Here is a 72,089-nt window from a genome sequence, read left to right as displayed (position 1 = left end):
CTGGTATCATCTTCCTGCCATTTACTGGACATGGACTGCTCAGCCTAACAGATGATGGATGTGGAATTGTCCATCTGGAAGATGCTGGATGTGGAATGTTCCTCTGACATATTCTGGATGTGGAATGGTACATCTGCCAGGTGGTCCTCATGTGAGAATGTGGATGTACAATATAATTCGTGTGAGATGCCAGATGTGGAATTGTCCACCTGCAAGTTGTTGGAGGTATAATTGTCCACATGCGAGACGCCAGATGTGGAATTGTATGCTTGCCAGATCCTGGAGGTGGAATTGTCCACTTGTAAAAGCCCAAATGTGGAATGGTCCACCTGCCAGATGCCGGAGGTGGAATGGTCCTTCTGTGTGAATCCGGATGTGGAATGGACTTTGTACCAGATGCCGGACGTGTAATGATACAGCGGCGAGATGCCAGAAGTAGAATGATCTTCTGCACAGATACCGGATGTGAAATGGAATTCGTGCCAGATGCCAGATGTGAAATGGTACAGCGGCGAGTTTACAGTGTGGGACTCACTCACACTGAGGAATTCACTAACATAACATTTTCAATGTCGAATTTAGCGAAATACAAGGTAACACTGTGAAACTCACCCACATAACAAGTTTACACGGTGGGAATCTCACATATAACAAGATCACACTGTCGAACACACTCCATACCAATGTTACACCCTGATACTCACTAAGTAGATAGGTTGACACTATGGAAATCACTTCGATAACAATGTCACACTTTCAAACTCACTAACATAACAAGTTTACACTCTGGGAATCTCTCACATAATAAGGTGAATTTGTGGGACTCACATAATAAGGTCACACTGTGTAAATACTCACATAACAAATTTACACTGTGGGACACACTAACATAGAGTTTACAACATGGGATTCCCTAAGTACCCAAAATTATACTGTGCAAATCTCTCAAATGACAAGTTTACACTGTGGAACTCACTCACCTGAAAAAGTTGCACTGAGGAACTCACTAACAACTTTTTCAATATCGAATTTAGCAAAATTACAAGGCAACACTGTGAAACTCACCCACATAAAAAGTTTACACTGTGGGAATCTCACACATAACAATGTCACACAGTCAAACTCACTCTCTACCAATGTTACACTCTGAGGCTCACTAACTAGACAGGTTGACACTGTGGAATTCACTTCCATAACAACGTCACACTTTCAAACTCACTCACATAACAAGGTCAAACGGTGGGACTCACTCACATAACAAGGTCACACTGTGTAAATTACATACTGTGGGACACACTAATATATAGTTTAGAATATGGGTTTCACAAAGTAAACAAAATTATACTGTGCATCTCTCTCACATGACGTTTACACTGTGGAACTCACTCACTTAAAAAATTTGCACTGAGGAACTCACTAACATCACATTTTCAATATCGAATTTAGCAAAATTACAAGGTTACACTGTGAAACTCAGATACATAACAAGTTTACATGGTGGGAATCACACACATAATAAAGTCACACTGTCTAAATTACTCACAGAACAAGTTTACTCTGTGGGACACACTAACGTATAGTTTGGAATATGGGTTACACTAAGTAAACAAAATTATACTGTGCAACTCTCTCATATGACAAGTTTACACCGTGGAACTGACTCACATAACACGGTTACACTGTGGAACTCACTCACATAACAAATTTATACTGTCAATCGCCGGATGTGGATTTGTTTGCTGCCAAATGCCAGATGTGGAATGGTACTCCTGCCAAATACTGAATGTGGAGTGGTTGGCCTGCCAGATGCCAGATTTGGACTGGTCTGACAGTGAGATGCCGGATTTAGAATTGACTACCTGCCAGATGCTAGATGTGGAATGGTCTGCCAGTAAGATGCTGAATCTGGTATCATCTTCCTGCCATTTGCTGGACATGGACTGCTCTGCCTAACAGATGCTAGATGTGGAATGGTCTGCCAGTAAGATGCTGAATCTGGTATCATCTTCATGCCATTTGCTGGAATTGGACTGCTCAGCCTAACAGATGATGGATGTGGAATTGTCCACCTGGAAGATGCTGGATGTGGAATGTTCCTCTGACACATTCCGGATGTGGAATGGTACATCTGCCAGATTCCGGAGGTGCAATGTTCCTCATGTGAAACTCTGGATGTACAATATAATTCGTGCCAGATGCCAGATGTGGAATTGTATGCTTGCCAGATCCTGGAGGTGGAATTGTCCACTTGCAAAAGCCCAAATGTGGAATGGTCTGCCAGCCAGATGCCAGATGTGGAATGGTCCACCTGCCAGATGCCGGAGGTGGAATGGTCCTTCTGTGAGGAATCCGGATGTGGAATGGACTTCATGACAGATGCTGGATGTGTAATGGTACAGCGGCGAGATGCCAGAGTAGAATGATCTTCTGGACAGATACCGGATGTGGAATGGAATTCGTGCCAGATGCCAGATGTGAAATGGTACAGCGGTGAATTTAAAGTGTGGGACTCACTCACCTAAAAAGGTTGCACTGAGGAACTCATTTACATCACATTTTCAATATCGAATTTTGCAAAATTACACGGTTAGACTGTGAAACTCAGACAAATAAAACGTTTACATGGTGGGAATCACTCACATAACAAGGTCACACTGTGTAATTCACTCACATCACATGGTTACACGGTGGAACTCACTCACATAACAAGGTTATACTGTGGAACTCACTCACCTAAAAAGGTTACAATAAGGAACTCATTAACATCACATTTTCAATATCGAATTTTGCAAAATTACAAGGTTAGACGTGAAACTCAGACATATAACAAGTTTACATGGTGGGAATCACTCACAATAAGGTCACACTGTGTAAATGATTCACAAATCAAGTTAACACTGTGGGACTCACTTACATGAAGATTACAATATGCGATTCCCTAAGTGAACAAAATTGGACTGTGAAACTCTCTCACATGACAAGTTTACACTGTGGAACTCACTCACATAACAAGGTTATACTGTGGAACACACTCACCTAAAAAGGTTACACTGAGGAACTGACTAACATCACATTTTCAATATCGTAATTAGCGAGATTAAAAGGTAACACTGTGAAACTCAGACACATAACAAGTTTACAAGGTGGGACTCTCACACATAACAATGTCACATTGTCAAACTCACTCTATACCAATGTTACACTCTGAGGCCCACTAACTAGACAGGTTGACACTGTGGAATTCACTTCCAGAACAATGTTAAACTTTCTAACTCACTGACATTACAAGGTCAAATGGTGAGACTCACTCACACTGTGGAACACACTCACCTAAAAACGTTGCACTGAGGAACTCACTAACATAACATTTCCAAAACTGAATTTAGCAAAATTACAAGGTTACACTGTGAAACTCACCCACATAACAAGTTTACACTGTGGGACTCACTAACATAAAGGTTACAATATGGGATGCCCTAAGTGCCCAAAATTATACTGTGGAACTCTCCAAAGTAACACGGTTACACTGTGGAACACACTCACCTAAACATGTTTCATTGAGGAACTAACTAACATAACATGTTCAATATCGAATTTAGCAAAATTACAAGGTAACACTGTGAAACTCACCCACATAACAAGTTTACACTGTGGGAATCTCACACATTACAATGTCACACAGTCAAACTCACTCTCTACCAATGTTACACTCTGAGGCCCACTAACTAGACAGGTTGACACTGTGGAATTCACTTCCATAACAACATCACACTTTCAAACTCACTCACATAACAAGGTCAAACGGTGGGACTCACTCACATAACAAGGTCACACTGTGTAAATTACATACTGTGGGACACACTAATATATAGTTTAGAATATGGGTTTCACAAAGTAAACAAAATTATACTGTGCATCTCTCTCACATGACGTTTACACTGTGGAACTAACTCACATAAAAAATTTGCACTGAGGAACTCACTAACATCACATTTTCAATATCGAATTTAACAAAATTACAAGGTTACACTGTGAAACTCAGATACATAACAAGTTTACATGGTGGGAATCACACACATAATAAGGTCAAACTGTCTAAATTACTCACACAACAAGTTTACTCTGTGGGACACACTAACATATAGTTTGGAATATGGGTTACACTAAGTAAACAAAATTATACTGTGCAACTCTCTCATATGACAAGTTTACACTGTGGAACTGACTCACATAACACGGTTACACTGTGGAACTCACTTACATAACAAGGTTATACTGTGGAACTCATTCATATAACAAATTTATACTGTCAATTGCCGGATGTGGATTTGTTTGCTGCCAAATGCCAGATGTGGAATGGTACTCCTGCCAGATACTGAATGTGGAGTGGTTGGCCTGCCAGTTGCCAGATTTGGACTGGTCTGCCAGTGAGATGCCGGATTTAGAATTGACTACCTGCCAGATGCTAGATGTGGAATGGTCTGCCAGTAAGATGCTGAATCTGGTATCATCTTCCTGCCATTTGCTGGACATGGACTGCTCTGCCTAACAGATGCCAGATGTGGAAATGTCCATCTGGAAGACGCTGGATGTGGAATGTTCCTCTGACACATTCCGGATTTGGAATGGTACATCTGCCCGATGGTCCTCATGTGAGAATGTGGATGTACAATATAATTCGTGCCAGATGCTAGATGTGGAATTGTTCACCTGCAAGATGTCGGAAGTATAATTGTCCACCTGCGAGTCGCCAGATGTGGAATGTTCCACCTGCCAGATGCCGGAGGTGGAATGGTCCTTCTGTGAGAATTCGGATGTGGAATGTACTTTGTACCAGATGCCGGAGGTGTAATGGTACAGCGGCGAGATGCCGGATGTAGAATGATCTTCTGGACGGATGCCGGATGTGGAATGAAATTCATGCCAGATGCCAGATGTGAAATGGTATGCTTGTCAGTTGCAGGATGTGGAATGGTCCTCTGCCAGATGCTGGATATGGAATGGTCTGCCTGGCTGATGCTGGAGTGGAATAGACCACCTGCCAGTTGCAGGATGGGGAATGGTTTGCTGCCAGATGCCAGATGTAGAATGGTATTTTTTCTCCCAGATGCAGGATGTGGAGTGGTCGGACTGCCAGATGCCAGATGTGGCATTGTCCACCCACTTGATGCCAGATATTGACTAGTCTGCCTGATAGAGGCCAGATGTGGACTGGTCTGCCAGCGAGATGTCTCATTTAGAATTGACTACCTGCCAGATGCTGGATGTGGAATGGTCTGCCTGTAAGATGCTGAATCTGGTATCATATTCCTGCCATTTGCTGGAATTGGACTGCTCAGCCTAACAGATGATGGATGTTGAATTGTCCACCTGGAAGATGCTGGATGTGGAATGTTCCTCTGACACATTCCGGATGTGGAATGGTACATCTGCCAGATGCCGGAGGTGGATTGTTCCTCATGTGAGACTCTGGATGTACAATATAATTCGTGCCAGATGCCAGATGTGGAATTGTATGCTTGCCAGATCCCGGAGGTGGAATTGTCCACTTGCAAAAGCCCAAATGTGGAATGGTCTGCCAGCCAGATGCCAGATGTGGAATGGTCCACCTGCCAGATGCCGGAGGTGGAATGGTCCTTCTGTGAGGAATCCGGATGTGGAATGGACTTCATGACAGATGCTGGATGTGTAATGGTACAGCGGCGAGATGCCAGAGTAGAATGATCTTCTGGACAGATTCCGGATGTGGAATGGAATTCGTGCCAGATGCCAGATGTGAAATGGTACAGCGGTGAATTTACAGTGTGGGACTAACTCACCTAAAAAGGTTCCACTGAGGAATTCACTAACATAACATTTTCAATATCGAATTTAGCGAAATACAAGTTAACACTGTGAAACTCACCCACATTACAAGTTTACATGGTGGGAATCTCACATATAACAATGTCACACTGTCGAACACACTCCATACCAATGTTACACCCTGATACACACTAAGTATAAAGGTTGACACTATGGAAATCACTTCGATAACAATGCCCCACTTTCAAACTCACTAACATAACAAGTTTCCACTCTGGGAATCTCTCACATAATAAGGTGAATTTTTGGGACGCACATAATAAGGTCACACTGTGTAAATTACTCACGTAACAAATTTACACTGTGGGACTCACTAACATAAAGTTTACAATATGGGATTCCCTAAGTACCCAAAATTATACTGTGCATCTCTCTCACATGACGTTTACACTGTGGAACTGACTCACATAACACGGTTACACTGTGGAACTCACTCACCTAAAAAAGTTGCACTGAGGAACTCACGAAAAAATAATATCGAATTTAGCAAAATTACAAGGTTACACTATGAAACTCAGACACATAACCAGTTTACATGCTGGGAATCACTCACATAATAAGTTTACACTGTGCGACTAACACATGATTTTACAATATGTGATTCCCCAGGTGAACAAAATTATACGGTGCAACTCTCTCACACGACAAGTTTACACTGTGGAAATGACTCACATAACACGGTTACACTGTGGAACTCACTTACATAACAAGGTTATACTGTGGAACTCATTCATATAACAAATTTATACTGTCAATCGCCGGATATGGATTTGTTTGCTGCCAAATGCCAGATGTGGAATGGTACTCCTGCCAGATACTGAATGTGGAGTGGTTGGCCTGCCAGATGCCAGATTTGGACTGGTCTGCCAGTGAGATGCCGGATTTAGAATTGACTACCTGCCAGATGCCAGATGTGCAATGGTCTGCCAGTAAGATGCTGAATCTGGTATCATCTTCCTGCCATTTACTGGACATGGATTGCTCAGCCTAACAGATGCTAGATGTGGAATGGTCTGCCAGTAAGATGCTGAATCTGGTATCATCTTCCTGCCATTTGCTGGAATTGGACTGCTCAGCCTAACAGATGATGGATGTGGAATTGTCCACCTGGAAGATGCTGGATGTGGAATGTTCCTCTGACACATTCCGGATGTGAAATGGTACATCTGCCAGATGCCGGAGGTGCAATGTTCCTCATGTGAAACTCTGGATGTACAATATAATTCGTGCCAGATGCCAGATGTGGAATTGTATGCTTGCCAGATCCCGGAGGTGGAATTGTCCACTTGCAAAAGCCCAAATGTGGAATGGTCTGCCAGCCAGATGCCAGATGTGGAATGGTCCACCTGCCAGATGCCGGAGGTGGAATGGTCCTTCTGTGAGGAATCCGGATGTGGAATGGACTTCATGACAGATGCTGGATGTGTAATGGTACAGCGGCGAGATGCCAGAGTAGAATGATCTTCCGGACAGATACCGGATGTACAATATAATTCGTGCCAGAATTTACAGTGTGGGACTAACTCACCTAAAAAGGTTCCACTGAGGAATTCACTAACATAACATTTTCAATATCGAATTTAGCGAAATACAAGTTAACACTGTGAAACTCACCCACATTACAAGTTTACATGGTGGGAATCTCACATATAACAAAGTCACACTGTCGAACACACTCCATACCAATGTTACACCCTGATACTCACTAAGTATAAAGGTTGACACTATGGAAATCACTTCGATAACAATGCCACACTTTCAAACTCACTAACATAACAAGTTTCCACTCTGGGAATCTCTCACATAATAAAGTGAATTTGTGGGACGCACATAATAAGGTCACACTGTGTAAATTACTCACGTAACAAATTTACACTGTGGGACTCACTAACATAAAGTTTACAATATGGGATTCCCTAAGTACCCAAAATTATACTGTGCATCTCTCTCACATGACGTTTACACTGTGGAACTGACTCACATAACACTGTTACACTGTGGAACTCACTCACCTAAAAACGTTGCACTGAGGAACTCACGAAAAAACAATATCGAATTTAGCAAAATTACAAGGTTAAACTATGAAACTCAGACACATAACCAGTTTACATGGTGGGAATCACTCACATAATAAGTTTACACTGTGCGACTTATACACATGATTTTACAATATGTGATTCCCCAAGTGAACAAAATTATACGGTGCAACTCTCTCACACGACAAGTTTACACTGTGGAAATGACTCACATAACACGGTTACACTGTGGAACTCACTTACATAACAAATTTATACTGTCAATCGCCGGATGTGGATTTGTTTGCTGCCAAATGCCAGATGTGGAACGGTACTCCTGCCAGATACTGAATGTGGAGTGGTTGGCCTGCCAGATGCCAGATTTGGACTGGTCTGCCAATGAGATGCCGGATTTAGAATTGACTACCTGCCAGATGCTAGATGTGGAATGGTCTGCCAGTAAGATGCTGAATCTGGTATCATCTTCCTGCCATTTGCTGGACATGGACTGCTCTGCCTAACAGATGCCAGATGTGGAAATGTCCATCTGGAAGACGCTGGATGTGGAATGTTCCTCTGACACATTCTGGATTTGGAATGGTACATCTGCCCGATGGTCCTCATGTGAGAATGTGGATGTACAATATAATTCGTGCCAGATGCTAGATGTGGAATTGTTCACCTGCAAGATGTCGGAGGTATAATTGTCCACCTGCGAGTCACCAGATGTGGAATGTTCCACCTGCCAGATGCCGGAGGTGGAATGGTCCTTCTGTGAGAATTCGGATGTGGAATGGACTTTGTACCAGATGCCGGAGGTGTAATGGTACAGCGGCGAGATGCCGGATGTAGAATGATCTTCTGGACGGATGCCGGATGTGGAATGAAATTCATGCCAGATGCCAGATGTGAAATGGTATGCTTGTCAGTTGCAGGATGTGGAATGGTCCTCTGCCAGATGCTGGATATGGAATGGTCTGCCTGGCTGATGCTGGTGGAATAGACCACCTGCCAGTTGCAGGATGGGGAATGGTTTGCTGCCAGATGCCTGACGTAGAATGGTTTTTTTCTTCCCAGATGCAGGATGTGGAGTGGTCGGCCTGCCAGATGCCAGATGTGGCATTGGCCACCCACTTGATGCCTGATATTGACTAGTCTGCCTGATAGACGCCAGATGTGGACTGGTCTGCCAGCGAGATGTCGCATTTAGAATTGACTACCTGCCAGATGCTGGATGTGGAATGGTCTGCCAGTAAGATGCTGAATCTGGTATCATCTTCCTGCCATTTGCTGGAATTGGACTGCTCAGCCTAACAGATGATGGATGTGGAATTGTCCACCTGGAAGATGCTGGATGTGGAATGTTCCTCTGACACATTCCGGATGTGGAATGGTACATCTGCCAGATGCCGGAGGTGCAATGTTCCTCATGTGAAACTCTGGATGTACAATATAATTCGTGCCAGATGCCAGATGTGGAATTGTATGCTTGCCAGATCCCGGAGGTGGAATTGTCCACTTGCAAAAGCCCAAATGTGGAATGGTCTGCCAGCCAGATGCCAGATGTGGAATGGTCCACCTGCCAGATGCCAGAGGTGGAATGGTCCTTCTGTGAGGAATCCGGATGTGGAATGGACTTCATGACAGATGCTGGATGTGTAATGGTACAGCGGCGAGATGCCAGAGTAGAATGATCTTCTGGACAGATACCGGATGTGGAATGGAATTCGTGCCAGATGCCAGATGTGAAATGGTACAGCGGTGAATTTAAAGTGTGGGACTCACTCACCTAAAAAGGTTGCACTGAGGAACTCATTAACATCACATTTTCAATATCGAATTTTGCAAAATTACACGGTTAGACTGTGAAACTCAGACAAATAAAAAGTTTACATGGTGGGAATCACTCACATAACAAGGTCACACTGTGTAAATCACTCACATCACACGGTTACACGGTGGAACTCACTCACATAACAAGGTTATACTGTGGAACTCACTCACCTAAAAAGGTTACACTGAGGAACTCATTAACATCACATTTTCAATATCGAATTTTGCAAAATTACAAGGTTAGACTGTGAAACTCAGACATATAACAAGTTTACATGGTGGGAATCACTCACAATAAGGTCACACTGTGTAAATGATTCACAAATCAAGTTAACACTGTGGGACTCACTTACATGAAGTTTACAATATGCGATTCCCTAAGTGAACAAAATTGGACTGTGAAACTCTCTCACATGACAAGTTTACACTGTGGAACTGACTCACATAACATGGTTACACTGTGGGAATCTCTCACCTAAAAAGGTTACACTGAGGAACTGACTAACATCACATTTTCAATATCGAATTCAGCGAAATTAAAAGGTAACACTGTGAAACTCAGACACATAACAAGTTTACACAGTGGGAGTCTCACACATAACAATGTCACACTGTCAAACTCACTGTACACCAATGTTACACTCTGAGGCCCACTAACTAGACAGGTTGACACTGTGGAATTCACTTCCATAACAATGTTAAACTTTCTAACTCACTGACATTACAAGGTCAAATGGTGAGACTCACTCACACTGTGGAACACACTCACCTAAAAAAGTTGCACTGAGGAACTCACTAACATAACATTTCCAAAACTGAATTTAGCAAAATTACAAGGTTACACTGTGAAACTCACCCACATAACAAGTTTACACTGTGGGACTCACTAACATAAAGTTTACAATATGGGATGCCCTAAGTGCCCAAAATTATACTGTGGAACTCTCCAAAGTAACACGGTTACACTGTGGAACACACTCACCTAAACATGTTTCATTGAGGAACTAACTAACATAACATGTTCAATATCGAATTTAGCAAAATTACAAGGTAACACTGTGAAACTCACCCACATAACAAGTTTACACTGTGGGAATCTCACACATTACAATGTCACACAGTCAAACTCACTCTCTACCAATGTTACACTCTGAGGCCCACTAACTAGACAGGTTGACACTGTGGAATTCACTTCCATAACAACATCACACTTTCAAACTCTCTCATATAACAAGGTCAAACGGTGGGATTCACTCGCATAACAAGGTCACACTGTGTAAATTACAGAACAAGTTGACACTGTGGGACACACTAACATATAGTTGAAAATCTGGGTTTCACAAAGTAAACAAAATTATACTGTGCATCTCTCTCACATGACGTTTACACTGTGGAACTCACTCACCTAAAAAAGTTGCACTGAGGAACTCACGAACAAATAATATCGAATTTAGCAAAATTACAAGGTGACACAGTGAAACTCAGACAAATAACAAGTTTACATGGTGGGAATCACTCACATAATAAGGTCAAATTGTCTAAATTACTCACACAACAAGTTTACTCTGTGGGACACACTAACATATAGTTTGGAATATGGGTTACACTAAGTAAACAAAATTATACTGTGCAACTCTCTCATATGACAAGTTTACACTGTGGAACTGACTCACATAACACGGTTACACTGTGGAACTCACTCACATAACAAATTTATACTGTCAATCGCCGGATGTGGATTTGTTTGCTGCCAAATGCCAGATGTGGAATGGTACTCCTGCCAGATACTGAATGTGGAGTGGTTGGCCTGCCAGATGCCAGATTTGGACTGGTCTGCCAGTGAGATGCCGGATTTAGAATTGACTACCTGCCAGATGCCAGATGTGCAATGGTCTGCCAGTAAGATGCTGAATCTGGTATCATCTTCCTGCCATTTACTGGACATGGACTGCTCAGCCTAACAGATGATGGATGTGGAATTGTCCATCTGGAAGATGCTGGATGTGGAATGTTCCTCTGACATATTCTGGATGTGGAATGGTACATCTGCCAGGTGGTCCTCATGTGAGAATGTGGATGTACAATATAATTCGTGTGAGATGCCAGATGTGGAATTGTCCACCTGCAAGTTGTTGGAGGTATAATTGTCCACATGCGAGACGCCAGATGTGGAATTGTATGCTTGCCAGATCCTGGAGGTGGAATTGTCCACCTGTAAAAGCCCAAATGTGGAATGGTCCACCTGCCAGATGCCAGATGTGGAATAGTCCACCTGCCAGATGCCGGAGGTGGAATGGTCCTTCTGTGAGAATCCGGATGTGGAATGGACTTTGTACCAGATGCCGGACGTGTAATGATACAGCGGCGAGATGCCAGAAGTAGAATGATCTTCTGCACAGATACCGGATGTGAAATGGAATTCGTGCCAGATGCCAGATGTGAAATGGTACAGCGGCGAGTTTACAGTGTGGGACTCACTCACACTGAGGAATTCACTAACATAACATTTTCAATGTCGAATTTAGCGAAATACAAGGTAACACTGTGAAACTCACCCACATAACAAGTTTACACGGTGGGAATCTCACATATAACAAGATCACACTGTCGAACACACTCCATACCAATGTTACACCCTGATACTCACTAAGTAGAAAGGTTGACACTATGGAAATCACTTCGATAACAATGTCACACTTTCAAACTCACTAACATAACAAGTTTACACTCTGGGAATCTCTCACATAATAAGGTGAATTTGTGGGACTCACATAATAAGGTCACACTGTGTAAATACTCACATAACAAATTTACACTGTGGGACTCACTAACATAGAGTTTACAACATGGGATTCCCTAAGTACCCAAAATTATACTGTGCAAATCTCTCAAATGACAAGTTTACACTGTGGAACTCACTCACCTGAAAAAGTTGCACTGAGGAACTCACTAACAACTTTTTCAATATCAAATTTAGCAAAATTACAAGGCAACACTGTGAAACTCACCCACATAAAAAGTTTACACTGTGGGAATCTCACACATAACAATGTCACACAGTCAAACTCACTCTCTACCAATGTTACACTCTGAGGCTCACTAACTAGACAGGTTGACACTGTGGAATTCACTTCCATAACAACGTCACACTTTCAAACTCACTCACATAACAAGGTCAAACGGTGGGACTCACTCACATAACAAGGTCACACTGTGTAAATTACATACTGTGGGACACACTAATATATAGTTTAGAATATGGGTTTCACAAAGTAAACAAAATTATACTGTGCATCTCTCTCACATGACGTTTACACTGTGGAACTCACTCACATAAAAAATTTGCACTGAGGAACTCACTAACATCACATTTTCAATATCGAATTTAGCAAAATTACAAGGTTACACTGTGAAACTCAGATACATAACAAGTTTACATGGTGGGAATCACACACATAATAAGGTCACACTGTCTAAATTACTCACAGAACAAGTTTACTCTGTGGGACACACTAACGTATAGTTTGGAATATGGGTTACACTAAGTAAACAAAATTATACTGTGCAACTCTCTCATATGACAAGTTTACACTGTGGAACTGACTCACATAACACGGTTACACTGTGGAACACACTCACATAACAAATTTATACTGTCAATCGCCGGATGTGGATTTGTTTGCTGCCAAATGCCAGATGTGGAATGGTACTCCTGCCAGATACTGAATGTGGAGTGGTTGGCCTGCCAGATGCCAGATTTGGACTGGTCTGCCAGTGAGATGCCGGATTTAGAATTGACTACCTGCCAGATGCTAGATGTGGAATGGTCTGCCAGTAAGATGCTGAATCTGGTATCATCTTCCTGCCATTTGCTGGACATGGACTGCTCTGCCTAACAGATGCTAGATGTGGAATGGTCTGCCAGTAAGATGCTGAATCTGGTATCATCTTCCTGCCATTTGCTGGAATTGGACTGCTCAGCCTAACAGATGATGGATGTGGAATTGTCCACCTGGAAGATGCTGGATGTGGAATGTTCCTCTGACACATTCCGGATGTGAAATGGTACATCTGCCAGATGCCGGAGGTGCAATGTTCCTCATGTGAAACTCTGGATGTACAATATAATTCGTGCCAGATGCCAGATGTGGAATTGTATGCTTGCCAGATCCCGGAGGTGGAATTGTCCACTTGCAAAAGCCCAAATGTGGAATGGTCTGCCAGCCAGATGCCAGATGTGGAATGGTCCACCTGCCAGATGCCGGAGGTGGAATGGTCCTTCTGTGAGGAATCCGGATGTGGAATGGACTTCATGACAGATGCTGGATGTGTAATGGTACAGCGGCGAGATGCCAGAGTAGAATGATCTTCTGGACAGATACCGGATGTACAATATAATTCGTGCCAGAATTTACAGTGTGGGACTAACTCACCTAAAAAGGTTCCACTGAGGAATTCACTAACATAACATTTTCAATATCGAATTTAGCGAAATACAAGTTAACACTGTGAAACTCACCCACATTACAAGTTTACATGGTGGGAATCTCACATATAACAAAGTCACACTGTCGAACACACTCCATACCAATGTTACACCCTGATACTCACTAAGTATAAAGGTTGACACTATGGAAATCACTTCGATAACAATGCCACACTTTCAAACTCACTAACATAACAAGTTTCCACTCTGGGAATCTCTCACATAATAAAGTGAATTTGTGGGACGCACATAATAAGGTCACACTGTGTAAATTACTCACGTAACAAATTTACACTGTGGGACTCACTAACATAAAGTTTACAATATGGGATTCCCTAAGTACCCAAAATTATACTGTGCATCTCTCTCACATGACGTTTACACTGTGGAACTGACTCACATAACACTGTTACACTGTGGAACTCACTCACCTAAAAACGTTGCACTGAGGAACTCACGAAAAAACAATATCGAATTTAGCAAAATTACAAGGTTACACTATGAAACTCAGACACATAACCAGTTTACATGGTGGGAATCACTCACATAATAAGTTTACACTGTGCGACTTATACACATGATTTTACAATATGTGATTCCCCAAGTGAACAAAATTATACGGTGCAACTCTCTCACACGACAAGTTTACACTGTGGAAATGACTCACATAACACGGTTACACTGTGGAACTCACTTACATAACAAATTTATACTGTCAATCGCCAGATGTGGATTTGTTTGCTGCCAAATGCCAGATGTGGAACGGTACTCCTGCCAGATACTGAATGTGGAGTGGTTGGCCTGCCAGATGCCAGATTTGGACTGGTCTGCCAATGAGATGCCGGATTTAGAATTGACTACCTGCCAGATGCTAGATGTGGAATGGTCTGCCAGTAAGATGCTGAATCTGGTATCATCTTCCTGCCATTTGCTGGACATGGACTGCTCTGCCTAACAGATGCCAGATGTGGAAATGTCCATCTGGAAGACGCTGGATGTGGAATGTTCCTCTGACACATTCTGGATTTGGAATGGTACATCTGCCCGATGGTCCTCATGTGAGAATGTGGATGTACAATATAATTCGTGCCAGATGCTAGATGTGGAATTGTTCACCTGCAAGATGTCGGAGGTATAATTGTCCACCTGCGAGTCACCAGATGTGGAATGTTCCACCTGCCAGATGCCGGAGGTGGAATGGTCCTTCTGTGAGAATTCGGATGTGGAATGGACTTTGTACCAGATGCCGGAGGTGTAATGGTACAGCGGCGAGATGCCGGATGTAGAATGATCTTCTGGACGGATGCCGGATGTGGAATGAAATTCATGCCAGATGCCAGATGTGAAATGGTATGCTTGTCAGTTGCAGGATGTGGAATGGTCCTCTGCCAGATGCTGGATATGGAATGGTCTGCCTGGCTGATGCTGGTGGAATAGACCACCTGCCAGTTGCAGGATGGGGAATGGTTTGCTGCCAGATGCCTGACGTAGAATGGTTTTTTTCTTCCCAGATGCAGGATGTGGAGTGGTCGGCCTGCCAGATGCCAGATGTGGCATTGGCCACCCACTTGATGCCTGATATTGACTAGTCTGCCTGATAGACGCCAGATGTGGACTGGTCTGCCAGCGAGATGTCGCATTTAGAATTGACTACCTGCCAGATGCTGGATGTGGAATGGTCTGCCAGTAAGATGCTGAATCTGGTATCATCTTCCTGCCATTTGCTGGAATTGGACTGCTCAGCCTAACAGATGATGGATGTGGAATTGTCCACCTGGAAGATGCTGGATGTGGAATGTTCCTCTGACACATTCCGGATGTGGAATGGTACATCTGCCAGATGCCGGAGGTGCAATGTTCCTCATGTGAAACTCTGGATGTACAATATAATTCGTGCCAGATGCCAGATGTGGAATTGTATGCTTGCCAGATCCCGGAGGTGGAATTGTCCACTTGCAAAAGCCCAAATGTGGAATGGTCTGCCAGCCAGATGCCAGATGTGGAATGGTCCACCTGCCAGATGCCAGAGGTGGAATGGTCCTTCTGTGAGGAATCCGGATGTGGAATGGACTTCATGACAGATGCTGGATGTGTAATGGTACAGCGGCGAGATGCCAGAGTAGAATGATCTTCTGGACAGATACCGGATGTGGAATGGAATTCGTGCCAGATGCCAGATGTGAAATGGTACAGCGGTGAATTTAAAGTGTGGGACTCACTCACCTAAAAAGGTTGCACTGAGGAACTCATTAACATCACATTTTCAATATCGAATTTTGCAAAATTACACGGTTAGACTGTGAAACTCAGACAAATAAAAAGTTTACATGGTGGGAATCACTCACATAACAAGGTCACACTGTGTAAATCACTCACATCACACGGTTACACGGTGGAACTCACTCACATAACAAGGTTATACTGTGGAACTCACTCACCTAAAAAGGTTACACTGAGGAACTCATTAACATCACATTTTCAATATCGAATTTTGCAAAATTACAAGGTTAGACTGTGAAACTCAGACATATAACAAGTTTACATGGTGGGAATCACTCACAATAAGGTCACACTGTGTAAATGATTCACAAATCAAGTTAACACTGTGGGACTCACTTACATGAAGTTTACAATATGCGATTCCCTAAGTGAACAAAATTGGACTGTGAAACTCTCTCACATGACAAGTTTACACTGTGGAACTGACTCACATAACATGGTTACACTGTGGGAATCTCTCACCTAAAAAGGTTACACTGAGGAACTGACTAACATCACATTTTCAATATCGAATTCAGCGAAATTAAAAGGTAACACTGTGAAACTCAGACACATAACAAGTTTACACAGTGGGAGTCTCACACATAACAATGTCACACTGTCAAACTCACTGTACACCAATGTTACACTCTGAGGCCCACTAACTAGACAGGTTGACACTGTGGAATTCACTTCCATAACAATGTTAAACTTTCTAACTCACTGACATTACAAGGTCAAATGGTGAGACTCACTCACACTGTGGAACACACTCACCTAAAAAAGTTGCACTGAGGAACTCACTAACATAACATTTCCAAAACTGAATTTAGCAAAATTACAAGGTTACACTGTGAAACTCACCCACATAACAAGTTTACACTGTGGGACTCACTAACATAAAGTTTACAATATGGGATGCCCTAAGTGCCCAAAATTATACTGTGGAACTCTCCAAAGTAACACGGTTACACTGTGGAACACACTCACCTAAACATGTTTCATTGAGGAACTAACTAACATAACATGTTCAATATCGAATTTAGCAAAATTACAAGGTAACACTGTGAAACTCACCCACATAACAAGTTTACACTGTGGGAATCTCACACATTACAATGTCACACAGTCAAACTCACTCTCTACCAATGTTACACTCTGAGGCCCACTAACTAGACAGGTTGACACTGTGGAATTCACTTCCATAACAACATCATACTTTCAAACTCTCTCATATAACAAGGTCAAACGGTGGGATTCACTCGCATAACAAGGTCACACTGTGTAAATTACAGAACAAGTTGACACTGTGGGACACACTAACATATAGTTGAAAATATGGGTTTCACAAAGTAAACAAAATTATACTGTGCATCTCTCTCACATGACGTTTACACTGTGGAACTCACTCACCTAAAAAAGTTGCACTGAGGAACTCACGAACAAATAATATCGAATTTAGCAAAATTACAAGGTGACACAGTGAAACTCAGACAAATAACAAGTTTACATGGTGGGAATCACTCACATAATAAGGTCAAACTGTCTAAATTACTCACACAACAAGTTTACTCTGTGGGACACACTAACATATAGTTTGGAATATGGGTTACACTAAGTAAACAAAATTATACTGTGCAACTCTCTCATATGACAAGTTTACACTGTGGAACTGACTCACATAACACGGTTACACTGTGGAACTCACTCACATAACAAATTTATACTGTCAATCGCCGGATGTGGATTTGTTTGCTGCCAAATGCCAGATGTGGAATGGTACTCCTGCCAGATACTGAATGTGGAGTGGTTGGCCTGCCAGATGCCAGATTTGGACTGGTCTGCCAGTGAGATGCCGGATTTAGAATTGACTACCTGCCAGATGCCAGATGTGCAATGGTCTGCCAGTAAGATGCTGAATCTGGTATCATCTTCCTGCCATTTACTGGACATGGACTGCTCAGCCTAACAGATGATGGATGTGGAATTGTCCATCTGGAAGATGCTGGATGTGGAATGTTCCTCTGACATATTCTGGATGTGGAATGGTACATCTGCCAGGTGGTCCTCATGTGAGAATGTGGATGTACAATATAATTCGTGTGAGATGCCAGATGTGGAATTGTCCACCTGCAAGTTGTTGGAGGTATAATTGTCCACATGCGAGACGCCAGATGTGGAATTGTATGCTTGCCAGATCCTGGAGGTGGAATTGTCCACCTGTAAAAGCCCAAATGTGGAATGGTCCACCTGCCAGATGCCAGATGTGGAATAGTCCACCTGCCAGATGCCGGAGGTGGAATGGTCCTTCTGTGAGAATCCGGATGTGGAATGGACTTTGTACCAGATGCCGGACGTGTAATGATACAGCGGCGAGATGCCAGAAGTAGAATGATCTTCTGCACAGATACCGGATGTGAAATGGAATTCGTGCCAGATGCCAGATGTGAAATGGTACAGCGGCGAGTTTACAGTGTGGGACTCACTCACACTGAGGAATTCACTAACATAACATTTTCAATGTCGAATTTAGCGAAATACAAGGTAACACTGTGAAACTCACCCACATAACAAGTTTACACGGTGGGAATCTCACATATAACAAGATCACACTGTCGAACACACTCCATACCAATGTTACACCCTGATACTCACTAAGTAGAAAGGTTGACACTATGGAAATCACTTCGATAACAATGTCACACTTTCAAACTCACTAACATAACAAGTTTACACTCTGGGAATCTCTCACATAATAAGGTGAATTTGTGGGACTCACATAATAAGGTCACACTGTGTAAATACTCACATAACAAATTTACACTGTGGGACTCACTAACATAGAGTTTACAACATGGGATTCCCTAAGTACCCAAAATTATACTGTGCAAATCTCTCAAATGACAAGTTTACACTGTGGAACTCACTCACCTGAAAAAGTTGCACTGAGGAACTCACTAACAACTTTTTCAATATCAAATTTAGCAAAATTACAAGGCAACACTGTGAAACTCACCCACATAAAAAGTTTACACTGTGGGAATCTCACACATAACAATGTCACACAGTCAAACTCACTCTCTACCAATGTTACACTCTGAGGCCCACTAACTAGACAGGTTGACACTGTGGAATTCACTTCCATAACAACGTCACACTTTCAAACTCACTCACATAACAAGGTCAAACGGTGGGACTCACTCACATAACAAGGTCACACTGTGTAAATTACATACTGTGGGACACACTAATATATAGTTTAGAATATGGGTTTCACAAAGTAAACAAAATTATACTGTGCATCTCTCTCACATGACGTTTACACTGTGGAACTCACTCACATAAAAAATTTGCACTGAGGAACTCACTAACATCACATTTTCAATATCGAATTTAGCAAAATTACAAGGTTACACTGTGAAACTCAGATACATAACAAGTTTACATGGTGGGAATCACACACATAATAAGGTTACACTGTCTAAATTACTCACAGAACAAGTTTACTCTGTGGGACACATTAACGTGTAGTTTGGAATATGGGTTACACTAAGTAAACAAAATTATACTGTGCAACTCTCTCATATGACAAGTTTACACCGTGGAACTGACTCACATAACACGGTTACACTGTGGAACTCACTCACATAACAAATTTATACTGTCAATCGCCGGATGTGGATTTGTTTGCTGCCAAATGCCAGATGTGGAATGGTACTCCTGCCAGATACTGAATGTGGAGTGGTTGGCCTGCCAGTTGCCAGATTTGGACTGGTCTGCCAGTGAGATGCCGGATTTAGAATTGACTACCTGCCAGATGCTAGATGTGGAATGGTCTGCCAGTAAGATGCTGAATCTGGTATCATCTTCCTGCCATTTGCTGGACATGGACTGCTCTGCCTAACAGATGCTAGATGTGGAATGGTCTGCCAGTAAGATGCTGAATCTGGTATCATCTTCCTGCCATTTGCTGGAATTGGACTGCTCAGCCTAACAGATGATGGATGTGGAATTGTCCACCTGGAAGATGCTGGATGTGGAATGTTCCTCTGACACATTCCGGATGTGGAATGGTACATCTGCCAGATGCCGGAGGTGCAATGTTCCTCATGTGAAACTCTGGATGTACAATATAATTCGTGCCAGATGCCAGATGTGGAATTGTATGCTTGCCAGATCCTGGAGGTGGAATTGTCCACTTGCAAAAGCCCAAATGTGGAATGGTCTGCCAGCCAGATGCCAGATGTGGAATGGTCCACCTGCCAGATGCCGGAGGTGGAATGGTCCTTCTGTGAGGAATCCGGATGTGGAATGGACTTCATGACAGATGCTGGATGTGTAATGGTACAGCGGCGAGATGCCAGAGTAGAATGATCTTCTGGACAGATACCGGATGTGGAATGGAATTCGTGCCAGATGCCAGATGTGAAATGGTACAGCGGTGAATTTAAAGTGTGGGACTCACTCACCTAAAAAGGTTGCACTGAGGAACTCATTAACATCACATTTTCAATATCGAATTTTGCAAAATTACACGGTTAGACTGTGAAACTCAGACAAATAAAAAGTTTACATGGTGGGAATCACTCACATAACAAGGTCACACTGTGTAATTCACTCACATCACACGGTTACACGGTGGAACTCACTCACATAACAAGGTTATATTGTGGAACTCACTCACCTAAAAAGGTTACAATAAGGAACTCATTAACATCACATTTTCAATATCGAATTTTGCAAAATTACAAGGTTAGACTGTGAAACTCAGACATATAACAAGTTTACATGGTGGGAATCACTCACAATAAGGTCACACTGTGTAAATGATTCACAAATCAAGTTAACACTGTGGGACTCACTTACATGAAGATTACAATATGCGATTCCCTAAGTGAACAAAATTGGACTGTGAAACTCTCTCACATGACAAGTTTACACTGTGGAACTCACTCACATAACAAGGTTATACTGTGGAACACACTCACCTAAAAAGGTTACACTGAGGAACTGACTAACATCACATTTTCAATATCGTAATTAGCGAGATTAAAAGGTAACACTGTGAAACTCAGACACATAACAAGTTTACAAGGTGGGACTCTCACACATAACAATGTCACATTGTCAAACTCACTCTATACCAATGTTACACTCTGAGGCCCACTAACTAGACAGGTTGACACTGTGGAATTCACTTCCATAACAATGTTAAACTTTCTAACTCACTGACATTACAAGGTCAAATGGTGAGACTCACTCACACTGTGGAACACACTCACCTAAAAAAGTTGCACTGAGGATCTCACTAACATAACATTTCCAAAACTGCATTTAGCAAAATTACAAGGTTACACTGTGAAACTCACCCACATAACAAGTTTACACTGTGGGACTCACTAACATAAAGTTTACAATATGGGATGCCCTAAGTGCCCAAAATTATACTGTGGAACTCTCCAAAGTAACACGGTTACACTGTGGAACACACTCACCTAAACATGTTTCATTGAGGAACTAACTAACATAACATGTTCAATATCGAATTTAGCAAAATTACAAGGTAACACTGTGAAACTCACCCACATAACAAGTTTACACTGTGGGAATCTCACACATTACAATGTCACACAGTCAAACTCACTCTCTACCAATGTTACACTCTGAGGCCCACTAACTAGACAGGTTGACACTGTGGAATTCACTTCCATAACAACATCACACTTTCAAACTCTCTCATATAACAAGGTCAAACGGTGGGATTCACTCGCATAACAAGGTCACACTGTGTAAATTACAGAACAAGTTGACACTGTGGGACACACTAACATATAGTTGAAAATATGGGTTTCACAAAGTAAACAAAATTATACTGTGCATCTCTCTCACATGACGTTTACACTGTGGAACTCACTCACCTAAAAAAGTTGCACTGAGGAACTCACGAACAAATAATATCGAATTTAGCAAAATTACAAGGTGACACAGTGAAACTCAGACAAATAACAAGTTTACATGGTGGGAATCACTCACATAATAAGGTCAAACTGTCTAAATTACTCACACAACAAGTTTACTCTGTGGGACACACTAACATTTAGTTTGGAATATGGGTTACACTAAGTAAACAAAATTATACTGTGCAACTCTCTCATATGACAAGTTTACACTGTGGAACTGACTCACATAACACGGTTACACTGTGGAACTCACTCACATAACAAATTTATACTGTCAATCGCCGGATGTGGATTTGTTTGCTGCCAAATGCCAGATGTGGAATGGTACTCCTGCCAGATACTGAATGTGGAGTGGTTGGCCTGCCAGATGCCAGATTTGGACTGGTCTGCCAGTGAGATGCCGGATTTAGAATTGACTACCTGCCAGATGCCAGATGTGCAATGGTCTGCCAGTAAGATGCTGAATCTGGTATCATCTTCCTGCCATTTACTGGACATGGACTGCTCAGCCTAACAGATGATGGATGTGGAATTGTCCATCTGGAAGATGCTGGATGTGGAATGTTCCTCTGACATATTCTGGATGTGGAATGGTACATCTGCCAGGTGGTCCTCATGTGAGAATGTGGATGTACAATATAATTCGTGTGAGATGCCAGATGTGGAATTGTCCACCTGCAAGTTGTTGGAGGTATAATTGTCCACATGCGAGACGCCAGATGTGGAATTGTATGCTTGCCAGATCCTGGAGGTGGAATTGTCCACCTGTAAAAGCCCAAATGTGGAATGGTCCACCTGCCAGATGCCAGATGTGGAATAGTCCACCTGCCAGATGCCGGAGGTGGAATGGTCCTTCTGTGAGAATCCGGATGTGGAATGGACTTTGTACCAGATGCCGGACGTGTAATGATACAGCGGCGAGATGCCAGAAGTAGAATGATCTTCTGCACAGATACCGGATGTGAAATGGAATTCGTGCCAGATGCCAGATGTGAAATGGTACAGCGGCGAGTTTACAGTGTGGGACTCACTCACACTGAGGAATTCACTAACATAACATTTTCAATGTCGAATTTAGCGAAATACAAGGTAACACTGTGAAACTCACCCACATAACAAGTTTACACGGTGGGAATCTCACATATAACAAGATCACACTGTCGAACACACTCCATACCAATGTTACACCCTGATACTCACTAAGTAGAAAGGTTGACACTATGGAAATCACTTCGATAACAATGTCACACTTTCAAACTCACTAACATAACAAGTTTACACTCTGGGAATCTCTCACATAATAAGGTGAATTTGTGGGACTCACATAATAAGGTCACACTGTGTAAATACTCACATAACAAATTTACACTGTGGGACTCACTAACATAGAGTTTACAACATGGGATTCCCTAAGTACCCAAAATTATACTGTGCAAATCTCTCAAATGACAAGTTTACACTGTGGAACTCACTCACCTGAAAAAGTTGCACTGAGGAACTCACGAACAAATAATATCGAATTTAGCAAAATTACAAGGTGACACAGTGAAACTCAGACAAATAACAAGTTTACATGGTGGGAATCACTCACATAATAAGGTCAAACTGTCTAAATTACTCACACAACAAGTTTACTCTGTGGGACACACTAACATTTAGTTTGGAATATGGGTTACACTAAGTAAACAAAATTTTTCAATATCAAATTTAGCAAAATTACAAGGCAACACTGTGAAACTCACCCACATAAAAAGTTTACACTGTGGGAATCTCACACATAACAATGTCACACAGTCAAACTCACTCTCTACCAATGTTACACTCTGAGGCTCACTAACTAGACAGGTTGACACTGTGGAATTCACTTCCATAACAACGTCACACTTTCAAACTCACTCACATAACAAGGTCAAACGGTGGGACTCACTCACATAACAAGGTCACACTGTGTAAATTACATACTGTGGGACACACTAATATATAGTTTAGAATATGGGTTTCACAAAGTAAACAAAATTATACTGTGCATCTCTCTCACATGACGTTTACACTGTGGAACTCACTCACATAAAAAATTTGCACTGAGGAACTCACTAACATCACATTTTCAATATCGAATTTAGCAAAATTACAAGGTTACACTGTGAAACTCAGATACATAACAAGTTTACATGGTGGGAATCACACACATAATAAGGTTACACTGTCTAAATTACTCACAGAACAAGTTTACTCTGTGGGACACATTAACGTGTAGTTTGGAATATGGGTTACACTAAGTAAACAAAATTATACTGTGCAACTCTCTCATATGACAAGTTTACACCGTGGAACTGACTCACATAACACGGTTACACTGTGGAACTCACTCACATAACAAATTTATACTGTCAATCGCCGGATGTGGATTTGTTTGCTGCCAAATGCCAGATGTGGAATGGTACTCCTGCCAGATACTTAATGTGGAGTGGTTGGCCTGCCAGTTGCCAGATTTGGACTGGTCTGCCAGTGAGATGCCGGATTTAGAATTGACTACCTGCCAGATGCTAGATGTGGAATGGTCTGCCAGTAAGATGCTGAATCTGGTATCATCTTCCTGCCATTTGCTGGACATGGACTGCTCTGCCTAACAGATGCTAGATGTGGAATGGTCTGCCAGTAAGATGCTGAATCTGGTATCATCTTCCTGCCATTTGCTGGAATTGGACTGCTCAGCCTAACAGATGATGGATGTGGAATTGTCCACCTGGAAGATGCTGGATGTGGAATGTTCCTCTGACACATTCCGGATGTGGAATGGTACATCTGCCAGATGCCGGAGGTGCAATGTTCCTCATGTGAAACTCTGGATGTACAATATAATTCGTGCCAGATGCCAGATGTGGAATTGTATGCTTGCCAGATCCTGGAGGTGGAATTGTCCACTTGCAAAAGCCCAAATGTGGAATGGTCTGCCAGCCAGATGCCAGATGTGGAATGGTCCACCTGCCAGATGCCGGAGGTGGAATGGTCCTTCTGTGAGGAATCCGGATGTGGAATGGACTTCATGACAGATGCTGGATGTGTAATGGTACAGCGGCGAGATGCCAGAGTAGAATGATCTTCTGGACAGATACCGGATGTGGAATGGAATTCGTGCCAGATGCCAGATGTGAAATGGTACAGCGGTGAATTTAAAGTGTGGGACTCACTCACCTAAAAAGGTTGCACTGAGGAACTCATTAACATCACATTTTCAATATCGAATTTTGCAAAATTACACGGTTAGACTGTGAAACTCAGACAAATAAAAAGTTTACATGGTGGGAATCACTCACATAACAAGGTCACACTGTGTAATTCACTCACATCACACGGTTACACGGTGGAATTCACTCACATAACAAGGTTATATTGTGGAACTCACTCACCTAAAAAGGTTACAATAAGGAACTCATTAACATCACATTTTCAATATCGAATTTTGCAAAATTACAAGGTTAGACTGTGAAACTCAGACATATAACAAGTTTACATGGTGGGAATCACTCACAATAAGGTCACACTGTGTAAATGATTCACAAATCAAGTTAACACTGTGGGACTCACTTACATGAAGATTACAATATGCGATTCCCTAAGTGAACAAAATTGGACTGTGAAACTCTCTCACATGACAAGTTTACACTGTGGAACTCACTCACATAACAAGGTTATACTGTGGAACACACTCACCTAAAAAGGTTACACTGAGGAACTGACTAACATCACATTTTCAATATCGTAATTAGCGAGATTAAAAGGTAACACTGTGAAACTCAGACACATAACAAGTTTACAAGGTGGGACTCTCACACATAACAATGTCACATTGTCAAACTCACTCTATACCAATGTTACACTCTGAGGCCCACTAACTAGACAGGTTGACACTGTGGAATTCACTTCCATAACAATGTTAAACTTTCTAACTCACTGACATTACAAGGTCAAATGGTGAGACTCACTCACACTGTGGAACACACTCACCTAAAAAAGTTGCACTGAGGATCTCACTAACATAACATTTCCAAAACTGAATTTAGCAAAATTACAAGGTTACACTGTGAAACTCACCCACATAACAAGTTTACACTGTGGGACTCACTAACATAAAGTTTACAATATGGGATGCCCTAAGTGCCCAAAATTATACTGTGGAACTCTCCAAAGTAACACGGTTACACTGTGGAACACACTCACCTAAACATGTTTCATTGAGGAACTAACTAACATAACATGTTCAATATCGAATTTAGCAAAATTACAAGGTAACACTGTGAAACTCACCCACATAACAAGTTTACACTGTGGGAATCTCACACATTACAATGTCACACAGTCAAACTCACTCTCTACCAATGTTACACTCTGAGGCCCACTAACTAGACAGGTTGACACTGTGGAATTCACTTCCATAACAACATCACACTTTCAAACTCTCTCATATAACAAGGTCAAACGGTGGGATTCACTCGCATAACAAGGTCACACTGTGTAAATTACAGAACAAGTTGACACTGTGGGACACACTAACATATAGTTGAAAATATGGGTTTCACAAAGTAAACAAAATTATACTGTGCATCTCTCTCACATGACGTTTACACTGTGGAACTCACTCACCTAAAAAAGTTTCACTGAGGAACTCACGAACAAATAATATCGAATTTAGCAAAATTACAAGGTGACACAGTGAAACTCAGACAAATAACAAGTTTACATGGTGGGAATCACTCACATAATAAGGTCAAACTGTCTAAATTACTCACACAACAAGTTTACTCTGTGGGACACACTAACATTTAGTTTGGAATATGGGTTACACTAAGTAAACAAAATTATACTGTGCAACTCTCTCATATGACAAGTTTACACTGTGGAACTGACTCACATAACACGGTTACACTGTGGAACTCACTCACATAACAAATTTATACTGTCAATCGCCGGATGTGGATTTGTTTGCTGCCAAATGCCAGATGTGGAATGGTACTCCTGCCAGATACTGAATGTGGAGTGGTTGGCCTGCCAGATGCCAGATTTGGACTGGTCTGCCAGTGAGATGCCGGATTTAGAATTGACTACCTGCCAGATGCCAGATGTGCAATGGTCTGCCAGTAAGATGCTGAATCTGGTATCATCTTCCTGCCATTTACTGGACATGGACTGCTCAGCCTAACAGATGATGGATGTGGAATTGTCCATCTGGAAGATGCTGGATGTGGAATGTTCCTCTGACATATTCTGGATGTGGAATGGTACATCTGCCAGGTGGTCCTCATGTGAGAATGTGGATGTACAATATAATTCGTGTGAGATGCCAGATGTGGAATTGTCCACATGCAAGTTGTTGGAGGTATAATTGTCCACATGCGAGACGCCAGATGTGGAATTGTATGCTTGCCAGATCCTGGAGGTGGAATTGTCCACCTGTAAAAGCCCAAATGTGGAATGGTCCACCTGCCAGATGCCAGATGTGGAATAGTTCACCTGCCAGATGCCGGAGGTGGAATGGTCCTTCTGTGTGAATCCGGATGTGGAATGGACTTTGCACCAGATGCCGGACGTGTAATGATACAGCGGCGAGATGCCAGAAGTAGAATGATCTTCTGCACAGATACCGGATGTGAAATGGAATTCGTGCCAGATGCCAGATGTGAAATGGTACAGCGGCGAGTTTACAGTGTGGGACTCACTCACACTGAGGAATTCACTAACATAACATTTTCAATGTCGAATTTAGCGAAATACAAGGTAACACTGTGAAACTCACCCACATAACAAGTTTACACGGTGGGAATCTCACATATAACAAGATCACACTGTCGAACACACTCCATACCAATGTTACACCCTGATACTCACTAAGTAGATAGGTTGACACTATGGAAATCACTTCGATAACAATGTCACACTTTCAAACTCACTAACATAACAAGTTTACACTCTGGGAATCTCTCACATAATAAGGTGAATTTGTGGGACTCACATAATAAGGTCACACTGTGTAAATACTCACATAACAAATTTACACTGTGGGACTCACTAACATAGAGTTTACAACATGGGATTCACTAAGTACCCAAAATTATACTGTGCAAATCTCTCAAATGACAAGTTTACACTGTGGAACTCACTCACCTGAAAAAGTTGCACTGAGGAACTCACTAACAACTTTTTCAATATCGAATTTAGCAAAATTACAAGGCAACACTGTGAAACTCACCCACATAAAAAGTTTACACTGTGGGAATCTCACACATAACAATGTCACACAGTCAAACTCACTCTCTACCAATGTTACACTCTGAGGCTCACTAACTAGACAGGTTGACACTGTGGAATTCACTTCCATAACAACGTCACACTTTCAAACTCACTCACATAACAAGGTCAAACGGTGGGACTCACTCACATAACAAGGTCACACTGTGTAAATTACATACTGTGGGACACACTAATATATAGTTTAGAATATGGGTTTCACAAAGTAAACAAAATTATACTGTGCATCTCTCTCACATGACGTTTACACTGTGGAACTCACTCACATAAAAAATTTGCACTGAGGAACTCACTAACATCACATTTTCAATATCGAATTTAGCAAAATTACAAGGTTACACTGTGAAACTCAGATACATAACAAGTTTACATGGTGGGAATCACACACATAATAAGGTCACACTGTCTAAATTACTCACAGAACAAGTTTACTCTGTGGGACACACTAACGTATAGTTTGGAATATGGGTTACACTAAGTAAACAAAATTATACTGTGCAACTCTCTCATATGACAAGTTTACACTGTGGAACTGACTCACATAACACAGTTACACTGTGGAACTCACTCACATAACAAATTTATACTGTCAATCGCCGGATGTGGATTTGTTTGCTGCCAAATGCCAGATGTGGAATGGTACTCCTGCCAAATACTGAATGTGGAGTGGTTGGCCTGCCAGATGCCAGATTTGGACTGGTCTGACAGTGAGATGCCGGATTTAGAATTGACTACCTGCCAGATGCTAGATGTGGAATGGTCTGCCAGTAAGATGCTGAATCTGGTATCATCTTCCTGCCATTTGCTGGACATGGACTGCTCTGCCTAACAGATGCTAGATGTGGAATGGTCTGCCAGTAAGATGCTGAATCTGGTATCATCTTCCTGCCATTTGCTGGAATTGGACTGCTCAGCCTAACAGATGATGGATGTGGAATTGTCCACCTGGAAGATGCTGGATGTGGAATGTTCCTCTGACACATTCCGGATGTGGAATGGTACATCTGCCAGATGCCGGAGGTGCAATGTTCCTCATGTGAAACTCTGGATGTACAATATAATTCGTGCCAGATGCCAGATGTGGAATTGTATGCTTGCCAGATCCTGGAGGTGGAATTGTCCACTTGCAAAAGCCCAAATGTGGAATGGTCTGCCAGCCAGATGCCAGATGTGGAATGGTCCACCTGCCAGATGCCGGAGGTGGAATGGTCCTTCTGTGAGGAATCCGGATGTGGAATGGACTTCATGACAGATGCTGGATGTGTAATGGTACAGCGGCGAGATGCCAGAGTAGAATGATCTTCTGGACAGATACCGGATGTGGAATGGAATTCGTGCCAGATGCCAGATGTGAAATGGTACAGCGGTGAATTTAAAGTGTGGGACTCACTCACCTAAAAAGGTTGCACTGAGGAACTCATTAACATCACATTTTCAATATCGAATTTTGCAAAATTACACGGTTAGACTGTGAAACTCAGACAAATAAAAAGTTTACATGGTGGGAATCACTCACATAACAAGGTCACACGGTGTAATTCACTCACATCACACGGTTACACGATGGAACTCACTCACATAACAAGGTTATACTGTGGTACTCACTCACCTAAAAAGGTTACAATAAGGAACTCATTAACATCACATTTTCAATATCGAATTTTGCAAAATTACAAGGTTAGACTGTGAAACTCAGACATATAACAAGTTTACATGGTGGAAATCACTCACAATAAGGTCACACTGTGTAAATGATTCACAAATCAAGTTAACACTGTGGGACTCACTTACATGAAGATTACAATATGCGATTCCCTAAGTGAACAAAATTGGACTGTGAAACTCTCTCACATGACAAGTTTACACTGTGGAACTCACTCACATAACAAGGTTATACTGTGGAACTCACTCACCTAAAAAGGTTACACTGAGGAACTGACTAACATCACATTTTCAATATCGTAATTAGCGAGATTAAAAGGTAACACTGTGAAACTCAGACACATAACAAGTTTACAAGGTGGGACTCTCACACATAACAATGTCACATTGTCAAACTCACTCTATACCAATGTTACACTCTGAGGCCCACTAACTAGACAGGTTGACACTGTGGAATTCACTTCCATAACAATGTTAAACTTTCTAACTCACTGACATTACAAGGTCAAATGGTGAGACTCACTCACACTGTGGAACACACTCACCTAAAAAAGTTGCACTGAGGAACTCACTAACATAACATTTCCAAAACTGAATTTAGCAAAATTACAAGGTTACACTGTGAAACTCACCCACATAACAAGTTTACACTGTGGGACTCACTAACATAAAGTTTACAATATGGGATGCCCTAAGTGCCCAAAATTATACTGTGGAACTCTCCAAAGTAACACGGTTACACTGTGGAACACACTCACCTAAACATGTTTCATTGAGGAACTAACTAACATAACATGTTCAATATCGAATTTAGCAAAATTACAAGGTAACACTGTGAAACTCACACACATAACAAGTTTACACTGTGGGAATCTCACACATTACAATGTCACACAGTCAAACTCACTCTCTACCAATGTTACACTCTGAGGCCCACTAACTAGACAGGTTGACACTGTGGAATTCACTTCCATAACAACATCACACTTTCAAACTCTCTCATATAACAAGGTCAAACGGTGGGATTCACTCGCATAACAAGGTCACACTGTGTAAATTACAGAACAAGTTGACACTGTGGGACACACTAACATATAGTTGAAAATATGGGTTTCACAAAGTAAACAAAATTATACTGTGCATCTCTCTCACATGACGTTTACACTGTGGAACTCACTCACATAACAAATTTATACTGTCAATCGCCGGATGTGGATTTGTTTGCTGCCAAATGCCAGATGTGGAATGGTACTCCTGCCAGATACTGAATGTGGAGTGGTTGGCCTGCCAGATGCCAGATTTGGACTGGTCTGCCAGTGAGATGCCGGATTTAGAATTGACTACCTGCCAGATGCCAGATGTGCAATGGTCTGCCAGTAAGATGCTGAATCTGGTATCATCTTCCTGCCATTTACTGGACATGGACTGCTCAGCCTAACAGATGATGGATGTGGAATTGTCCATCTGGAAGATGCTGGATGTGGAATGTTCCTCTGACATATTCTGGATGTGGAATGGTACATCTGCCAGGTGGTCCTCATGTGAGAATGTGGATGTACAATATAATTCGTGTGAGATGCCAGATGTGGAATTGTCCACCTGCAAGTTGTTGGAGGTATAATTGTCCACATGCGAGACGCCAGATGTGGAATTGTATGCTTGCCAGATCCTGGAGGTGGAATTGTCCACCTGTAAAAGCCCAAATGTGGAATGGTCCACCTGCCAGATGCCAGATGTGGAATAGTCCACCTGCCAGATGCCGGAGGTGGAATGGTCCTTCTGTGAGAATCCGGATGTGGAATGGACTTTGTACCAGATGCCGGACGTGTAATGATACAGCGGCGAGATGCCAGAAGTAGAATGATCTTCTGCACAGATACCGGATGTGAAATGGAATTCGTGCCAGATGCCAGATGTGAAATGGTACAGCGGCGAGTTTACAGTGTGGGACTCACTCACACTGAGGAATTCACTAACATAACATTTTCAATGTCGAATTTAGCGAAATACAAGGTAACACTGTGAAACTCACCCACATAACAAGTTTACACGGTGGGAATCTCACATATAACAAGATCACACTGTCGAACACACTCCATACCAATGTTACACCCTGATACTCACTAAGTAGAAAGGTTGACACTATGGAAATCACTTCGATAACAATGTCACACTTTCAAACTCACTAACATAACAAGTTTACACTCTGGGAATCTCTCACATAATAAGGTGAATTTGTGGGACTCACATAATAAGGTCACACTGTGTAAATACTCACATAACAAATTTACACTGTGGGACTCACTAACATAGAGTTTACAACATGGGATTCCCTAAGTACCCAAAATTATACTGTGCAAATCTCTCAAATGACAAGTTTACACTGTGGAACTCACTCACCTGAAAAAGTTGCACTGAGGAACTCACTAACAACTTTTTCAATATCAAATTTAGCAAAATTACAAGGCAACACTGTGAAACTCACCCACATAAAAAGTTTACACTGTGGGAATCTCACACATAACAATGTCACACAGTCAAACTCACTCTCTACCAATGTTACACTCTGAGGCTCACTAACTAGACAGGTTGACACTGTGGAATTCACTTCCATAACAACGTCACACTTTCAAACTCACTCACATAACAAGGTCAAACGGTGGGACTCACTCACATAACAAGGTCACACTGTGTAAATTACATACTGTGGGACACACTAATATATAGTTTAGAATATGGGTTTCACAAAGTAAACAAAATTATACTGTGCATCTCTCTCACATGACGTTTACACTGTGGAACTCACTCACATAAAAAATTTGCACTGAGGAACTCACTAACATCACATTTTCAATATCGAATTTAGCAAAATTACAAGGTTACACTGTGAAACTCAGATACATAACAAGTTTACATGGTGGGAATCACACACATAATAAGGTTACACTGTCTAAATTACTCACAGAACAAGTTTACTCTGTGGGACACATTAACGTGTAGTTTGGAATATGGGTTACACTAAGTAAACAAAATTATACTGTGCAACTCTCTCATATGACAAGTTTACACCGTGGAACTGACTCACATAACACGGTTACACTGTGGAACTCACTCACATAACAAATTTATACTGTCAATCGCCGGATGTGGATTTGTTTGCTGCCAAATGCCAGATGTGGAATGGTACTCCTGCCAGATACTTAATGTGGAGTGGTTGGCCTGCCAGTTGCCAGATTTGGACTGGTCTGCCAGTGAGATGCCGGATTTAGAATTGACTACCTGCCAGATGCTAGATGTGGAATGGTCTGCCAGTAAGATGCTGAATCTGGTATCATCTTCCTGCCATTTGCTGGACATGGACTGCTCTGCCTAACAGATGCTAGATGTGGAATGGTCTGCCAGTAAGATGCTGAATCTGGTATCATCTTCCTGCCATTTGCTGGAATTGGACTGCTCAGCCTAACAGATGATGGATGTGGAATTGTCCACCTGGAAGATGCTGGATGTGGAATGTTCCTCTGACACATTCCGGATGTGGAATGGTACATCTGCCAGATGCCGGAGGTGCAATGTTCCTCATGTGAAACTCTGGATGTACAATATAATTCGTGCCAGATGCCAGATGTGGAATTGTATGCTTGCCAGATCCTGGAGGTGGAATTGTCCACTTGCAAAAGCCCAAATGTGGAATGGTCTGCCAGCCAGATGCCAGATGTGGAATGGTCCACCTGCCAGATGCCGGAGGTGGAATGGTCCTTCTGTGAGGAATCCGGATGTGGAATGGACTTCATGACAGATGCTGGATGTGTAATGGTACAGCGGCGAGATGCCAGAGTAGAATGATCTTCTGGACAGATACCGGATGTGGAATGGAATTCGTGCCAGATGCCAGATGTGAAATGGTACAGCGGTGAATTTAAAGTGTGGGACTCACTCACCTAAAAAGGTTGCACTGAGGAACTCATTAACATCACATTTTCAATATCGAATTTTGCAAAATTACACGGTTAGACTGTGAAACTCAGACAAATAAAAAGTTTACATGGTGGGAATCACTCACATAACAAGGTCACACTGTGTAATTCACTCACATCACACGGTTACACGGTGGAATTCACTCACATAACAAGGTTATATTGTGGAACTCACTCACCTAAAAAGGTTACAATAAGGAACTCATTAACATCACATTTTCAATATCGAATTTTGCAAAATTACAAGGTTAGACTGTGAAACTCAGACATATAACAAGTTTACATGGTGGGAATCACTCACAATAAGGTCACACTGTGTAAATGATTCACAAATCAAGTTAACACTGTGGGACTCACTTACATGAAGATTACAATATGCGATTCCCTAAGTGAACAAAATTGGACTGTGAAACTCTCTCACATGACAAGTTTACACTGTGGAACTCACTCACATAACAAGGTTATACTGTGGAACACACTCACCTAAAAAGGTTACACTGAGGAACTGACTAACATCACATTTTCAATATCGTAATTAGCGAGATTAAAAGGTAACACTGTGAAACTCAGACACATAACAAGTTTACAAGGTGGGACTCTCACACATAACAATGTCACATTGTCAAACTCACTCTATACCAATGTTACACTCTGAGGCCCACTAACTAGACAGGTTGACACTGTGGAATTCACTTCCATAACAATGTTAAACTTTCTAACTCACTGACATTACAAGGTCAAATGGTGAGACTCACTCACACTGTGGAACACACTCACCTAAAAAAGTTGCACTGAGGATCTCACTAACATAACATTTCCAAAACTGAATTTAGCAAAATTACAAGGTTACACTGTGAAACTCACCCACATAACAAGTTTACACTGTGGGACTCACTAACATAAAGTTTACAATATGGGATGCCCTAAGTGCCCAAAATTATACTGTGGAACTCTCCAAAGTAACACGGTTACACTGTGGAACACACTCACCTAAACATGTTTCATTGAGGAACTAACTAACATAACATGTTCAATATCGAATTTAGCAAAATTACAAGGTAACACTGTGAAACTCACCCACATAACAAGTTTACACTGTGGGAATCTCACACATTACAATGTCACACAGTCAAACTCACTCTCTACCAATGTTACACTCTGAGGCCCACTAACTAGACAGGTTGACACTGTGGAATTCACTTCCATAACAACATCACACTTTCAAACTCTCTCATATAACAAGGTCAAACGGTGGGATTCACTCGCATAACAAGGTCACACTGTGTAAATTACAGAACAAGTTGACACTGTGGGACACACTAACATATAGTTGAAAATATGGGTTTCACAAAGTAAACAAAATTATACTGTGCATCTCTCTCACATGACGTTTACACTGTGGAACTCACTCACCTAAAAAAGTTTCACTGAGGAACTCACGAACAAATAATATCGAATTTAGCAAAATTACAAGGTGACACAGTGAAACTCAGACAAATAACAAGTTTACATGGTGGGAATCACTCACATAATAAGGTCAAACTGTCTAAATTACTCACACAACAAGTTTACTCTGTGGGACACACTAACATTTAGTTTGGAATATGGGTTACACTAAGTAAACAAAATTATACTGTGCAACTCTCTCATATGACAAGTTTACACTGTGGAACTGACTCACATAACACGGTTACACTGTGGAACTCACTCACATAACAAATTTATACTGTCAATCGCCGGATGTGGATTTGTTTGCTGCCAAATGCCAGATGTGGAATGGTACTCCTGCCAGATACTGAATGTGGAGTGGTTGGCCTGCCAGATGCCAGATTTGGACTGGTCTGCCAGTGAGATGCCGGATTTAGAATTGACTACCTGCCAGATGCCAGATGTGCAATGGTCTGCCAGTAAGATGCTGAATCTGGTATCATCTTCCTGCCATTTACTGGACATGGACTGCTCAGCCTAACAGATGATGGATGTGGAATTGTCCATCTGGAAGATGCTGGATGTGGAATGTTCCTCTGACATATTCTGGATGTGGAATGGTACATCTGCCAGGTGGTCCTCATGTGAGAATGTGGATGTACAATATAATTCGTGTGAGATGCCAGATGTGGAATTGTCCACATGCAAGTTGTTGGAGGTATAATTGTCCACATGCGAGACGCCAGATGTGGAATTGTATGCTTGCCAGATCCTGGAGGTGGAATTGTCCACCTGTAAAAGCCCAAATGTGGAATGGTCCACCTGCCAGATGCCAGATGTGGAATAGTTCACCTGCCAGATGCCGGAGGTGGAATGGTCCTTCTGTGTGAATCCGGATGTGGAATGGACTTTGCACCAGATGCCGGACGTGTAATGATACAGCGGCGAGATGCCAGAAGTAGAATGATCTTCTGCACAGATACCGGATGTGAAATGGAATTCGTGCCAGATGCCAGATGTGAAATGGTACAGCGGCGAGTTTACAGTGTGGGACTCACTCACACTGAGGAATTCACTAACATAACATTTTCAATGTCGAATTTAGCGAAATACAAGGTAACACTGTGAAACTCACCCACATAACAAGTTTACACGGTGGGAATCTCACATATAACAAGATCACACTGTCGAACACACTCCATACCAATGTTACACCCTGATACTCACTAAGTAGATAGGTTGACACTATGGAAATCACTTCGATAACAATGTCACACTTTCAAACTCACTAACATAACAAGTTTACACTCTGGGAATCTCTCACATAATAAGGTGAATTTGTGGGACTCACATAATAAGGTCACACTGTGTAAATACTCACATAACAAATTTACACTGTGGGACTCACTAACATAGAGTTTACAACATGGGATTCACTAAGTACCCAAAATTATACTGTGCAAATCTCTCAAATGACAAGTTTACACTGTGGAACTCACTCACCTGAAAAAGTTGCACTGAGGAACTCACTAACAACTTTTTCAATATCGAATTTAGCAAAATTACAAGGCAACACTGTGAAACTCACCCACATAAAAAGTTTACACTGTGGGAATCTCACACATAACAATGTCACACAGTCAAACTCACTCTCTACCAATGTTACACTCTGAGGCTCACTAACTAGACAGGTTGACACTGTGGAATTCACTTCCATAACAACGTCACACTTTCAAACTCACTCACATAACAAGGTCAAACGGTGGGACTCACTCACATAACAAGGTCACACTGTGTAAATTACATACTGTGGGACACACTAATATATAGTTTAGAATATGGGTTTCACAAAGTAAACAAAATTATACTGTGCATCTCTCTCACATGACGTTTACACTGTGGAACTCACTCACATAAAAAATTTGCACTGAGGAACTCACTAACATCACATTTTCAATATCGAATTTAGCAAAATTACAAGGTTACACTGTGAAACTCAGATACATAACAAGTTTACATGGTGGGAATCACACACATAATAAGGTCACACTGTCTAAATTACTCACAGAACAAGTTTACTCTGTGGGACACACTAACGTATAGTTTGGAATATGGGTTACACTAAGTAAACAAAATTATACTGTGCAACTCTCTCATATGACAAGTTTACACTGTGGAACTGACTCACATAACACAGTTACACTGTGGAACTCACTCACATAACAAATTTATACTGTCAATCGCCGGATGTGGATTTGTTTGCTGCCAAATGCCAGATGTGGAATGGTACTCCTGCCAAATACTGAATGTGGAGTGGTTGGCCTGCCAGATGCCAGATTTGGACTGGTCTGACAGTGAGATGCCGGATTTAGAATTGACTACCTGCCAGATGCTAGATGTGGAATGGTCTGCCAGTAAGATGCTGAATCTGGTATCATCTTCCTGCCATTTGCTGGACATGGACTGCTCTGCCTAACAGATGCTAGATGTGGAATGGTCTGCCAGTAAGATGCTGAATCTGGTATCATCTTCCTGCCATTTGCTGGAATTGGACTGCTCAGCCTAACAGATGATGGATGTGGAATTGTCCACCTGGAAGATGCTGGATGTGGAATGTTCCTCTGACACATTCCGGATGTGGAATGGTACATCTGCCAGATGCCGGAGGTGCAATGTTCCTCATGTGAAACTCTGGATGTACAATATAATTCGTGCCAGATGCCAGATGTGGAATTGTATGCTTGCCAGATCCTGGAGGTGGAATTGTCCACTTGCAAAAGCCCAAATGTGGAATGGTCTGCCAGCCAGATGCCAGATGTGGAATGGTCCACCTGCCAGATGCCGGAGGTGGAATGGTCCTTCTGTGAGGAATCCGGATGTGGAATGGACTTCATGACAGATGCTGGATGTGTAATGGTACAGCGGCGAGATGCCAGAGTAGAATGATCTTCTGGACAGATACCGGATGTGGAATGGAATTCGTGCCAGATGCCAGATGTGAAATGGTACAGCGGTGAATTTAAAGTGTGGGACTCACTCACCTAAAAAGGTTGCACTGAGGAACTCATTAACATCACATTTTCAATATCGAATTTTGCAAAATTACACGGTTAGACTGTGAAACTCAGACAAATAAAAAGTTTACATGGTGGGAATCACTCACATAACAAGGTCACACGGTGTAATTCACTCACATCACACGGTTACACGATGGAACTCACTCACATAACAAGGTTATACTGTGGTACTCACTCACCTAAAAAGGTTACAATAAGGAACTCATTAACATCACATTTTCAATATCGAATTTTGCAAAATTACAAGGTTAGACTGTGAAACTCAGACATATAACAAGTTTACATGGTGGAAATCACTCACAATAAGGTCACACTGTGTAAATGATTCACAAATCAAGTTAACACTGTGGGACTCACTTACATGAAGATTACAATATGCGATTCCCTAAGTGAACAAAATTGGACTGTGAAACTCTCTCACATGACAAGTTTACACTGTGGAACTCACTCACATAACAAGGTTATACTGTGGAACTCACTCACCTAAAAAGGTTACACTGAGGAACTGACTAACATCACATTTTCAATATCGTAATTAGCGAGATTAAAAGGTAACACTGTGAAACTCAGACACATAACAAGTTTACAAGGTGGGACTCTCACACATAACAATGTCACATTGTCAAACTCACTCTATACCAATGTTACACTCTGAGGCCCACTAACTAGACAGGTTGACACTGTGGAATTCACTTCCATAACAATGTTAAACTTTCTAACTCACTGACATTACAAGGTCAAATGGTGAGACTCACTCACACTGTGGAACACACTCACCTAAAAAAGTTGCACTGAGGAACTCACTAACATAACATTTCCAAAACTGAATTTAGCAAAATTACAAGGTTACACTGTGAAACTCACCCACATAACAAGTTTACACTGTGGGACTCACTAACATAAAGTTTACAATATGGGATGCCCTAAGTGCCCAAAATTATACTGTGGAACTCTCCAAAGTAACACGGTTACACTGTGGAACACACTCACCTAAACATGTTTCATTGAGGAACTAACTAACATAACATGTTCAATATCGAATTTAGCAAAATTACAAGGTAACACTGTGAAACTCACACACATAACAAGTTTACACTGTGGGAATCTCACACATTACAATGTCACACAGTCAAACTCACTCTCTACCAATGTTACACTCTGAGGCCCACTAACTAGACAGGTTGACACTGTGGAATTCACTTCCATAACAACATCACACTTTCAAACTCTCTCATATAACAAGGTCAAACGGTGGGATTCACTCGCATAACAAGGTCACACTGTGTAAATTACAGAACAAGTTGACACTGTGGGACACACTAACATATAGTTGAAAATATGGGTTTCACAAAGTAAACAAAATTATACTGTGCATCTCTCTCACATGACGTTTACACTGTGGAACTCACTCACCTAAAAAAGTTGCACTGAGGAACTCACGAACAAATAATATCGAATTTAGCAAAATTACAAGGTGACACAGTGAAACTCAGACAAATAACAAGTTTACATGGTGGGAATCACTCACATAATAAGGTCAAACTGTCTAAATTACTCACACAACAAGTTTACTCTGTGGGACACACTAACATATAGTTTGGAATATGGGTTACACTAAGTAAACAAAATTATACTGTGCAACTCTCTCATATGACAAGTTTACACTGTGGAACTGACTCACATAACACGGTTACACTGTGGAACTCACTCACATAACAAATTTATACTGTCAATCGCCGGATGTGGATTTGTTTGCTGCCAAATGCCAGATGTGGAATGGTACTCCTGCCAGATACTGAATGTGGAGTGGTTGGCCTGCCAGATGCCAGATTTGGACTGGTCTGCCAGTGAGATGCCGGATTTAGAATTGACTACCTGCCAGATGCCAGATGTGCAATGGTCTGCCAGTAAGATGCTGAATCTGGTATCATCTTCCTGCCATTTACTGGACATGGACTGCTCAGCCTAACAGATGATGGATGTGGAATTGTCCATCTGGAAGATGCTGGATGTGGAATGTTCCTCTGACATATTCTGGATGTGGAATGGTACATCTGCCAGGTGGTCCTCATGTGAGAATGTGGATGTACAATATAATTCGTGTGAGATGCCAGATGTGGAATTGTCCACATGCAAGTTGTTGGAGGTATAATTGTCCACATGCGAGACGCCAGATGTGGAATTGTATGCTTGCCAGATCCTGGAGGTGGAATTGTCCACCTGTAAAAGCCCAAATGTGGAATGGTCCACCTGCCAGATGCCAGAGGTGGAATGGTCCTTCTGTGAGGAATCCGGATGTGGAATGGACTTCATGACAGATGCTGGATGTGTAATGGTACAGCGGCGAGATGCCAGAGTAGAATGATCTTCTGGACAGATACCGGATGTGGAATGGAATTCGTGCCAGATGCCAGATGTGAAATGGTACAGCGGTGAATTTAAAGTGTGGGACTCACTCACCTAAAAAGGTTGCACTGAGGAACTCATTAACATCACATTTTCAATATCGAATTTTGCAAAATTACACGGTTAGACTGTGAAACTCAGACAAATAAAAAGTTTACATGGTGGGAATCACTCACATAACAAGGTCACACTGTGTAAATCACTCACATCACACGGTTACACGGTGGAACTCACTCACATAACAAGGTTATACTGTGGAACTCACTCACCTAAAAAGGTTACACTGAGGAACTCATTAACATCACATTTTCAATATCGAATTTTGCAAAATTACAAGGTTAGACTGTGAAACTCAGACATATAACAAGTTTACATGGTGGGAATCACTCACAATAAGGTCACACTGTGTAAATGATTCACAAATCAAGTTAACACTGTGGGACTCACTTACATGAAGTTTACAATATGCGATTCCCTAAGTGAACAAAATTGGACTGTGAAACTCTCTCACATGACAAGTTTACACTGTGGAACTGACTCACATAACATGGTTACACTGTGGGAATCTCTCACCTAAAAAGGTTACACTGAGGAACTGACTAACATCACATTTTCAATATCGAATTCAGCGAAATTAAAAGGTAACACTGTGAAACTCAGACACATAACAAGTTTACACAGTGGGAGTCTCACACATAACAATGTCACACTGTCAAACTCACTGTACACCAATGTTACACTCTGAGGCCCACTAACTAGACAGGTTGACACTGTGGAATTCACTTCCATAACAATGTTAAACTTTCTAACTCACTGACATTACAAGGTCAAATGGTGAGACTCACTCACACTGTGGAACACACTCACCTAAAAAAGTTGCACTGAGGAACTCACTAACATAACATTTCCAAAACTGAATTTAGCAAAATTACAAGGTTACACTGTGAAACTCACCCACATAACAAGTTTACACTGTGGGACTCACTAACATAAAGTTTACAATATGGGATGCCCTAAGTGCCCAAAATTATACTGTGGAACTCTCCAAAGTAACACGGTTACACTGTGGAACACACTCACCTAAACATGTTTCATTGAGGAACTAACTAACATAACATGTTCAATATCGAATTTAGCAAAATTACAAGGTAACACTGTGAAACTCACCCACATAACAAGTTTACACTGTGGGAATCTCACACATTACAATGTCACACAGTCAAACTCACTCTCTACCAATGTTACACTCTGAGGCCCACTAACTAGACAGGTTGACACTGTGGAATTCACTTCCATAACAACATCACACTTTCAAACTCTCTCATATAACAAGGTCAAACGGTGGGATTCACTCGCATAACAAGGTCACACTGTGTAAATTACAGAACAAGTTGACACTGTGGGACACACTAACATATAGTTGAAAATATGGGTTTCACAAAGTAAACAAAATTATACTGTGCATCTCTCTCACATGACGTTTACACTGTGGAACTCACTCACCTAAAAAAGTTGCACTGAGGAACTCACGAACAAATAATATCGAATTTAGCAAAATTACAAGGTGACACAGTGAAACTCAGACAAATAACAAGTTTACATGGTGGGAATCACTCACATAATAAGGTCAAACTGTCTAAATTACTCACACAACAAGTTTACTCTGTGGGACACACTAACATTTAGTTTGGAATATGGGTTACACTAAGTAAACAAAATTATACTGTGCAACTCTCTCATATGACAAGTTTACACTGTGGAACTGACTCACATAACACGGTTACACTGTGGAACTCACTCACATAACAAATTTATACTGTCAATCGCCGGATGTGGATTTGTTTGCTGCCAAATGCCAGATGTGGAATGGTACTCCTGCCAGATACTGAATGTGGAGTGGTTGGCCTGCCAGATGCCAGATTTGGACTGGTCTGCCAGTGAGATGCCGGATTTAGAATTGACTACCTGCCAGATGCCAGATGTGCAATGGTCTGCCAGTAAGATGCTGAATCTGGTATCATCTTCCTGCCATTTACTGGACATGGACTGCTCAGCCTAACAGATGATGGATGTGGAATTGTCCATCTGGAAGATGCTGGATGTGGAATGTTCCTCTGACATATTCTGGATGTGGAATGGTACATCTGCCAGGTGGTCCTCATGTGAGAATGTGGATGTACAATATAATTCGTGTGAGATGCCAGATGTGGAATTGTCCACCTGCAAGTTGTTGGAGGTATAATTGTCCACATGCGAGACGCCAGATGTGGAATTGTATGCTTGCCAGATCCTGGAGGTGGAATTGTCCACCTGTAAAAGCCCAAATGTGGAATGGTCCACCTGCCAGATGCCAGATGTGGAATAGTCCACCTGCCAGATGCCGGAGGTGGAATGGTCCTTCTGTGAGAATCCGGATGTGGAATGGACTTTGTACCAGATGCCGGACGTGTAATGATACAGCGGCGAGATGCCTGAAGTAGAATGATCTTCTGCACAGATACCGGATGTGAAATGGAATTCGTGCCAGATGCCAGATGTGAAATGGTACAGCGGCGAGTTTACAGTGTGGGACTCACTCACACTGAGGAATTCATTAACATCACATTTTCAATGTCGAATTTAGCGAAATACAAGGTAACACTGTGAAACTCACCCACATAACAAGTTTACACGGTGGGAATCTCACATATAACAAGATCACACTGTCGAACACACTCCATACCAATGTTACACCCTGATACTCACTAAGTAGAAAGGTTGACACTATGGAAATCACTTCGATAACAATGTCACACTTTCAAACTCACTAACATAACAAGTTTACACTCTGGGAATCTCTCACATAATAAGGTGAATTTGTGGGACTCACATAATAAGGTCACACTGTGTAAATACTCACATAACAAATTTACACTGTGGGACTCACTAACATAGAGTTTACAACATGGGATTCCCTAAGTACCCAAAATTATACTGTGCAAATCTCTCAAATGACAAGTTTACACTGTGGAACTCACTCACCTGAAAATGTTGCACTGAGGAACTCACTAACAACTTTTTCAATATCAAATTTAGCAAAATTACAAGGCAACACTGTGAAACTCACCCACATAAAAAGTTTACACTGTGGGAATCTCACACATAACAATGTCACACAGTCAAACTCACTCTCTACCAATGTTACACTCTGAGGCTCACTAACTAGACAGGTTGACACTGTGGAATTCACTTCCATAACAACGTCACACTTTCAAACTCACTCACATAACAAGGTCAAACGGTGGGACTCACTCACATAACAAGGTCACACTGTGTAAATTACATACTGTGGGACACACTAATATATAGTTTAGAATATGGGTTTCACAAAGTAAACAAAATTATACTGTGCATCTCTCTCACATGACGTTTACACTGTGGAACTCACTCACATAAAAAATTTGCACTGAGGAACTCACTAACATCACATTTTCAATATCGAATTTAGCAAAATTACAAGGTTACACTGTGAAACTCAGATACATAACAAGTTTACATGGTGGGAATCACACACATAATAAGGTTACACTGTCTAAATTACTCACAGAACAAGTTTACTCTGTGGGACACATTAACGTGTAGTTTGGAATATGGGTTACACTAAGTAAACAAAATTATACTGTGCAACTCTCTCATATGACAAGTTTACACCGTGGAACTGACTCACATAACACGGTTACACTGTGGAACTCACTCACATAACAAATTTATACTGTCAATCGCCGGATGTGGATTTGTTTGCTGCCAAATGCCAGATGTGGAATGGTACTCCTGCCAGATACTGAATGTGGAGTGGTTGGCCTGCCAGTTGCCAGATTTGGACTGGTCTGCCAGTGAGATGCCGGATTTAGAATTGACTACCTGCCAGATGCTAGATGTGGAATGGTCTGCCAGTAAGATGCTGAATCTGGTATCATCTTCCTGCCATTTGCTGGACATGGACTGCTCTGCCTAACAGATGCTAGATGTGGAATGGTCTGCCAGTAAGATGCTGAATCTGGTATCATCTTCCTGCCATTTGCTGGAATTGGACTGCTCAGCCTAACAGATGATGGATGTGGAATTGTCCACCTGGAAGATGCTGGATGTGGAATGTTCCTCTGACACATTCCGGATGTGGAATGGTACATCTGCCAGATGCCGGAGGTGCAATGTTCCTCATGTGAAACTCTGGATGTACAATATAATTCGTGCCAGATGCCAGATGTGGAATTGTATGCTTGCCAGATCCTGGAGGTGGAATTGTCCACTTGCAAAAGCCCAAATGTGGAATGGTCTGCCAGCCAGATGCCAGATGTGGAATGGTCCACCTGCCAGATGCCGGAGGTGGAATGGTCCTTCTGTGAGGAATCCGGATGTGGAATGGACTTCATGACAGATGCTGGATGTGTAATGGTACAGCGGCGAGATGCCAGAGTAGAATGATCTTCTGGACAGATACCGGATGTGGAATGGAATTCGTGCCAGATGCCAGATGTGAAATGGTACAGCGGTGAATTTAAAGTGTGGGACTCACTCACCTAAAAAGGTTGCACTGAGGAACTCATTAACATCACATTTTCAATATCGAATTTTGCAAAATTACACGGTTAGACTGTGAAACTCAGACAAATAAAAAGTTTACATGGTGGGAATCACTCACATAACAAGGTCACACTGTGTAATTCACTCACATCACACGGTTACACGGTGGAACTCACTCACATAACAAGGTTATATTGTGGAACTCACTCACCTAAAAAGGTTACAATAAGGAACTCATTAACATCACATTTTCAATATCGAATTTTGCAAAATTACAAGGTTAGACTGTGAAACTCAGACATATAACAAGTTTACATGGTGGGAATCACTCACAATAAGGTCACACTGTGTAAATGATTCACAAATCAAGTTAACACTGTGGGACTCACTTACATGAAGATTACAATATGCGATTCCCTAAGTGAACAAAATTGGACTGTGAAACTCTCTCACATGACAAGTTTACACTGTGGAACTCACTCACATAACAAGGTTATACTGTGGAACACACTCACCTAAAAAGGTTACACTGAGGAACTGACTAACATCACATTTTCAATATCGTAATTAGCGAGATTAAAAGGTAACACTGTGAAACTCAGACACATAACAAGTTTACAAGGTGGGACTCTCACACATAACAATGTCACATTGTCAAACTCACTCTATACCAATGTTACACTCTGAGGCCCACTAACTAGACAGGTTGACACTGTGGAATTCACTTCCATAACAATGTTAAACTTTCTAACTCACTGACATTACAAGGTCAAATGGTGAGACTCACTCACACTGTGTAACACACTCACCTAAAAAAGTTGCACTGAGGATCTCACTAACATAACATTTCCAAAACTGAATTTAGCAAAATTACAAGGTTACACTGTGAAACTCACCCACATAACAAGTTTACACTGTGGGACTCACTAACATAAAGTTTACAATATGGGATGCCCTAAGTGCCCAAAATTATACTGTGGAACTCTCCAAAGTAACACGGTTACACTGTGGAACACACTCACCTAAACATGTTTCATTGAGGAACTAACTAACATAACATGTTCAATATCGAATTTAGCAAAATTACAAGGTAACACTGTGAAACTCACCCACATAACAAGTTTACACTGTGGGAATCTCACACATTACAATGTCACACAGTCAAACTCACTCTCTACCAATGTTACACTCTGAGGCCCACTAACTAGACAGGTTGACACTGTGGAATTCACTTCCATAACAACATCACACTTTCAAACTCTCTCATATAACAAGGTCAAACGGTGGGATTCACTCGCATAACAAGGTCACACTGTGTAAATTACAGAACAAGTTGACACTGTGGGACACACTAACATATAGTTGAAAATATGGGTTTCACAAAGTAAACAAAATTATACTGTGCATCTCTCTCACATGACGTTTACACTGTGGAACTCACTCACCTAAAAAAGTTGCACTGAGGAACTCACGAACAAATAATATCGAATTTAGCAAAATTACAAGGTGACACAGTGAAACTCAGACAAATAACAAGTTTACATGGTGGGAATCACTCACATAATAAGGTCAAACTGTCTAAATTACTCACACAACAAGTTTACTCTGTGGGACACACTAACATTTAGTTTGGAATATGGGTTACACTAAGTAAACAAAATTATACTGTGCAACTCTCTCATATGACAAGTTTACACTGTGGAACTGACTCACATAACACGGTTACACTGTGGAACTCACTCACATAACAAATTTATACTGTCAATCGCCGGATGTGGATTTGTTTGCTGCCAAATGCCAGATGTGGAATGGTACTCCTGCCAGATACTGAATGTGGAGTGGTTGGCCTGCCAGATGCCAGATTTGGACTGGTCTGCCAGTGAGATGCCGGATTTAGAATTGACTACCTGCCAGATGCCAGATGTGCAATGGTCTGCCAGTAAGATGCTGAATCTGGTATCATCTTCCTGCCATTTACTGGACATGGACTGCTCAGCCTAACAGATGATGGATGTGGAATTGTCCATCTGGAAGATGCTGGATGTGGAATGTTCCTCTGACATATTCTGGATGTGGAATGGTACATCTGCCAGGTGGTCCTTATGTGAGAATGTGGATGTACAATATAATTCGTGTGAGATGCCAGATGTGGAATTGTCCACATGCAAGTTGTTGGAGGTATAATTGTCCACATGCGAGACGCCAGATGTGGAATTGTATGCTTGCCAGATCCTGGAGGTGGAATTGTCCACCTGTAAAAGCCCAAATGTGGAATGGTCCACCTGCCAGATGCCAGATGTGGAATAGTTCACCTGCCAGATGCCGGAGGTGGAATGGTCCTTCTGTGTGAATCCGGATGTGGAATGGACTTTGTACCAGATGCCGGACGTGTAATGATACAGCGGCGAGATGCCAGAAGTAGAATGATCTTCTGCACAGATACCGGATGTGAAATGGAATTCGTGCCAGATGCCAGATGTGAAATGGTACAGCGGCGAGTTTACAGTGTGGGACTCACTCACACTGAGGAATTCACTAACATAACATTTTCAATGTCGAATTTAGCGAAATACAAGGTAACACTGTGAAACTCACCCACATAACAAGTTTACACGGTGGGAATCTCACATATAACAAGATCACACTGTCGAACACACTCCATACCAATGTTACACCCTGATACTCACTAAGTAGATAGGTTGACACTATGGAAATCACTTCGATAACAATGTCACACTTTCAAACTCACTAACATAACAAGTTTACACTCTGGGAATCTCTCACATAATAAGGTGAATTTGTGGGACTCACATAATAAGGTCACACTGTGTAAATACTCACATAACAAATTTACACTGTGGGACTCACTAACATAGAGTTTACAACATGGGATTCACTAAGTACCCAAAATTATACTGTGCAAATCTCTCAAATGACAAGTTTACACTGTGGAACTCACTCACCTGAAAAAGTTGCACTGAGGAACTCACTAACAACTTTTTCAATATCGAATTTAGCAAAATTACAAGGCAACACTGTGAAACTCACCCACATAAAAAGTTTACACTGTGGGAATCTCACACATAACAATGTCACACAGTCAAACTCACTCTCTACCAATGTTACACTCTGAGGCTCACTAACTAGACAGGTTGACACTGTGGAATTCACTTCCATAACAACGTCACACTTTCAAACTCACTCACATAACAAGGTCAAACGGTGGGACTCACTCACATAACAAGGTCACACTGTGTAAATTACATACTGTGGGACACACTAATATATAGTTTAGAATATGGGTTTCACAAAGTAAACAAAATTATACTGTGCATCTCTCTCACATGACGTTTACACTGTGGAACTCACTCACATAAAAAATTTGCACTGAGGAACTCACTAACATCACATTTTCAATATCGAATTTAGCAAAATTACAAGGTTACACTGTGAAACTCAGATACATAACAAGTTTACATGGTGGGAATCACACACATAATAAGGTCACACTGTCTAAATTACTCACAGAACAAGTTTACTCTGTGGGACACACTAACGTATAGTTTGGAATATGGGTTACACTAAGTAAACAAAATTATACTGTGCAACTCTCTCATATGACAAGTTTACACTGTGGAACTGACTCACATAACACAGTTACACTGTGGAACTCACTCACATAACAAATTTATACTGTCAATCGCCGGATGTGGATTTGTTTGCTGCCAAATGCCAGATGTGGAATGGTACTCCTGCCAAATACTGAATGTGGAGTGGTTGGCCTGCCAGATGCCAGATTTGGACTGGTCTGACAGTGAGATGCCGGATTTAGAATTGACTTCCTGCCAGATGCTAGATGTGGAATGGTCTGCCAGTAAGATGCTGAATCTGGTATCATCTTCCTGCCATTTGCTGGACATGGACTGCTCTGCCTAACAGATGCTAGATGTGGAATGGTCTGCCAGTAAGATGCTGAATCTGGTATCATCTTCCTGCCATTTGCTGGAATTGGACTGCTCAGCCTAACAGATGATGGATGTGGAATTGTCCACCTGGAAGATGCTGGATGTGGAATGTTCCTCTGACACATTCCGGATGTGGAATGGTACATCTGCCAGATGCCGGAGGTGCAATGTTCCTCATGTGAAACTCTGGATGTACAATATAATTCGTGCCAGATGCCAGATGTGGAATTGTATGCTTGCCAGATCCTGGAGGTGGAATTGTCCACTTGCAAAAGCCCAAATGTGGAATGGTCTGCCAGCCAGATGCCAGATGTGGAATGGTCCACCTGCCGGATGCCGGAGGTGGAATGGTCCTTCTGTGAGGAATCCGGATGTGGAATGGACTTCATGACAGATGCTGGATGTGTAATGGTACAGCGGCGAGATGCCAGAGTAGAATGATCTTCTGGACAGATACCGGATGTGGAATGGAATTCGTGCCAGATGCCAGATGTGAAATGGTACAGCGGTGAATTTAAAGTGTGGGACTCACTCACCTAAAAAGGTTGCACTGAGGAACTCATTAACATCACATTTTCAATATCGAATTTTGCAAAATAACACGGTTAGACTGTGAAACTCAGACAAATAAAAAGTTTGCATGGTGGGAATCACTCACATAACAAGGTCACACGGTGTAATTCACTCACATCACACGGTTACACGATGGAACTCACTCACATAACAAGGTTATACTGTGGAACTCACTCACCTAAAAAGGTTACAATAAGGAACTCATTAACATCACATTTTCAATATCGAATTTTGCAAAATTACAAGGTTAGACTGTGAAACTCAGACATATAACAAGTTTACATGGTGGAAATCACTCACAATAAGGTCACACTGTGTAAATGATTCACAAATCAAGTTAACACTGTGGGACTCACTTACATGAAGATTACAATATGCGATTCCCTAAGTGAACAAAATTGGACTGTGAAACTCTCTCACATGACAAGTTTACACTGTGGAACTCACTCACATAACAAGGTTATACTGTGGAACTCACTCACCTAAAAAGGTTACACTGAGGAACTGACTAACATCACATTTTCAATATCGTAATTAGCGAGATTAAAAGGTAACACTGTGAAACTCAGACACATAACAAGTTTACAAGGTGGGACTCTCACACATAACAATGTCACATTGTCAAACTCACTCTATACCAATGTTACACTCTGAGGCCCACTAACTAGACAGGTTGACACTGTGGAATTCACTTCCAGAACAATGTTAAACTTTCTAACTCACTGACATTACAAGGTCAAATGGTGAGACTCACTCACACTGTGGAACACACTCACCTAAAAACGTTGCACTGAGGAACTCACTAACATAACATTTCCAAAACTGAATTTAGCAAAATTACAAGGTTACACTGTGAAACTCACCCACATAACAAGTTTACACTGTGGGACTCACTAACATAAAGTTTACAATATGGGATGCCCTAAGTGCCCAAAATTATACTGTGGAACTCTCCAAAGTAACACGGTTACACTGTGGAACACACTCACCTAAACATGTTTCATTGAGGAACTAACTAACATAACATGTTCAATATCGAATTTAGCAAAATTACAAGGTAACACTGTGAAACTCACACACATAACAAGTTTACACTGTGGGAATCTCACACATTACAATGTCACACAGTCAAACTCACTCTCTACCAATGTTACACTCTGAGGCCCACTAACTAGACAGGTTGACACTGTGGAATTCACTTCCATAACAACATCACACTTTCAAACTCTCTCATATAACAAGGTCAAACGGTGGGATTCACTCGCATAACAAGGTCACACTGTGTAAATTACAGAACAAGTTGACACTGTGGGACACACTAACATATAGTTGAAAATATGGGTTTCACAAAGTAAACAAAATTATACTGTGCATCTCTCTCACATGACGTTTACACTGTGGAACTCACTCACCTAAAAAAGTTGCACTGAGGAACTCACGAACAAATAATATCGAATTTAGCAAAATTACAAGGTGACACAGTGAAACTCAGACAAATAACAAGTTTACATGGTGGGAATCACTCACATAATAAGGTCAAACTGTCTAAATTACTCACACAACAAGTTTACTCTGTGGGACACACTAACATTTAGTTTGGAATATGGGTTACACTAAGTAAACAAAATTATACTGTGCAACTCTCTCATATGACAAGTTTACACTGTGGAACTGACTCACATAACACGGTTACACTGTGGAACTCACTCACATAACAAATTTATACTGTCAATCGCCGGATGTGGATTTGTTTGCTGCCAAATGCCAGATGTGGAATGGTACTCCTGCCAGATACTGAATGTGGAGTGGTTGGCCTGCCAGATGCCAGATTTGGACTGGTCTGCCAGTGAGATGCCGGATTTAGAATTGACTACCTGCCAGATGCCAGATGTGCAATGGTCTGCCAGTAAGATGCTGAATCTGGTATCATCTTCCTGCCATTTACTGGACATGGACTGCTCAGCCTAACAGATGATGGATGTGGAATTGTCCATCTGGAAGATGCTGGATGTGGAATGTTCCTCTGACATATTCTGGATGTGGAATGGTACATCTGCCAGGTGGTCCTCATGTGAGAATGTGGATGTACAATATAATTCGTGTGAGATGCCAGATGTGGAATTGTCCACATGCAAGTTGTTGGAGGTATAATTGTCCACATGCGAGACGCCAGATGTGGAATTGTATGCTTGCCAGATCCTGGAGGTGGAATTGTCCACCTGTAAAAGCCCAAATGTGGAATGGTCCACCTGCCAGATGCCAGAGGTGGAATGGTCCTTCTGTGAGGAATCCGGATGTGGAATGGACTTCATGACAGATGCTGGATGTGTAATGGTACAGCGGCGAGATGCCAGAGTAGAATGATCTTCTGGACAGATACCGGATGTGGAATGGAATTCGTGCCAGATGCCAGATGTGAAATGGTACAGCGGTGAATTTAAAGTGTGGGACTCACTCACCTAAAAAGGTTGCACTGAGGAACTCATTAACATCACATTTTCAATATCGAATTTTGCAAAATTACACGGTTAGACTGTGAAACTCAGACAAATAAAAAGTTTACATGGTGGGAATCACTCACATAACAAGGTCACACTGTGTAAATCACTCACATCACACGGTTACACGGTGGAACTCACTCACATAACAAGGTTATACTGTGGAACTCACTCACCTAAAAAGGTTACACTGAGGAACTCATTAACATCACATTTTCAATATCGAATTTTGCAAAATTACAAGGTTAGACTGTGAAACTCAGACATATAACAAGTTTACATGGTGGGAATCACTCACAATAAGGTCACACTGTGTAAATGATTCACAAATCAAGTTAACACTGTGGGACTCACTTACATGAAGTTTACAATATGCGATTCCCTAAGTGAACAAAATTGGACTGTGAAACTCTCTCACATGACAAGTTTACACTGTGGAACTGACTCACATAACATGGTTACACTGTGGGAATCTCTCACCTAAAAAGGTTACACTGAGGAACTGACTAACATCACATTTTCAATATCGAATTCAGCGAAATTAAAAGGTAACACTGTGAAACTCAGACACATAACAAGTTTACACAGTGGGAGTCTCACACATAACAATGTCACACTGTCAAACTCACTGTACACCAATGTTACACTCTGAGGCCCACTAACTAGACAGGTTGACACTGTGGAATTCACTTCCATAACAATGTTAAACTTTCTAACTCACTGACATTACAAGGTCAAATGGTGAGACTCACTCACACTGTGGAACACACTCACCTAAAAAAGTTGCACTGAGGAACTCACTAACATAACATTTCCAAAACTGAATTTAGCAAAATTACAAGGTTACACTGTGAAACTCACCCACATAACAAGTTTACACTGTGGGACTCACTAACATAAAGTTTACAATATGGGATGCCCTAAGTGCCCAAAATTATACTGTGGAACTCTCCAAAGTAACACGGTTACACTGTGGAACACACTCACCTAAACATGTTTCATTGAGGAACTAACTAACATAACATGTTCAATATCGAATTTAGCAAAATTACAAGGTAACACTGTGAAACTCACCCACATAACAAGTTTACACTGTGGGAATCTCACACATTACAATGTCACACAGTCAAACTCACTCTCTACCAATGTTACACTCTGAGGCCCACTAACTAGACAGGTTGACACTGTGGAATTCACTTCCATAACAACATCACACTTTCAAACTCTCTCATATAACAAGGTCAAACGGTGGGATTCACTCGCATAACAAGGTCACACTGTGTAAATTACAGAACAAGTTGACACTGTGGGACACACTAACATATAGTTGAAAATATGGGTTTCACAAAGTAAACAAAATTATACTGTGCATCTCTCTCACATGACGTTTACACTGTGGAACTCACTCACCTAAAAAAGTTGCACTGAGGAACTCACGAACAAATAATATCGAATTTAGCAAAATTACAAGGTGACACAGTGAAACTCAGACAAATAACAAGTTTACATGGTGGGAATCACTCACATAATAAGGTCAAACTGTCTAAATTACTCACACAACAAGTTTACTCTGTGGGACACACTAACATATAGTTTGGAATATGGGTTACACTAAGTAAACAAAATTATACTGTGCAACTCTCTCATATGACAAGTTTACACTGTGGAACTGACTCACATAACACGGTTACACTGTGGAACTCACTCACATAACAAATTTATACTGTCAATCGCCGGATGTGGATTTGTTTGCTGCCAAATGCCAGATGTGGAATGGTACTCCTGCCAGATACTGAATGTGGAGTGGTTGGCCTGCCAGATGCCAGATTTGGACTGGTCTGCCAGTGAGATGCCGGATTTAGAATTGACTACCTGCCAGATGCCAGATGTGCAATGGTCTGCCAGTAAGATGCTGAATCTGGTATCATCTTCCTGCCATTTACTGGACATGGACTGCTCAGCCTAACAGATGATGGATGTGGAATTGTCCATCTGGAAGATGCTGGATGTGGAATGTTCCTCTGACATATTCTGGATGTGGAATGGTACATCTGCCAGGTGGTCCTCATGTGAGAATGTGGATGTACAATATAATTCGTGTGAGATGCCAGATGTGGAATTGTCCACCTGCAAGTTGTTGGAGGTATAATTGTCCACATGCGAGACGCCAGATGTGGAATTGTATGCTTGCCAGATCCTGGAGGTGGAATTGTCCACCTGTAAAAGCCCAAATGTGGAATGGTCCACCTGCCAGATGCCAGATGTGGAATAGTCCACCTGCCAGATGCCGGAGGTGGAATGGTCCTTCTGTGAGAATCCGGATGTGGAATGGACTTTGTACCAGATGCCGGACGTGTAATGATACAGCGGCGAGATGCCAGAAGTAGAATGATCTTCTGCACAGATACCGGATGTGAAATGGAATTCGTGCCAGATGCCAGATGTGAAATGGTACAGCGGCGAGTTTACAGTGTGGGACTCACTCACACTGAGGAATTCACTAACATAACATTTTCAATGTCGAATTTAGCGAAATACAAGGTAACACTGTGAAACTCACCCACATAACAAGTTTACACGGTGGGAATCTCACATATAACAAGATCACACTGTCGAACACACTCCATACCAATGTTACACCCTGATACTCACTAAGTAGAAAGGTTGACACTATGGAAATCACTTCGATAACAATGTCACACTTTCAAACTCACTAACATAACAAGTTTACACTCTGGGAATCTCTCACATAATAAGGTGAATTTGTGGGACTCACATAATAAGGTCACACTGTGTAAATACTCACATAACAAATTTACACTGTGGGACTCACTAACATAGAGTTTACAACATGGGATTCCCTAAGTACCCAAAATTATACTGTGCAAATCTCTCAAATGACAAGTTTACACTGTGGAACTCACTCACCTAAAAAAGTTGCACTGAGGAACTCACTAACAACTTTTTCAATATCAAATTTAGCAAAATTACAAGGCAACACTGTGAAACTCACCCACATAAAAAGTTTACACTGTGGGAATCTCACACATAACAATGTCACACAGTCAAACTCACTCTCTACCAATGTTACACTCTGAGGCTCACTAACTAGACAGGTTGACACTGTGGAATTCACTTCCATAACAACGTCACACTTTCAAACTCACTCACATAACAAGGTCAAACGGTGGGACTCACTCACATAACAAGGTCACACTGTGTAAATTACATACTGTGGGACACACTAATATATAGTTTAGAATATGGGTTTCACAAAGTAAACAAAATTATACTGTGCATCTCTCTCACATGACGTTTACACTGTGGAACTCACTCACATAAAAAATTTGCACTGAGGAACTCACTAACATCACATTTTCAATATCGAATTTAGCAAAATTACAAGGTTACACTGTGAAACTCAGACAAATAACAAGTTTACATGGTGGGAATCACACACATAATAAGGTTACACTGTCTAAATTACTCACAGAACAAGTTTACTCTGTGGGACACATTAACGTGTAGTTTGGAATATGGGTTACACTAAGTAAACAAAATTATACTGTGCAACTCTCTCATATGACAAGTTTACACCGTGGAACTGACTCACATAACACGGTTACACTGTGGAACTCACTCACATAACAAATTTATACTGTCAATCGCCGGATGTGGATTTGTTTGCTGCCAAATGCCAGATGTGGAATGGTACTCCTGCCAGATACTGAATGTGGAGTGGTTGGCCTGCCAGATGCCAGATTTGGACTGGTCTGACAGTGAGATGCCGGATTTAGAATTGACTACCTGCCAGATGCTAGATGTGGAATGGTCTGCCAGTAAGATGCTGAATCTGGTATCATCTTCCTGCCATTTGCTGGACATGGACTGCTCTGCCTAACAGATGCTAGATGTGGAATGGTCTGCCAGTAAGATGCTGAATCTGGTATCATCTTCCTGCCATTTGCTGGAATTGGACTGCTCAGCCTAACAGATAATGGATGTGGAATTGTCCACCTGGAAGATGCTGGATGTGGAATGTTCCTCTGACACATTCCGGATGTGGAATGGTACATCTGCCAGATGCCGGAGGTGCAATGTTCCTCATGTGAAACTCTGGATGTACAATATAATTCGTGCCAGATGCCAGATGTGGAATTGTATGCTTGCCAGATCCTGGAGGTGGAATTGTCCACTTGCAAAAGCCCAAATGTGGAATGGTCTGCCAGCCAGATGCCAGATGTGGAATGGTCCACCTGCCAGATGCCGGAGGTGGAATGGTCCTTCTGTGAGGAATCCGGATGTGGAATGGACTTCATGACAGATGCTGGATGTGTAATGGTACAGCGGCGAGATGCCAGAGTAGAATGATCTTCTGGACAGATACCGGATGTGGAATGGAATTCGTGCCAGATGCCAGATGTGAAATGGTACAGCGGTGAATTTAAAGTGTGGGACTCACTCACCTAAAAAGGTTGCACTGAGGAACTCATTAACATCACATTTTCAATATCGAATTTTGCAAAATTACACGGTTAGACTGTGAAACTCAGACAAATAAAAAGTTTACATGGTGGGAATCACTCACATAACAAGGTCACACTGTGTAATTCACTCACATCACACGGTTACACGGTGGAACTCACTCACATAACAAGGTTATATTGTGGAACTCACTCACCTAAAAAGGTTACAATAAGGAACTCATTAACATCACATTTTCAATATCGAATTTTGCAAAATTACAAGGTTAGACTGTGAAACTCAGACATATAACAAGTTTACATGGTGGGAATCACTCACAATAAGGTCACACTGTGTAAATGATTCACAAATCAAGTTAACACTGTGGGACTCACTTACATGAAGATTACAATATGCGATTCCCTAAGTGAACAAAATTGGACTGTGAAACTCTCTCACATGACAAGTTTACACTGTGGAACTCACTCACATAACAAGGTTATACTGTGGAACACACTCACCTAAAAAGGTTACACTGAGGAACTGACTAACATCACATTTTCAATATCGTAATTAGCGAGATTAAAAGGTAACACTGTGAAACTCAGACACATAACAAGTTTACAAGGTGGGACTCTCACACATAACAATGTCACATTGTCAAACTCACTCTATACCAATGTTACACTCTGAGGCCCACTAACTAGACAGGTTGACACTGTGGAATTCACTTCCATAACAATGTTAAACTTTCTAACTCACTGACATTACAAGGTCAAATGGTGAGACTCACTCACACTGTGGAACACACTCACCTAAAAAAGTTGCACTGAGGATCTCACTAACATAACATTTCCAAAACTGAATTTAGCAAAATTACAAGGTTACACTGTGAAACTCACCCACATAACAAGTTTACACTGTGGGACTCACTAACATAAAGTTTACAATATGGGATGCCCTAAGTGCCCAAAATTATACTGTGGAACTCTCCAAAGTAACACGGTTACACTGTGGAACACACTCACCTAAACATGTTTCATTGAGGAACTAACTAACATAACATGTTCAATATCGAATTTAGCAAAATTACAAGGTAACACTGTGAAACTCACCCACATAACAAGTTTACACTGTGGGAATCTCACACATTACAATGTCACACAGTCAAACTCACTCTCTACCAATGTTACACTCTGAGGCCCACTAACTAGACAGGTTGACACTGTGGAATTCACTTCCATAACAACATCACACTTTCAAACTCTCTCATATAACAAGGTCAAACGGTGGGATTCACTCGCATAACAAGGTCACACTGTGTAAATTACAGAACAAGTTGACACTGTGGGACACACTAACATATAGTTGAAAATATGGGTTTCACAAAGTAAACAAAATTATACTGTGCATCTCTCTCACATGACGTTTACACTGTGGAACTCACTCACCTAAAAAAGTTGCACTGAGGAACTCACGAACAAATAATATCGAATTTAGCAAAATTACAAGGTGACACAGTGAAACTCAGACAAATAACAAGTTTACATGGTGGGAATCACTCACATAATAAGGTCAAACTGTCTAAATTACTCACACAACAAGTTTACTCTGTGGGACACACTAACATTTAGTTTGGAATATGGGTTACACTAAGTAAACAAAATTATACTGTGCAACTCTCTCATATGACAAGTTTACACTGTGGAACTGACTCACATAACACGGTTACACTGTGGAACTCACTCACATAACAAATTTATACTGTCAATCGCCGGATGTGGATTTGTTTGCTGCCAAATGCCAGATGTGGAATGGTACTCCTGCCAGATACTGAATGTGGAGTGGTTGGCCTGCCAGATGCCAGATTTGGACTGGTCTGCCAGTGAGATGCCGGATTTAGAATTGACTACCTGCCAGATGCCAGATGTGCAATGGTCTGCCAGTAAGATGCTGAATCTGGTATCATCTTCCTGCCATTTACTGGACATGGACTGCTCAGCCTAACAGATGATGGATGTGGAATTGTCCATCTGGAAGATGCTGGATGTGGAATGTTCCTCTGACATATTCTGGATGTGGAATGGTACATCTGCCAGGTGGTCCTCATGTGAGAATGTGGATGTACAATATAATTCGTGTGAGATGCCAGATGTGGAATTGTCCACATGCAAGTTGTTGGAGGTATAATTGTCCACATGCGAGACGCCAAATGTGGAATTGTATGCTTGCCAGATCCTGGAGGTGGAATTGTCCACCTGTAAAAGCCCAAATGTGGAATGGTCCACCTGCCAGATGCCAGATGTGGAATAGTTCACCTGCCAGATGCCGGAGGTGGAATGGTCCTTCTGTGTGAATCCGGATGTGGAATGGACTTTGTACCAGATGCCGGACGTGTAATGATACAGCGGCGAGATGCCAGAAGTAGAATGATCTTCTGCACAGATACCGGATGTGAAATGGAATTCGTGCCAGATGCCAGATGTGAAATGGTACAGCGGCGAGTTTACAGTGTGGGACTCACTCACACTGAGGAATTCACTAACATAACATTTTCAATGTCGAATTTAGCGAAATACAAGGTAACACTGTGAAACTCACCCACATAACAAGTTTACACGGTGGGAATCTCACATATAACAAGATCACACTGTCGAACACACTCCATACCAATGTTACACCCTGATACTCACTAAGTAGATAGGTTGACACTATGGAAATCACTTCGATAACAATGTCACACTTTCAAACTCACTAACATAACAAGTTTACACTCTGGGAATCTCTCACATAATAAGGTGAATTTGTGGGACTCACATAATAAGGTCACACTGTGTAAATACTCACATAACAAATTTACACTGTGGGACTCACTAACATAGAGTTTACAACATGGGATTCACTAAGTACCCAAAATTATACTGTGCAAATCTCTCAAATGACAAGTTTACACTGTGGAACTCACTCACCTGAAAAAGTTGCACTGAGGAACTCACTAACAACTTTTTCAATATCGAATTTAGCAAAATTACAAGGCAACACTGTGAAACTCACCCACATAAAAAGTTTACACTGTGGGAATCTCACACATAACAATGTCACACAGTCAAACTCACTCTCTACCAATGTTACACTCTGAGGCTCACTAACTAGACAGGTTGACACTGTGGAATTCACTTCCATAACAACGTCACACTTTCAAACTCACTCACATAACAAGGTCAAACGGTGGGACTCACTCACATAACAAGGTCACACTGTGTAAATTACATACTGTGGGACACACTAATATATAGTTTAGAATATGGGTTTCACAAAGTAAACAAAATTATACTGTGCATCTCTCTCACATGACGTTTACACTGTGGAACTCACTCACATAAAAAATATGCACTGAGGAACTCACTAACATCACATTTTCAATATCGAATTTAGCAAAATTACAAGGTTACACTGTGAAACTCAGATACATAACAAGTTTACATGGTGGGAATCACACACATAATAAGGTCACACTGTCTAAATTACTCACAGAACAAGTTTACTCTGTGGGACACACTAACGTATAGTTTGGAATATGGGTTACACTAAGTAAACAAAATTATACTGTGCAACTCTCTCATATGACAAGTTTACACTGTGGAACTGACTCACATAACACAGTTACACTGTGGAACTCACTCACATAACAAATTTATACTGTCAATCGCCGGATGTGGATTTGTTTGCTGCCAAATGCCAGATGTGGAATGGTACTCCTGCCAAATACTGAATGTGGAGTGGTTGGCCTGCCAGATGCCAGATTTGGACTGGTCTGACAGTGAGATGCCGGATTTAGAATTGACTACCTGCCAGATGCTAGATGTGGAATGGTCTGCCAGTAAGATGCTGAATCTGGTATCATCTTCCTGCCATTTGCTGGACATGGACTGCTCTGCCTAACAGATGCTAGATGTGGAATGGTCTGCCAGTAAGATGCTGAATCTGGTATCATCTTCCTGCCATTTGCTGGAATTGGACTGCTCAGCCTAACAGATGATGGATGTGGAATTGTCCACCTGGAAGATGCTGGATGTGGAATGTTCCTCTGACACATTCCGGATGTGGAATGGTACATCTGCCAGATGCCGGAGGTGCAATGTTCCTCATGTGAAACTCTGGATGTACAATATAATTCGTGCCAGATGCCAGATGTGGAATTGTATGCTTGCCAGATCCTGGAGGTGGAATTGTCCACTTGCAAAAGCCCAAATGTGGAATGGTCTGCCAGCCAGATGCCAGATGTGGAATGGTCCACCTGCCAGATGCCGGAGGTGGAATGGTCCTTCTGTGAGGAATCCGGATGTGGAATGGACTTCATGACAGATGCTGGATGTGTAATGGTACAGCGGCGAGATGCCAGAGTAGAATGATCTTCTGGACAGATACCGGATGTGGAATGGAATTCGTGCCATATGCCAGATGTGAAATGGTACAGCGGTGAATTTAAAGTGTGGGACTCACTCACCTAAAAAGGTTGCACTGAGGAACTCATTAACATCACATTTTCAATATCGAATTTTGCAAAATTACACGGTTAGACTGTGAAACTCAGACAAATAAAAAGTTTACATGGTGGGAATCACTCACATAACAAGGTCACACTGTGTAATTCACTCACATCACACGGTTACACGGTGGAACTCACTCACATAACAAGGTTATACTGTGGAACTCACTCACCTAAAAAGGTTACACTGAGGAACTGACTAACATCACATTTTCAATATCGTAATTAGCGAGATTAAAAGGTAACACTGTGAAACTCAGACACATAACAAGTTTACAAGGTGGGACTCTCACACATAACAATGTCACATTGTCAAACTCACTCTATACCAATGTTACACTCTGAGGCCCACTAACTAGACAGGTTGACACTGTGGAATTCACTTCCAGAACAATGTTAAACTTTCTAACTCACTGACATTACAAGGTCAAATGGTGAGACTCACTCACACTGTGGAACACACTCACCTAAAAACGTTGCACTGAGGAACTCACTAACATAACATTTCCAAAACTGAATTTAGCAAAATTACAAGGTTACACTGTGAAACTCACCCACATAACAAGTTTACACTGTGGGACTCACTAACATAAAGTTTACAATATGGGATGCCCTAAGTGCCCAAAATTATACTGTGGAACTCTCCAAAGTAACACGGTTACACTGTGGAACACACTCACCTAAACATGTTTCATTGAGGAACTAACTAACATAACATGTTCAATATCGAATTTAGCAAAATTACAAGGTAACACTGTGAAACTCACACACATAACAAGTTTACACTGTGGGAATCTCACACATTACAATGTCACACAGTCAAACTCACTCTCTACCAATGTTACACTCTGAGGCCCACTAACTAGACAGGTTGACACTGTGGAATTCACTTCCATAACAACATCACACTTTCAAACTCTCTCATATAACAAGGTCAAACGGTGGGATTCACTCGCATAACAAGGTCACACTGTGTAAATTACAGAACAAGTTGACACTGTGGGACACACTAACATATAGTTGAAAATATGGGTTTCACAAAGTAAACAAAATTATACTGTGCATCTCTCTCACATGACGTTTACACTGTGGAACTCACTCACCTAAAAAAGTTGCACTGAGGAACTCACGAACAAATAATATCGAATTTAGCAAAATTACAAGGTGACACAGTGAAACTCAGACAAATAACAAGTTTACATGGTGGAAATCACTCACATAATAAGGTCAAACTGTCTAAATTACTCACACAACAAGTTTACTCTGTGGGACACACTAACATTTAGTTTGGAATATGGGTTACACTAAGTAAACAAAATTATACTGTGCATCTCTCTCACATGACGTTTACACTGTGGAACTCACTCACCTAAAAAAGTTGCACTGAGGAACTCACGAACAAATAATATCGAATTTAGCAAAATTACAAGGTGACACAGTGAAACTCAGACAAATAACAAGTTTACATGGTGGAAATCACTCACATAATAAGGTCAAACTGTCTAAATTACTCACACAACAAGTTTACTCTGTGGGACACACTAACATTTAGTTTGGAATATGGGTTACACTAAGTAAACAAAATTATACTGTGCAACTCTCTCATATGACAAGTTTACACTGTGGAACTGACTCACATAACACGGTTACACTGTGGAACTCACTCACATAACAAATTTATACTGTCAATCGCCGGATGTGGATTTGTTTGCTGCCAAATGCCAGATGTGGAATGGTACTCCTGCCAGATACTGAATGTGGAGTGGTTGGCCTGCCAGATGCCAGATTTGGACTGGTCTGCCAGTGAGATGCCGGATTTAGAATTGACTACCTGCCAGATGCCAGATGTGCAATGGTCTGCCAGTAAGATGCTGAATCTGGTATCATCTTCCTGCCATTTACTGGACATGGACTGCTCAGCCTAACAGATGATGGATGTGGAATTGTCCATCTGGAAGATGCTGGATGTGGAATGTTCCTCTGACATATTCTGGATGTGGAATGGTACATCTGCCAGGTGGTCCTCATGTGAGAATGTGGATGTACAATATAATTCGTGTGAGATGCCAGATGTGGAATTGTCCACATGCAAGTTGTTGGAGGTATAATTGTCCACATGCGAGACGCCAGATGTGGAATTGTATGCTTGCCAGATCCTGGAGGTGGAATTGTCCACCTGTAAAAGCCCAAATGTGGAATGGTCCACCTGCCAGATGCCAGATGTGGAATAGTTCACCTGCCAGATGCCGGAGGTGGAATGGTCCTTCTGTGTGAATCCGGATGTGGAATGGACTTTGTACCAGATGCCGGACGTGTAATGATACAGCGGCGAGATGCCAGAAGTAGAATGATCTTCTGCACAGATACCGGATGTAAAATGGAATTCGTGCCAGATGCCAGATGTGAAATGGTACAGCGGCGAGTTTACAGTGTGGGACTCACTCACACTGAGGAATTCACTAACATAACATTTTCAATGTCGAATTTAGCGAAATACAAGGTAACACTGTGAAACTCACCCACATAACAAGTTTACACGGTGGGAATCTCACATATAACAAGATCACACTGTCGAACACACTCCATACCAATGTTACACCCTGATACTCACTAAGTAGATAGGTTGACACTATGGAAATCACTTCGATAACAATGTCACACTTTCAAACTCACTAACATAACAAGTTTACACTCTGGGAATCTCTCACATAATAAGGTGAATTTGTGGGACTCACATAATAAGGTCACACTGTGTAAATACTCACATAACAAATTTACACTGTGGGACTCACTAACATAGAGTTTACAACATGGGATTCACTAAGTACCCAAAATTATACTGTGCAAATCTCTCAAATGACAAGTTTACACTGTGGAACTCACTCACCTGAAAAAGTTGCACTGAGGAACTCACTAACAACTTTTTCAATATCGAATTTAGCAAAATTACAAGGCAACACTGTGAAACTCACCCACATAAAAAGTTTACACTGTGGGAATCTCACACATAACAATGTCACACAGTCAAACTCACTCTCTACCAATGTTACACTCTGAGGCTCACTAACTAGACAGGTTGACACTGTGGAATTCACTTCCATAACAACGTCACACTTTCAAACTCACTCACATAACAAGGTCAAACGGTGGGACTCACTCACATAACAAGGTCACACTGTGTAAATTACATACTGTGGGACACACTAATATATAGTTTAGAATATGGGTTTCACAAAGTAAACAAAATTATACTGTGCATCTCTCTCACATGACGTTTACACTGTGGAACTCACTCACATAAAAAATTTGCACTGAGGAACTCACTAACATCACATTTTCAATATCGAATTTAGCAAAATTACAAGGTTACACTGTGAAACTCAGATACATAACAAGTTTACATGGTGGGAATCACACACATAATAAGGTCACACTGTCTAAATTACTCACAGAACAAGTTTACTCTGTGGGACACACTAACGTATAGTTTGGAATATGGGTTACACTAAGTAAACAAAATTATACTGTGCAACTCTCTCATATCACAAGTTTACACTGTGGAACTGACTCACATAACACAGTTACACTGTGGAACTCACTCACATAACAAATTTATACTGTCAATCGCCGGATGTGGATTTGTTTGCTGCCAAATGCCAGATGTGGAATGGTACTCCTGCCAAATACTGAATGTGGAGTGGTTGGCCTGCCAGATGCCAGATTTGGACTGGTCTGACAGTGAGATGCCGGATTTAGAATTGACTACCTGCCAGATGCTAGATGTGGAATGGTCTGCCAGTAAGATGCTGAATCTGGTATCATCTTCCTGCCATTTGCTGGACATGGACTGCTCTGCCTAACAGATGCTAGATGTGGAATGGTCTGCCAGTAAGATGCTGAATCTGGTATCATCTTCCTGCCATTTGCTGGAATTGGACTGCTCAGCCTAACAGATGATGGATGTGGAATTGTCCACCTGGAAGATGCTGGATGTGGAATGTTCCTCTGACACATTCCGGATGTGGAATGGTACATCTGCCAGATGCCGGAGGTGCAATGTTCCTCATGTGAAACTCTGGATGTACAATATAATTCGTGCCAGATGCCAGATGTGGAATTGTATGCTTGCCAGATCCTGGAGGTGGAATTGTCCACTTGCAAAAGCCCAAATGTGGAATGGTCTGCCAGCCAGATGCCAGATGTGGAATGGTCCACCTGCCAGATGCCGGAGGTGGAATGGTCCTTCTGTGAGGAATCCGGATGTGGAATGGACTTCATGACAGATGCTGGATGTGTAATGGTACAGCGGCGAGATGCCAGAGTAGAATGATCTTCTGGACAGATACCGGATGTGGAATGGAATTCGTGCCAGATGCCAGATGTGAAATGGTACAGCGGTGAATTTAAAGTGTGGGACTCACTCACCTAAAAAGGTTGCACTGAGGAACTCATTAACATCACATTTTCAATATCGAATTTTGCAAAATTACACGGTTAGACTGTGAAACTCAGACAAATAAAAAGTTTACATGGTGGGAATCACTCACATAACAAGGTCACACTGTGTAATTCACTCACATCACACGGTTACACGGTGGAACTCACTCACATAACAAGGTTATACTGTGGAACTCACTCACCTAAAAAGGTTACAATAAGGAACTCATTAACATCACATTTTCAATATCGAATTTTGCAAAATTACAAGGTTAGACTGTGAAACTCAGACATATAACAAGTTTACATGGTGGAAATCACTCACAATAAGGTCACACTGTGTAAATGATTCACAAATCAAGTTAACACTGTGGGACTCACTTACATGAAGATTACAATATGCGATTCCCTAAGTGAACAAAATTGGACTGTGAAACTCTCTCACATGACAAGTTTACACTGTGGATCTCACTCACATAACAAGGTTATACTGTGGAACTCACTCACCTAAAAAGGTTACACTGAGGAACTGACTAACATCACATTTTCAATATCGTAATTAGCGAGATTAAAAGGTAACACTGTGAAACTCAGACACATAACAAGTTTACAAGGTGGGACTCTCACACATAACAATGTCACATTGTCAAACTCACTCTATACCAATGTTACACTCTGAGGCCCACTAACTAGACAGGTTGACACTGTGGAATTCACTTCCAGAACAATGTTAAACTTTCTAACTCACTGACATTACAAGGTCAAATGGTGAGACTCACTCACACTGTGGAACACACTCACCTAAAAACGTTGCACTGAGGAACTCACTAACATAACATTTCCAAAACTGAATTTAGCAAAATTACAAGGTTACACTGTGAAACTCACCCACATAACAAGTTTACACTGTGGGACTCACTAACATAAAGTTTACAATATGGGATGCCCTAAGTGCCCAAAATTATACTGTGGAACTCTCCAAAGTAACACGGTTACACTGTGGAACACACTCACCTAAACATGTTTCATTGAGGAACTAACTAACATAACATGTTCAATATCGAATTTAGCAAAATTACAAGGTAACACTGTGAAACTCACACACATAACAAGTTTACACTGTGGGAATCTCACACATTACAATGTCACACAGTCAAACTCACTCTCTACCAATGTTACACTCTGAGGCCCACTAACTAGACAGGTTGACACTGTGGAATTCACTTCCATAACAACATCACACTTTCAAAATCTCTCATATAACAAGGACAAACGGTGGGATTCACTCGCATAACAAGGTCACACTGTGTAAATGACTCACACAACAAGTTCACACTGTGGGACACACTAACATATAGTTGAAAATATGGGTTTCACAAAGTAAACAAAATTATACTGTGCATCTCTCTCACATGACGTTTACACTGTGGAACTCACTCACCTAAAAAAGTTGCACTGTGGAACTCACTCACATAAAAAATTTGCACTGAGGAACTCACTAACATCACATTTTCAATATCGAATTTAGCAAAATTACAAGGTTACACTGTGAAACTCAGATACATAACAAGGTTACATGGTGGGAATCACACACATAATAAGGTTACACTCTCTAAATTACTCACAGAACAAGTTTACTCTGTGGGACACACTAACGTATAGTTTGGAATATGGGTTACACTAAGTAAACAAAATTATACTGTGCAACTCTCTCATATGACAAGTTTACACTGTGGAACTGACTCACATAACACGGTTACACTGTGGAACTCACTCACATAACAAATTTATACTGTCAATCGCCGGATGTGGATTTGTTTGCTGCCAAATGCCAGATGTGGAATGGTACTCCTGCCAGATACTGAATGTGGAGTGGTTGGCCTGCCAGTTGCCAGATTTGGACTGGTCTGCCAATGAGATTCCGGATTTAGAATTGACTACCTGCCAGATGCCAGATGTGCAATGGTCTGCCAGTAAGATGCTGAATCTGGTATCATCTTCCTGCCATTTACTGGACATGGACTGCTCAGCCTAACAGATGATGGATGTGGAATTGTCCATCTGGAAGATGCTAGATGTGGAATGTTCCTCTGACATATTCCGGATGTGGAATGGTACATCTGCCAGGTGGTCCTCATGTGAGAATGTGGATGTACAATATAATTCGTGTGAGATGCCAGATGTGGAATTGTCCACCTGCAAGTTGTTGGAGGTATAATTGTCCACATGCGAGATGCCAGATGTGGAATTGTATGCTTGCCAGATCCTGGAGGTGGAATTGTCCACCTGTAAAAGCCCAAATGTGGAATGGTCCACCTGCCAGATGCCAGATGTGGAATAGTCCACCTGCCAGATGCCGGAGGTGGAATGGTCCTTCTGTGAGAATCCGGATGTGGAATGGACTTTGTACCAGATGCCGGACGTGTAATGATACAGCGGCGAGATGCCAGAAGTAGAATGATCTTCTGCACAGATACCGGATGTGAAATGGAATTCGTGCCAGATGCCAGATGTGAAATGGTACAGCGGCGAGTTTACAGTGTGGGACTCACTCACACTGAGGAATTCACTAACATAACATTTTCAATGTCGAATTTAGCGAAATACAAGGTAACACTGTGAAACTCACCCACATAACAAGTTTACACGGTGGGAATCTCACATATAACAAGATCACACTGTCGAACACACTCCATACCAATGTTACACCCTGATACTCACTAAGTAGAAAGGTTGACACTATGGAAATCACTTCGATAACAATGTCACACTTTCAAACTCACTAACATAACAAGTTTACACTCTGGGAATCTCTCACATAATAAGGTGAATTTGTGGGACACATAATAAGGTCACACTGTGTAAATACTCACATAACAAATTTACACTGTGGGACTCACTAACATAGAGTTTACAACATGGGATTCCCTAAGTACCCAAAATTATACTGTGCAAATCTCTCAAATGACAAGTTTACACTGTGGAACTCACTCACCTGAAAAAGTTGTACTGAGGAACTCACTAACAACTTTTTCAATATCGAATTTAGCAAAATTACAAGGCAACACTGTGAAACTCACCCACATAAAAAGTTTACACTGTGGGAATCTCACACATAACAATGTCACACAGTCAAACTCACTCTCTACCAATGTTACACTCTGAGGCTCACTAACTAGACAGGTTGACACTGTGGAATTCACTTCCATAACAACGTCACACTTTCAAACTCACTCACATAACAAGGTCAAACGGTGGGACTCACTCACATAACAAGGTCACACTGTGTAAATTACATACTGTGGGACACACTAATATATAGTTTAGAATATGGGTTTCACAAAGTAAACAAAATTATACTGTGCATCTCTCTCACATGACGTTTACACTGTGGAACTCACTCACATAAAAAATTTGAACTGAGGAACTCACTAACATCACATTTTCAATATCGAATTTAGCAAAATTACAAGGTTACACTGTGAAACTCAGATACATAACAAGTTTACATGGTGGGAATCACACACATAATAAGGTTACACTGTCTAAATTACTCACAGAACAAGTTTACTCTGTGGGACACATTAACGTGTAGTTTGGAATATGGGTTACACTAAGTAAACAAAATTATACTGTGCAACTCTCTCATATGACAAGTTTACACCGTGGAACTGACTCACATAACACGGTTACACTGTGGAACTCACTCACATAACAAATTTATACTGTCAATCGCCGGATGTGGATTTGTTTGCTGCCAAATGCCAGATGTGGAATGGTACTCCTGCCAGATACTGAATGTGGAGTGGTTGGCCTGCCAGTTGCCAGATTTGGACTGGTCTGCCAGTGAGATGCCGGATTTAGAATTGACTACCTGCCAGATGCTAGATGTGGAATGGTCTGCCAGTAAGATGCTGAATCTGGTATCATCTTCCTGCCATTTGCTGGACATGGACTGCTCTGCCTAACAGATGCTAGATGTGGAATGGTCTGCCAGTAAGATGCTGAATCTGGTATCATCTTCCTGCCATTTGCTGGAATTGGACTGCTCAGCCTAACAGATGATGGATGTGGAATTGTCCACCTGGAAGATGCTGGATGTGGAATGTTCCTCTGACACATTCCGGATGTGGAATGGTACATCTGCCAGATGCCGGAGGTGCAATGTTCCTCATGTGAAACTCTGGATGTACAATATAATTCGTGCCAGATGCCAGATGTGGAATTGTATGCTTGCCAGATCCTGGAGGTGGAATTGTCCACTTGCAAAAGCCCAAATGTGGAATGGTCTGCCAGCCAGATGCCAGATGTGGAATGGTCCACCTGCCAGATGCCGGAGGTGGAATGGTCCTTCTGTGAGGAATCCGGATGTGGAATGGACTTCATGCCAGATGCTGGATGTGTAATGGTACAGCGGCGAGATGCCAGAGTAGAATGATCTTCTGGACAGATACCGGATGTGGAATGGAATTCGTGCCAGATGCCAGATGTGAAATGGTACAGCGGTGAATTTAAAGTGTGGGACTCACTCACCTAAAAAGGTTGCACTGAGGAACTCATTAACATCACATTTTCAATATCGAATTTAGCAAAATTACAAGGTTACACTGTGAAACTCAGATACATAACAAGTTTACATGGTGGGAATCACACACATAATAAGGTCACACTGTCTAAATTACTCACAGAACAAGTTTACTCTGTGGGACACACTAACGTATAGTTTGGAATATGGGTTACACTAAGTAAACAAAATTATACTGTGCAACTCTCTCATATGACAAGTTTACACTGTGGAACTGACTCACATAACACGGTTACACTGTGGAACTCACTCACATAAAAAATTTGCACTGAGGAACTCACTAACATCACATTTTCAATATCGAATTTAGCAAAATTACAAGGTTACACTGTGAAACTCAGATACATAACAAGTTTACATGGTGGGAATCACACACATAATAAGGTCACACTGTCTAAATTACTCACAGAACAAGTTTACTCTGTGGGACACACTAACGTATAGTTTGGAATATGGGTTACACTAAGTAAACAAAATTATACTGTGCAACTCTCTCATATGACAAGTTTACACTGTGGAACTGACTCACATAACACAGTTACACTGTGGAACTCACTCACATAACAAATTTATACTGTCAATCGCCGGATGTGGATTTGTTTGCTGCCAAATGCCAGATGTGGAATGGTACTCCTGCCAAATACTGAATGTGGAGTGGTTGGCCTGCCAGATGCCAGATTTGGACTGGTCTGACAGTGAGATGCCGGATTTAGAATTGACTACCTGCCAGATGCTAGATGTGGAATGGTCTGCCAGTAAGATGCTGAATCTGGTATCATCTTCCTGCCATTTGCTGGACATGGACTGCTCTGCCTAACAGATGCTAGATGTGGAATGGTCTGCCAGTAAGATGCTGAATCTGGTATCATCTTCCTGCCATTTGCTGGAATTGGACTGCTCAGCCTAACAGATGATGGATGTGGAATTGTCCACCTGGAAGATGCTGGATGTGGAATGTTCCTCTGACACATTCCGGATGTGGAATGGTACATCTGCCAGATGCCGGAGGTGCAATGTTCCTCATGTGAAACTCTGGATGTACAATATAATTCGTGCCAGATGCCAGATGTGGAATTGTATGCTTGCCAGATCCTGGAGGTGGAATTGTCCACTTGCAAAAGCCCAAATGTGGAATGGTCTGCCAGCCAGATGCCAGATGTGGAATGGTCCACCTGCCAGATGCC

This window comes from Narcine bancroftii, chromosome 3 (genome assembly GCF_036971445.1).
Source record: "Narcine bancroftii isolate sNarBan1 chromosome 3, sNarBan1.hap1, whole genome shotgun sequence".
Lineage (NCBI taxonomy): Eukaryota > Metazoa > Chordata > Chondrichthyes > Torpediniformes > Narcinidae > Narcine > Narcine bancroftii.
This window is presented reverse-complemented; position numbering follows the sequence as displayed.